The sequence below is a fragment of the Juglans microcarpa x Juglans regia genome, chromosome 3D, assembly GCF_004785595.1.
Source record: "Juglans microcarpa x Juglans regia isolate MS1-56 chromosome 3D, Jm3101_v1.0, whole genome shotgun sequence".
Taxonomy (NCBI): Eukaryota; Viridiplantae; Streptophyta; class Magnoliopsida; order Fagales; family Juglandaceae; genus Juglans; species Juglans microcarpa x Juglans regia.
Window position 1 is genome coordinate 8,251,698 of NC_054598.1, and position 71,499 is coordinate 8,323,196.

General features: G+C 34.5%; 5 protein-coding genes, 1 long non-coding RNA gene and 1 other non-coding gene across 9 annotated transcripts; 5 read left to right on the top strand and 2 right to left on the bottom strand.

Moving 5' to 3' along the window:
* The first annotated feature begins 19,300 nt into the window (after positions 1-19,300).
* LOC121256145 (zinc finger protein CONSTANS-LIKE 14-like) lies at positions 19,301-22,393 on the top strand. The gene is made up of 4 exons (XM_041156808.1): positions 19,301-20,323; positions 20,714-20,914; positions 21,833-22,098; positions 22,190-22,393. Exons 1-4 carry the CDS (start codon positions 19,463-19,465, stop codon positions 22,290-22,292), a joined length of 1,431 nt encoding a protein of 476 aa, XP_041012742.1. The 5' UTR covers positions 19,301-19,462; the 3' UTR covers positions 22,293-22,393.
* A 2,322-nt stretch (positions 22,394-24,715) lies between these two features.
* On the top strand, positions 24,716-26,055 carry LOC121256146. The gene is made up of 4 exons (XR_005938926.1): positions 24,716-24,816; positions 24,936-25,016; positions 25,396-25,448; positions 25,745-26,055. It is a non-coding gene; the product is annotated as an uncharacterized LOC121256146 (long non-coding RNA).
* An 802-nt stretch (positions 26,056-26,857) lies between these two features.
* Positions 26,858-28,373, top strand: LOC121254394 (leucine-rich repeat protein 1-like). The gene is made up of 5 exons (XM_041154414.1): positions 26,858-27,009; positions 27,191-27,323; positions 27,457-27,528; positions 27,935-28,072; positions 28,202-28,373. Exons 1-5 carry the CDS (start codon positions 26,940-26,942, stop codon positions 28,371-28,373), a joined length of 585 nt encoding a protein of 194 aa, XP_041010348.1. The 5' UTR covers positions 26,858-26,939.
* A 4,434-nt stretch (positions 28,374-32,807) lies between these two features.
* On the top strand, positions 32,808-35,323 carry LOC121253824 (leucine-rich repeat protein 1-like). The gene is made up of 8 exons (XM_041153744.1): positions 32,808-33,086; positions 33,230-33,362; positions 33,637-33,708; positions 34,233-34,376; positions 34,520-34,591; positions 34,691-34,762; positions 34,897-35,088; positions 35,122-35,323. Exons 1-7 carry the CDS (start codon positions 33,002-33,004, stop codon positions 34,970-34,972), a joined length of 654 nt encoding a protein of 217 aa, XP_041009678.1. The 5' UTR covers positions 32,808-33,001; the 3' UTR covers positions 34,973-35,088; positions 35,122-35,323.
* A 1,564-nt stretch (positions 35,324-36,887) lies between these two features.
* Positions 36,888-50,159, bottom strand: LOC121255724 (uncharacterized protein At2g33490-like). Of its 3 annotated transcripts, none has more exons than XR_005938848.1 (12): positions 49,834-50,159; positions 49,209-49,281; positions 48,483-48,557; positions 42,107-42,168; positions 41,957-42,025; positions 40,467-40,495; positions 40,153-40,360; positions 39,803-40,063; positions 39,249-39,302; positions 37,839-38,829; positions 37,648-37,739; positions 36,888-37,190 (listed from the first exon to the last, which is right to left on the bottom strand). XR_005938848.1 is itself a non-coding variant. In XM_041156210.1 (12 exons), exons 1-11 carry the CDS (start codon positions 49,945-49,947, stop codon positions 37,708-37,710), a joined length of 1,968 nt encoding a protein of 655 aa, XP_041012144.1. In that variant the 5' UTR covers positions 49,948-50,159; the 3' UTR covers positions 36,888-37,190; positions 37,691-37,707. The 3 variants fall into 3 exon arrangements, 2 of the variants coding, with proteins under 2 accessions (XP_041012144.1, XP_041012145.1); XM_041156210.1 differs by having other exon boundaries at positions 37,691-37,739; XM_041156211.1 differs by lacking the exons at positions 41,957-42,025; positions 42,107-42,168; positions 48,483-48,557; positions 49,209-49,281; positions 49,834-50,159 and adding an exon at positions 40,944-41,424 and having other exon boundaries at positions 37,691-37,739.
* A 3,894-nt stretch (positions 50,160-54,053) lies between these two features.
* On the bottom strand, positions 54,054-58,943 carry LOC121256221 (pyruvate dehydrogenase E1 component subunit beta-1, mitochondrial). Its single transcript, XM_041156910.1, has 16 exons — positions 58,789-58,943; positions 58,491-58,568; positions 58,293-58,367; positions 57,816-57,896; positions 57,700-57,726; positions 57,525-57,587; positions 57,185-57,271; positions 56,669-56,794; positions 56,350-56,483; positions 56,184-56,256; positions 56,026-56,091; positions 55,282-55,320; positions 55,091-55,215; positions 54,891-55,005; positions 54,556-54,662; positions 54,054-54,408 (listed from the first exon to the last, which is right to left on the bottom strand). The coding sequence occupies exons 2-15, from the start codon at positions 58,539-58,541 to the stop codon at positions 54,594-54,596; spliced, it is 1,131 nt and encodes a 376-aa protein (XP_041012844.1). The 5' UTR covers positions 58,542-58,568; positions 58,789-58,943; the 3' UTR covers positions 54,054-54,408; positions 54,556-54,593.
* A 3,310-nt stretch (positions 58,944-62,253) lies between these two features.
* On the top strand, positions 62,254-62,333 carry TRNAL-UAG. Its single transcript has one exon. It is a non-coding gene; the product is annotated as a tRNA-Leu (tRNA).
* Positions 62,334-71,499: the final 9,166 nt, after the last annotated feature.

The window sequence follows — 71,499 nt, forward strand, 5'->3', positions numbered from 1 at the left end:
AAATTTTATGTTGTCAAGGATTGAATGCTTGAAGAACTATTGGGAACGTGCCGATGAGTCTGAGCTATTGAGGAACTTGGTTAGTTGCAGGCCAATTGGGAAAGTTTTTGTTTATGAAGGGTTTATAGCTAGACTCTATGGTAAAGGTGGTAATATGTGATACGATCTGTTAATCTAACACGAATACGAAATGAAATTAGTAGATTTGAATTTAATGTTAACGGGTTCGGGTCAAAACGAATTGACCCGTCAAGACACAATTTATAAACGAGTCAATAGGTTGGGTTAGGGTTTGAAAATTTGATACATTTAGTTTAATGGGGTGGGTTCTAATTAATTTAGATAGTCGAATGTTCATGACTTGAAATGACACGAACACGACCCGAAAATACGATTTGACACCCATGCTCTGTGGGCTACTGATTTGTAGACTTGTGGGCATGGGAATTTCAGCTTATCACTTATGAGGTCATCTGTGTATTGGGCTTCAGCTAAAAAACGTGGAAAGAAATTGGAGTAGTTGGAATCGTTCTTCAATTGGTTAATATGTTGGGTATTATTACGCCTCATTTAATCTCAACATTTAAATATTATTTAAATATAAACATTTAATCGTTCCTCAACTGGTTAATATTATCTAATCATTACCTATTCATTATAACTTTTTCAAACTTTTAAACCAAATATAAAAAACGATTTAACTTTTTTAAATCTTTAATTAAAATTATATTTTAACAATCTTTTAACTTTAAAATATTTTTATTCAACTTTTTTTTCCTTTATCAAAACTCCATTAAACATCTTAACTCATACTATTTCATTATTATTCACAACTTATTTGACTATTATTTATAAATTTTTCATTTTATCTCAACATTCAAAGAATGAGGCAAATGAGGAGAGAAAGATGGCTGCAAAGGCATTGCCTAACCTACTGCTTTTTCGAAGATCAATTCATGTCAAGGAAGATAGGGGAATTAATACATTTAGTTCGGTTTCTTTGATCCTTCAACACAGGATTTCGACAAGTGTTTGATTTCAATCTTGGCTTCGATGGTGAATTCGAGAAGATGTAGGAAGCAAAGGTAGTGCCGCTGGCGCTTGTGGTTATTTGCACAAACTCGTTGAGATGGACATTAACTGGGAGGAGAAGCAACACGAAAGGCCTAGCGTGCATCGAACTAGTAGTTTGTCTGTGTTTGCCGAAGAAAGTAAGGAAAGATAATTGGAGATGACAACTCAAGTCGAGTTTTCTTGTGCCTTATGTTTCATGAAAGAGCGTAGCCTTAGGGAATGTCTCCTAATTTGTATGGTAATGATGTTCCACTTGTTTACTTACCCTCTTTGATTGTTAGGTGTTCTAATGTGGTGTACCTAAACTGATTAGACTTCAAATATGGTATACCTAAAACCCATGAAATCAAAAATTATTCTATTCTACATCACCAAAAACAAAAATATTCTTCTTTTTAAAGTGATTGCTTCTTTGGGTCATTATGTTTCCGACTTTTATATTATTCAGAATTTTCATAATACACTGATTTATATTGATACAAGACATTAGGATTGGCAGTGCTACAGTTGTTGTACATTTGTATGTCAGCTATAACTCCTCTTGTTTTTGTTTATCTACTTATTGTTAGAAATACTAGATTAGAATATACAGTGGAAGCAATTTTATCTCGTTGGTAAGTCGTAGATCTAGTGTGGTTGTTCCACGAAATCTCCGTCGTCATTGTTGTTCATCCAAAATCCTCTGATATCGATGGTGGAGAGTGCTACGTGATAAGACCAGAGCAACACCCACATTTCATAGTCTAAATTTCGGGACTAGAGAGAACGGAAACATTGAGAGAGAGGTAATGTTTATGGTGCAAGTTACTCATCCAAAGGGTGAAGGGGCTATGTAAATAACCCCTATAAGTGTAACCCCCGACTGACTATTTAGGGCCAGCCATCAAGACTCATGAAATGACTATTAAGCCACTTCATAACCCCCAAGAGAACGAGAATGGGTGTCCACTATGGGTGCCCCTTTATTACATCACTCACTCACACATATGGGCAAGACTCCAGGTCTGCATTTTTCAATATATTCTCAATATTGTTCATACTAGCAAATAGGTTGTGCGACCATCGAGCACACCTATAAAAGAAAAATGGGAGCAATATACCAAATCTCTCAAAGAGAAGACCAGCATGGCAACATCTCTAAAAGTATCTCGTTATGCCCCAACTCATTTGGTCACATCTGATTAAGCATCCATAATCGGATAATCCCTCTAGAGTCCAAATGCTCAATCTCTATAAAACATAATGTACTCACAGCTATATCTAGGGTTGTAATCGAGCCTAGCTGAGCCGGTCTTTGGCTTGCCGACCTCGAGATTTTCTTTTATTCTTTGTTCAACCTCGACTCGATAAGCTAAACTCTCAACTCGAGCTCGAGCTTGTCCCACAAACGAGTTCGAGTTAAGCCGAGCTCGAGCTCGAGCTCAAACTGTTTATTTTTTTATTCTTTGAATAAGATTTAATAATTAATAAATTAAATAAATAAAAAATCTAATATTAAATTTATATAACTAACAAGTAAAACCTCTACTGAATTATAAAATTTTAAAAAAATTATAAATAATTAATATCTAACTAGTTGATATTTATCCAAAATAACAATATATTATATGTCTACATATATTATTAATACATGCACTTAATATGATAGCATATATCTATTTCATATATAGTTCCCACATACTAGTATATGAAATTATTAAATTTTATCGACTAATTATTATACAAATTATAAAATATACTTATGAAGAATATTCACTATATAAACACAAGTAATTAGATTACATATTATATATTTAATTATAAAAGTGGTATGCTTATATTATTAGTTACTACATATGTGTGTGTGTGTGTGTGTGTGTGTGTGTGTGTGTGTATACATAGGTGTATATATATATTTATCAATATATGAATGAGTTTTAATTGAGTCAAGCTAACGAGTCGACTTGAGCATAAAAGAGCGAGCCTTAACGAGCCTTAGCCGAGTCGAGTCGAGTTTTGTTGGGTATGTGTCATTTACAATTCGAGTGGGTATCTGATTTCACAAACTAGTTTTTTTCACAAGTCGAATTCGATTCGAATTTAACCGAGCGAGTACCGAGCGGGCTATCGAACAGGCTGATTCATTTACAGCCCTAGCTATATCGTAACTTCCAAGAAACAACATAACTTGTCGGCAGTGAGTGCACACCAATATTCACGTGTTACCAAATAATCTTCCCTTCACCCTCATGTCATTCAATTTCAGTCCAATGGCTTTCCCAACAATGCCTCTTTAGACCGCATTATCCATGGTCATAAATAACATGTCAAAGTAGCAGACACTAAAACAACAACCTCATGACACAGTCAAAGGACTCGTAAGGCCATAAATAAATTAAGGTCATCAATTACGACCTACAGGACTCACATAGTGAAGAAGCAGGGATCCATTCACTCACATTTACTGTTGGTCGCAAAAGCACATGTAGTATGAAATACATGCTACAATAGAGTTCTCTTTCCAAAGAAATAGCATATCTAATCTTAATACACCCTACAGATCTTAGTCTAATCGCTATCTCAGCACTTAACCCGAGTCCCTCCATTTGCTCGTTATCCGAAGTGCCAAAGAGAATCTCGCATATGGCTAAACCACAAGGTACATGGATTGTAGATAACCATGTACGATCCTTTTAAATATGATGGACCTCATTTTAACTCTCACTAAGGCGATATATCTTTTGTGTCTTACAATCTTATCCCCCTATGAACAAGTACCGAGTGACACATTATCTCATCTTTGCTTGCTACCCCTCTGTAGTAGCAAACGCGACCGCTCGTGTGAGTGAGTAATCTATGTCCGTTGATATACCTTTTTCACCATAACTCCCAAATTTATGGTGAATGTATGTGCTTAACAAAAAATGCTCTCAGCCACGCCACATGATCATAGAACATATTAGTGTTATGTGCATGACGAGCAATACCATGACAAAGAGAAATCATATGATCAACTAAAAATGATCAAATCAAAACTCTCAAGTGATGTTTTAGGACAATTTATCTCTATGTGCATTTTCATGTGTAGTAAGTTTTCAAAATATGTACCTACTGAGACACTAAAATTTTATATATAAAAGTCATTTGCACAACCATGAAGTTAGCAACTTATCACTATTCTCATTCAAGTCAAACACACAATTTAAATTTTAGATTCTAGTCAGCAAATCCAATTGCGACTTTTAAGAATCTACAAGATGATCACAAATATCATTCAGCAAGCTTAATTTGCGACTTTAGGGTTTCATATAAATCTCTTGTACTCAATAAAAGCATATGAGATAAACATCAGTTATTTTTCATTAAGGGTAAAGCAATTAGGGCCTTTGCCCCCAAAAACAATCACAATAAACTAGTCATTACTAATAACAATAATCACACCACAAACTTATTTAATCAAGTAAGTCATATTTACCCTCTAACAAAATCTCAACTTGAGCAAACCATAATGGAAACACAAAATGGTATAGGTAAAATTATATTCTTTGATATTTTTCATCTCATTAATTATCTATGGATTTTGAACAAGAGTTCCTAGAAACTATTTTTCTTACACACAATCTCACAATACGTGAAGTTTTAACTACTCTTCACAAACTCATATTCATCACCTCGTAGTATGGAAAACTTCTTATTAGGCGATAATTAATTATCTAAGACAACCAGATCGTCATATCTCTTAAGGGGACACTTTTCTAATATTGTCAACAACATTCAAAGAACTCACATTTTATTTAATAGGTCGTTAATAAAAAAAAAGGACTAGGCATATTGGGTATCTTTGAATAGATAATTGGTTTAAGCTGCACAAAAAAAGTACCAGCATCATTCATTCATTTTTTGTAACAAAATAGTACAAACAACAATCATGCGTTCAAAGTACTTTACGCCTAAACATCACAAAAGCTAACCATCTAATTCTCCTACGAGAATCAACTTAACTCCTTCAAGAAAAGTTCCAATAAATGTGCAATCAACGGTTATCTAAATGCAACTCAATTAGTGTCAAGAGATGGATTTATACCTCTATCAACTCTACTTTTTCTTTGTCAATCAAATCAACAACCCAGGTTAGATCATATAAGTGAAGTGAATCTAAAATTCTATGTTCAGATTCCTACTATGTGAATTTAGTACCTTTGGAGTACTTTTGGCGGACTCATATTACAAATATTCTATTTTAGTCTCTAAGCGAGGAGTGATTACTGATATATAGCTTCCACGTTATTTATGAGAATTTTTATATTCTATAACTTTTGGGAATCACTATCACTAATTGTACACCATCACTAGTTGGTGAATTACTCCCACTATTTTCGACGATCTTTTATAAAAAAGAAATTAAAATATTAATATTAAGGTAATGTGGAATGAAACATTCTTTTCAAAAAATAAGTGTTACAAAAATTCACAATACCCCCCCACCCTCGCCGAAAATACGAGTAATTTTCTTGACTCGATAAAAAATGATCAAACTTAGATAATAGGTTTTTAATAGAATTCATGTTTGCACAAAATAATCACCCGGTCTTTCTTAATGGCAAATGAAATTGATCTAAGGACGGCAAGTCAGAATTAAGGCCACAACCCCATGTAACAACTGTTTTGCCCCATAATTCATTTATAACTTCATTCTCAACAAGTCATTAAATTGCGAGATAATTGTTCTCATCATATAACTCATGCGATTCCGATTTTGAAAAATTACTTTAACTGAAAAATATATTTTCCTTACAAAAATTTAGAATCACATTTATATGATAAAACAATATTTTTATTATTTCACGTCTTTAGTGTGCATGTATAGGAACTTTCACATAGTAAATACTCATATGACACTTTCTTTTTTACTCTTCTAAATAAAAAAGAGAGGGATATCATTAGCGAGAAAATCTTTAATTTCTCAAACTTCACACTTATCATCTTATGTCTCCATGACACATTTTAGTATATCATCTCTCTACCTGAGAAATAATATCACCGAGTCAATGAGTGACCATCTGACTCCTAAACTTCTAGAAATCCTCACTAACATCACTATTTGCAATGAGTATTAAATCAAATTAGGTATAGGCTTTGCCAATATAGCGTTAAAAGGGTCAAAAATATCTCCTTGTGCAATAAATGTAGTGCCAAAAACATCTCACTTAATATTTTTCGTATTCTTTAATCCACTATTAGAGAGCAAAAAAAGATTTTGTGAAAAATTATCTTAGCCTAAAACCAATCTTGCATCATTGTAAGTAGGAGCAATATTTTTAGACTTAAGTAAGTCGTACTTATTTATTCAGACTTTTGCCACAGTTATCATGCAAATCTCCAAAGTGCTTGGTATTATGGGTGCTCCTAAGTTCATAAATCTGCAATAATCTATTTTTTCTCGCATGGAGAGAAATAAAACTTAAGCAAGATTATCAGTGCTAAAATCACAGAGAGGTGCACTAATAAAACCTTTAAAATGAATGTACCAATTCAATACTATTGCACACTCAGATTTTAATGTCATTACTTACCGGACATACTAGTAAGTTTTAGAGAATATGTGTTTATCTGTGAGTTAATTTAAATCGTTTTAAGATTATAATACACAATCTCAAATATAGGAGCAATTAATGTTTGCGTTAAAAAAACAACACGAAACTTCCATGGTTACCCACAAGATCCTCAAAAGGCAAAATAGTTGTTTAACTCTATGTTTTAGTCGATCTCTTCAACTTCTATGAAAATTATAGTGCATGCGTCCCACACACACTTCCAATTTTTTACAATAGACTTTACATAAGTTTATATAATAATGATGGTCGAAGACTATCTAACACTCATAGTAATTTTCATTTGTTTCCAACTATTGCTCATGGAAGAGATTAATGAGACAATTAAGTTGCATACATAATCTCTAGCCTTTCTGCTCGATTATCTCAAAGTTACTAACCTATGCACATCTAATTTCATACACATCTACTAAATTTGCCGCATTAATCTAAGTCAAAACAAAAATGATTAATACACGTCGCAAGATTAAAAATTTGCTATGCTTTCTAATCATCTCTTGCGCCACAATGCCTAATTTTTAATTTCTAACGTAATTTTTATGCAAATGTATATTGTATAAGAGATTAATTCCAAATCAATCTCAACTATACTCCCACTAAGTTAAGCAATCTACCGAGTTAGACACATGCAAAAAACAATTTCTTCCTAGATTGAAGAAATCAATTTGAGCCAATCATAAGCATAAGCTAATCAAGTTCTGGCTACTTAATCCTTTATTTTATCACATTCTAACAAAAAATTTAAAGACTAATTTCTAAAATTAGCCTAACAAATACAAGTGATGAAATAAGCTTACACAACTACTTGTAATCAAAATACATGCACAAAAATAATCACATTTCATCCAAATATTGATTATTCACCAAGAATAATAATATAGGCAATTTATAAAATAAAATTAAATGCCTAACAAATGCAATAAAATTATCTCATAATATCATGGCATGCATATATTCAATAAACAAATGCAAAAAATAATTCCAAATAATATTTATGTGCCACAATAACATGCTGAATTAATAACAAATCTAAAAAAAAAAAATTCAACAAATACAATTAAAATAATCTCTAACCCTAAGTTTATTGCCATTATGTGTGAAGTCTTGGATTCAAAACACTACAAAAACTTTAGTTGAAAAGATTATTTTGAATAGCCTTCATTGTTACTAGGCTTGGCCACTATCAATGGGTTGCCCCGTCTTGGGTGCCCAAATGCAGAGCAGGCCTTTGCCTGCTGGGCTTCAGGCCCAGTTCTACTAGGTTTGGGTTTTGCTTTAAAGATATGGGCTGGACTTAAAACTAGATTTTAAAAAATAGACCCAACATGATTTGAGTCCAAGACCCTTTTTCAGCCCACAACCCGAATTCAGACAAAAAAGAAAACTATTCTTCTTCCTCAAACATGTTAGGGCAATTGTTCAAACATAGAGAAAAAATTTTCCAGCTATCGCCACCCTCTCATCCACTCCACGAAGCTCTGCCCACCATGGCAGATAGCGGCTTGTGGATTCCTCATCTGCATCATGCCACAACTCTTGCCAGTTGGAAGCTTTGCACTCGTGTGTTGGAGAGCTGCAGAGTTGTCGTGCTCCTCTACACGTAACAAAGCTCGCAACACCAACATGGTGCATGCTACGTTGCTCACAGCAAAGGACAACGCCTCCGTATAGGATCACGCCACTCTACATGTAGCAGGACATGCCGCTCTCCATGGTGCACTCCATGGTAGTGTTGCCCATGTGGCACAATATGTAGTGCTGCACCATTGCGACAGTTTAGCACTGGCCTGATGCAAATCTCTTTTATAGGCAGCAATCGTGTTGCGCTGGCTTGGAGCTTGGCTCTGCACCTTGCAGAGCCATTGCACCAGTCTGGTGCTCTGCTCTGCACCTAGCAGTGCAGCGTCTCCATCATCTGCAAGGTTCGCCAACGACACCAATTTCCACAGCGTTGAAGGTTGCCAAGGTGCAGTCGTACCGTACTGCTGCCCCGCACGACACTCTGGTGCAGTGCAAATCCACTTATGTACAAGTCGTAGAGCTTGTTGATCACATGCGCACTACAATGCTAGTTGTTGCACCACCCTTGTTAGAGAGACGCGACCAAGACGAGCGCAACATCACTGTTAAGCACTTCGGCCACCATGATTTCTTGCCCTACGTCAGTGACGCCACCTAGAGTTTATGATGTTTTGTAATATATTTTAGAGCACGCGCTTTTCAATTTGCATAATGTCTAGAAGAATTTGCAGTTTTAGCAATATGATGTATTCCAACAGATAGTGTAGGTTACCCATAAACTTTTAAGTAGTATTATCTAATTTGCCAGCATCTTTTTTATGAGTTTATTTCAAGGATCAAATGCTCATAAAAGGTACTTTATGATCTTTGAGAGAGGGTCACGCCGCCATAGGCTTTTAAAAGGTATTTTATGAATTTTTCAATTCTACCTTGTTGATTATTCTGTTACTGATAGCCTGATAGAACATTTGCATCTAGTTTTTTTTGTTCACTCGGTAATAAATACAAACTATACAAAAAAGTCTAACAAGTTTATATCATTACTTATTTGGTACTTCTCATATTTATTCTTGATATATATTTTTTTTAAAAAAAAAAAGACGTGGACAATTCAGAGAGTAATATACATTTAGATAGTTAGGTAACAACGGAACGTGATACTTCTATCCCTGATTAGCGTCCCTCTAAAATTTCAAAAATTCAACCTGAAGAGATGGATTTTACCTCTTTGGAACGTGATCCAGGATTATGTCCACAAATATGAGAATTTTCTATTAACCTACAAGATGAGATCCGACATACCTATCTTAAAGTTGGTTCATACCAGCCTAAACTTTCAAAATATCCATTTTCAGGAATAGGCAATTGACATCGCTGATTTCAATTTTCTTGGTTTCAAAGATATTCAAATATGTTGGAGTACTCACCATCAAAGAATGTTATATTTTGTCTTCCATGCTACGTTTTTACTAAGAAATCAACGGACTATCCAAGATCAGATGCGTTTACCAATAAAGGTTTTGACAATTGGTAAAAAGTGAATGATAGAATGAATTGCCTTTAATAGGACATGTGGAGAGAGATCCAAATTCACCACATAAAATGCTATAAAATGTTGTGAAGATCTAATGAATCAATCAAGACATATTGACAAGTTAGATGAAAAACAAGTATTACAAGAGATGAAGAATAATCGGTTACAGCTCAAAACTTCGATAGATAGTGTTCGATAGCTTTCGTTCCAAGCTTATGCCTTTAGAGGTCATGATAAAAGCTCTTACTTAAAAAATTAAGGTAATTTCATTGAACTGATAAAATTTCTAGCAATTTATAATAATCAATTTAATGGAGTTGTCATGAAAAATACTCCACAGAATGCCAAATATACATCACCCAAAATTCAAAAGGAAATTTTACATATATTTACAAATAAAGTGTGAAATGTGATTCGCAAAGAAATCGGAGTTGCCAAATTTTGTATTCTTGTTGACTAAACTTGGGATGAGTCTAAAAGTGAACAAATGGCTATCATTTTGAGGTTTGTTGATAAATATGGTTTTATTAGAGAGCGATTTTTTCATATTGTGCATGTCAAAGATACTATGACACTAACTCTAAAAAATGAAATATGTCTTCTTCTTTCTCGTTACGACCTTCAAATTGAGAATATTTGAGGTTAGGTATATGATGGAGGAAGTAATATGCGTGGTGAATGAAATGGATTACAAGCTTTATTTCTTAAATAGTCCTTATGCATATTATGTGCATTGTCGGGCTCATAAACTACAATTAGCTTTAGTTGCAGCCTCTAGAGAAGCCAAACATGTTCATCAGTTCTTTCTCCATTTGACATCCATTATCAATATTGTTGTTGGTTCTTGTAAATGTAATAATGAATTACAATCTGCTCAAGCTGCCGAAACTGAAAGTTTGATCGCTTTCAATGAGATTGAGATTGGAAAATGGGCAAATCAAATTGGTACACTACAACGAGCTGGAGATACTAGATGGGGATCTCATTTTCAATCTGTTTATAGCTTGATGAGGATGTTCAGTACTACTTGCTCAGTTGTAAATACTATCTCAAATGAGGGATCAAATTATTCTTAACGTAGTGATGCTGAAGCGGCTTACATAGAGTTAACATCTTTTGAATTTATTCTAATATTACATATGATAAAAAAATCATGGAAATCACTAATGCATTTTGCCAATCTTTGCAACAAAATTCTCAAGACATTGTGAATGCCATGAGCCTAGTTTCAACCACAAAAGTACTCATTCAAAAGCTGAGAAATGATGGGTGGGAGTCTTTGCTTACTAATATTAAATCATTTTGTAAAAAACACCAAATTGATATTCCTGATATGAATGACCAATATACTAGAACTCGAGGCAAATCTCTTCAACCAGTTGACAAGTCATTGACAACAATAGAGCATCATTTTAGGATCGATATATTTACTGCTACACTAAACTTCCAGTTGCAAGAATTGAACAATAGATTTAACGACCATATAATAAAACATCTCATTCTTAGTGTTGTTTTCAACCCTAAAGGTGCATACAAATCATTTAAAATTGATGATATATGCAAATTGGTTTAGAAGTTTTATCCACAGGATTTTACTAAGCAAGAAAAATTTATTTTGAGAATTCAGTTACAGCATTATGAGCTTGATGTGTTAACGCATCTAGATTTCAAGATGTCTACATTATCTAAGCTATGCAGAGGACTAGCAATTTCAGAAAAGTCAAAGATTTATTATTTGACTGACAGGTTAATTCGTCTAGTATTAACTCTTCTTGTTTCTACTGCTACTACTAAGCGAGCATTTTCTGTCATGAAACTTATAAAAACTAGATTGCATACTCAAATGGAAGTTGAGTTTCTTGCAGATCATTTGCTAGTTTATATTGAGAAAGAAATTTTCAAGAATTTCAGTTCAGAGATGATAATAGATAAATTTATTCCATGGAAGATAGTCGTCGAGCCTAATTTGAAGGGAAAATCTTAAGTTGATATTTTATTTTCTTTTCTTTTTGTAATGGTCTCTAGCAAACAACAAAAATCCTAAGAAAAATTATCTTTTAAGATGATTTATAAATATGTATTTTTTGTATATAATTTTATGACGTATGATTATTATTTTTTATATAGTCGCATGCAAAAAATACATATTACTTATACTCACACATACCACACACTTTGTCAATCACCCCCACAAACACAAAATCCTAGTTCCGCCTATGGGTGCATGGCTCCACCTATGGGTGCATGGCTCTACGCGAGGTGCTCGATTGCAACCCTCCAACGCTTGCAGTCCCGAGGTTCAAATCATCCTCAAGTGGTGACGCACCGTGATGGTTGCTCCTCTAGGTGCCCATCACGCTTCATGCAACTCCTGTGCTGCACCTTTGTGTGGTTTTCAAATTTGTGTAGGTGGTTGGAGTTGCTCCCTGTAGAGTGTGGAGCAGTGTTGCAGCTAGTGTGATGGACTAAGGTGCATAACCACCTCTTGCTATTATGACCATTCTCAACAGCTCACAGAGGAAAAATAAAATTCTCTTATCACAGAAAAAATATTTTCGTAAAAGAAATTACACGTCAAGACATAAATCGGGAACAACCGATAACGCTCTAATGTTAATGTTAGAAATATTAGATCAGAATATATAACGGAATTGATATTACCTCGTTGGTAAATTGTAGATCTAGTGTGGTTGTTTCACGGATTCTCTATCGTCATTCTTTTTCATCCGAAATCTTCTCATATCGATAGTGGAGTGTGCTACGTGGTAAGATCAGAGCAACACCCACACATTCCGAAGTCTAAATGTCGAGACTAGAGGGAACGGAAACATTGAGAGAGATGTCATGTTTATGGTGCAAGTTATTCATCCAAATGAGGAGGGGCTATGTAAATAGTCCCTTTTAAGTGTTACTTCTGACTTACCATTAAGAGTCATCCATTAAGACTTATATTAAGCTACTCATAACCTCTAGAGAATGTAATAAAGGGGCTTATTACACTTACCTGTGTTCACTCTTGATGTATAGTCCTTTTTATAAGAAATAAGATTTTATTAAACTAAAAGGAGAGATATAAAAAAGAGTAAATGGGGATCCCAACAAGCTGACATCCGCGTGTTTAAATCACACAGTCATATAATTGAAAGCAAAAGTTAAAAAAAAAATATTGGTACGGACCCATATATGTTCCTTGTATGGACAAGTCAATGATGGCTAAAAGCAGGATTAGCATCACTATGACAAGAATTTGATAGAGCTTTTGATACTTTTGATAGAGTTGATCACTTCAAAGCATTTGATAGAGCTTTTCATGCCTGTGTTCTCCATATTTTTGAGTTAAGAAATAAGAATAAAGTTCATTTGGATTGAGTAATAATCTCAATTCATCTCATCTTATCATTACAATTTTTTTAAATTTTTATATAAAATATAATAAACAATTCAATTTTTTCAAATCTCAAAATAATAATAATATTAAAAAATCATATTCTAATAATATTTTATTAAACTTTCACTTCAGCTCATTTCATCTCATCTCAACTCTCACTCCAAAGGCTTAGTATTTACTTACACCAAAAGAAAGAAACAGATCATTGCCTCTAGGAAGAGAGGAGGAATATGAATTAGTGTTGGTGGGTTGGGTGGCTACTTGCTAGTTGTATTGTTAATTATTAGGCCAACAAAGGGTAGTGTGTGTCAAGGGTGAAGTGACGCAGGCGTTAAGAACACGAGACATTGTTGGTTGGTTTGTTTGAGACAATTGTTTAGGCTAAGTTCTAACTTCACTTGTGATGATAAACATGGTTTGTTGGTTGGTTTGTGGACTCTGCTAGCCGTAGTCTACGAAGGTGGCATAGTAACACAGCTCGCTATCGGCCTTCCATCTCTGCCGCTTTGGAGATCAGGTACTCCGAGGATGATTTTTGTAATAGAATATCGTTATTGTAACAAATTATGTATGCTACTAGGATGGACAAATTACTGGGTTTAGCCATTTGAGTTCGTCTTTGATGTGATGCGATCAAGTAGTGTTCTTTCGCTAGCTATCAATTACTGCATGGGGATGACTCGCGAAAAAAAGATTATAGATATCAAAGGTGTCTTGTGCAATCACAATTAGAGAACCCATGCATTTTTTTTTTAGAAACTAACCGTCAAAGTACGGATTAAGTATTCTATATTAGATATATAGTCTCACGTAATCTTTTCATCTTAACCTAAGATGCTACGTCATTAAAAATTAATATTTGTGTAAGGGGATTTTCCCGTATAGGCCTAAGAGGCCCAATTAAGCCCGGACCGAAGTAGAAAGCAATTAACTCGGCCCACTAGGAGGCTACTCTGTACATGACCTGTAGGAGGGATGGTGCTGTGGAGGATGAGACTCATCGATCTGAGAACCCATCGGGTAATGTCCAGTTCTCGAGTGTCCACAGAACAACATGCATGGTATACAAGGAACCATTGATCTATTGACAGAGAAGGCATAAACGAACTAGAGGGAAGGTAGACTTGGAGGAGAAGGTTAGAGAATCACGCCGCATTAATGGTTTTGCCACCCGAACAACACGCCAAATTAATAAAGCCGTCATAGAGCCACACCGCATTTAAAGACTCTGACAAAAGGAACAATAACGGGGAACACAAACTTTAGGAAAGCAGGCACGATCTGCTCCTCAGACTGACAATATAAATAGCAGATTCCATATACAAGAATACTCTCTCTGATCCCTAGACTCTCTTACTTATTTTTTACACTCTAAGAATACTTACTAACTTTGGCATTGGAGGTTACCCAGCCCCAAGGCCGCCCTCTAAAACAGCAGTATTTTCTACCTTGTGCAGGATCTTTTTTTGAAGACATGAGTTGTTGGAGTTTGGCTCAAAGGTGTGTGAAACACGACGTTAACAATTTGTATAAATAATTTTCATGGCAATGAAACCACATTATAATGTGTGGATCATATTTCATGACATTGTTTGAGTTAAAATATTTTATAAAAGTAAATTCACAAACTGACGTGGTTTAATAAATATGGTACGTTAAATTGTAAAATTATTTTTATTGTAGAATAGCTCTAATTTATTATACAAAATTATGTCAATTTATACATTTACTTTTTTAAAATTTGATCTTTATAACGATAACACTTATCTTTCATGATATTTAACCCATAAGGAGCCTATAGCTCATCAAAGAATGTCAAAAAGACCAATCCAAACAGGAAGGAAAGATAAGAGACCATAGTTTTAAATTATGTTTCGTTCCGAATGAAATCCAGTCTAATATCCAGTACACTATTACCAATTTGTTTTGTTTCGCTCCAAATTCGGCCCGTTCTTGTCCGTTTCGACAATTCTGGTCAAATTTCGGTCATTTCGGTCGAAATTGGCATTTCGGGCCTTATTCCGTTTCGGATTTTTTTTTTCTTATACTTGAATGACATTTTTGTACATGTTAAATTTAGATGATATTTGTTCGAAATATTGGATTATAATATACAGCGGAATCGATATTATCTCATAGGAAATATCTTGGATTTAGTGCAGTTATTTCATGGATTCCCCAGCGTCGTTGTTCATCCACGATCTTCATATCAATGGTGGAGTGTGCTACATGGTAATACCAGAGCAACACTCATGCATTCCACAGCCTAGATGCCGTGACTAGAGAGAACTATTTGAGAGAGAGTTTGTTTTTCCAAATGTCTTTTCTAAAGAGGGGGATAGACTATGTAAATAGCCTCTCTAGTGTAACCCCATTGCTGGCCATTAAGAGCCAGCCATCAAGCCTCATGAAGTGGCTTAAGAGCCACTTCATAACCCCCAAGAGAAGGTGAAGGGGTGCCCACTATGGGTGCTCATTTCTTACAATATTTAATTAATTCTAGAATATAAAATGTATTTATATAATTTTAATTTTTTGTAACTTTAAATAAGTCTTATCATTCTCTTTTTTTTTTTAGATATCATTATTTTTAATAATTTCTCTATTCTTTTTTTTTCTTTATTTTTGTGTCTCAACTCAAATTTGTGATTTTCTCAACGTATATTCATTTTAAAAATTCTCAATTCTTCTATATATATATACATATATACATGATACACACGTACATATATATATGCATGTATTTATTCTTTTAGTTGTTAGTTTATATATACATATAAACATCTATATATAATATATAGTTAATTCCGAAACAGTATACCAGAATCCACCGATATTAAAATATTTCGTTCTAATACTTATATCAAAATGATCACTAGAACAAAATTTAAAATATTGGGTAGTGTTATTATGCCACCCAATTTTGCCCACTCAGTGTGTCCTTAGTACAAATTGTACTTTTTTTAAAAAAATATTTTTTTAAATATATTTTTTTAAAAAATTTAATACATTAATAGTCATTTCTTTAACTATTAAAAAAAATTTAAAAAAAGCATGAGCTGTTAATTTGAGAATACAAATTTAAGCCGCAAATTATCTAACCGGACAGTTACACGCGTTCAAATGATTCTGAGAACATGTATAGAAGGAAAGCAAATGCGAAGTATGTGACTTCGAGTCTGGACTGGGGTTGTTTTTTTCTTTTTTAATAAAAGATCATAAATAATATGTAATATTTAGATGCGATTCGATAATAAGATGAGATAATTTTAGATAAAAATTAAAAATTAAAAAAATATTATTTTTTAATATTATTATTATTTTGTGATTTAAAATTTAAAATTTAAAATTATTTATTATATTTTATATAATAATTTAAAATATATATAATAATAAGATGAATACTTTTCGCAATCAAACGGGTCTTCCTTATCATTGCATCGGAACATCCTTTGCTGGATATTTTCACTTTTTCAGCAAGTTTTTGTTTTTGGTGTTAATTTTTATTTTTGTTGGCAAGTGAGATTATTATTATTTACTTTATTATTATTTTTTATTTATTTTTTATTATTATTTAATATTTTTTTATTATTATTATTTATAAACACTTTTTAAATATTCTCACTTCTCAAACTAGTGCGAGCTATTATGTAGCCAGCATCTACAAGATGTATCATCTTTCAGGTTCCCATGCATTATGTTTTGAATAATGTTACCTCATTTTATCCCTTCGTTTCGATTGTGGATACATTTAATTTTTTTTATTTTACTTATTAATTAAAGAAGTGATTATTAATATATAAATTTTTTTATTTGTAATCTTCATTTAGGGACTACATGTGTAAGCTTTTCATTAAATAAAAAAATATATCATTTTGATAAGAATATTATTGTAATTTTAAAAAAAAATTAAAAATAAAATAACTAGACTTGTAATACAATTTCCATAGAAACTGTATACAGCATTGCTCTTAATATATTGATATATTTTTTTATATTTAAACATATTAAAAAAATAAAAATAAAAATAAAATAAAATTTATACTAATAAACACGTCCAACGTTCAGCGGTAAACTAATACTACTTTTATGTTTTTAAGAAATGATTTGTAAAAGTGATACAACTTTCGTGAAAATGTGAAGGCTATTTTAAAAAATATAAAAATTAATTTTTAACACATTTTTTTAAATATTAAAAAAAATCTATATATTAATTACTATTTACCATTCACCTTTAAATAACATTTAAAGTGTGTAATAATAAACAGTAATCGACGAGAAAAGTTTTTAAAAAGTAAGTCGGTGGAGATTAGAGGGAAAAATAAAAGAGGCGGTGAGAATATGAATGAGGGTAGTGATAAGGATATTATACATCTATTTACTATTTATAATATATTTATTTTTTTATTTCATTTTAAGTATTTTTTTAATATTTTTAATCATTAAAAAAATAAAAATATATATAAATTTATTAATAATCTTTTTTAACCGTTAAATAAAATTAAAAATTAAAAAAATCAAATATAAAAAGAGTGCAGTAGAAAGATAGTAATCTATCATCATCCTATGAATAAGGTGTAGGAGAGACGTCATGGGTGACGACTACTGACTGTTTAGAGAGAGAGAGAGAGAGAGAGAGAGAGCCGCCAATCTCCGAGTCACTCGGAGTCAAGTCTCTCTCTCATTATTAGCGAAAGAGGTTAGCTTAGCTCTTAACTCATCTCTAAATGCGGAGTCCAGCACGTGATTTTTGACGTTTTCATATGCGTCCCACCGTCTCCAAAAATCCATTCAAGATCTGCATTTTACTTGAAGTGACACCAGAGAGATGAGTGGACCCCTCCTCACCTTCCAATTCCCTCCCTCGTATTCACTCTCAATAATTGGAAAGCTCGTATTTTCCGTGTTCATACGCTCTGTTTGTTGTTGACCGCATAAATCAACCAAAACTTCCACATTCTAAGTTGGTATGCTTTAAAATAACTTATAATAAAGGGTTACATTTTAGAACTTCTCTTGTACTAATTACGTAATAAAGATTCTCTAATAAATAACCAATTTGATATTCAAAACCATATTACAATTAATTTATTTAATTTTTCAAGATTCTATCGACCGACCGAGAAAAAAATTCATCACATCTGTTCTCATATCAAAAAGAAATCAGTTCAGCCTATAATTAAAACTCTGTAAAATCAAATAGCAAAAAAAACAAAACTCTGTAAAATCAATATAATTGTCTCTTGAATTCATATTTCTTAAGATCATTTATGTTTGAACTTTAATACTTAAATATATACATATAAAAATTACAATACTGCTTTATATATATGTGGAGACAATTATATATACTTAGACCAATTTCACATGTCTTTATTTTGCTATTGTAGGATTTGATCATTATTTTTATCAATCTTAACAATCAAATATAAATCAATCATTGAGAAGATATCATTTGACGACGTGCATTTCGAGTTTATTTTAAAATGTAAATATAAATAAATTATGAATCAAAATGTATATATATTTTTTCCCTTTTAATACTAACCCTACTCTCTTATACCATATATTCTAACAAAAATAATGTTAGATATGACAAGCAAGAATAATGTTAAGTATAATTATAAATTACGTAAATATCGTACATTCTTTTTAAAAAATAATAAAGTCTATAGTAAAAAAATTAATTTTTTTATATACATCTCATTACTCAATTTTTTAAAAAATAATATACAACATTTGTACATTCCAAATATCATCTCTCCCAACAAACCTAACAAAAGCGACTCTTATTTTAACTCCTCTCAATTCATTATTACAATTTTTTCAAATTCTAATATAAAATATAATAAATAATTTAACTTTTTCAAATTTTAAAATAATAATAATATTAAAAAATAATATTCTAACAATATTTTATCATCTAAACTCAACTCAACTCAACTCAGTTCAACATCCAAACGTAGCCATACTTTTCTCATTCTCACCGACCAATCGAACTGTCCAAAGCCAAACAACACAACGGCCGAGATTCAGATAAGCAGTGCCGAGCATGATAGAGCGTCGCCGCAAGTTAGTGAAACTCTGAATAGTAATATTACAACGGATAAAGAAGATGCGCTGAGCAATCGTGCCAGGTCAGCAAAAAGGTAACAATATATTTTCCGAGATGGGCTCCATCTTTCCCAATTTATCCATCACCCACTCTCCCAAAAGCTGAATATTGTCTCTCTTAATTATTATTATTGTTATTTCAAGGAAAGAGCTTGAAGCTTGGAAGGGAGGGGAGGGGGTGGATTTGAAGGGTCTCCAAAGTAACTAGGGTTTGTTTGCAGGACCGAATTGGTAACGTAAATGGGGAGTCCTGGATCGAGGACCGGAGAGAGCGTGGCCTGCGATTTCTGCACTGAGCAACTAGCAGTTCTGTACTGTAGAGCCGACTCAGCCAAGCTCTGCTTGTTCTGTGACCAGCACGTGCACTCGGCGAACCTGCTCTCCCAGAAGCACCTGCGCTCTCAGATCTGCGATAACTGTAGCTCGGAGCCGGTCTCGGTTCGCTGCGCCACAGACAACCTGGTGCTGTGCCAGGAGTGCGATTGGGACGCCCACGGCAGCTGCTCCTTGTCGGCCTCACACAATCGCGACCCGGTTGAAGGGTTCTCCGGGTGCCCCTCGGCCCTCGAGCTGGCTTCTCTCTGGGGCATCGATCTCCAGGACAAGAAGCTGAATCCGTCCGCGCCTTCGATTCTGAACTGGACCGATGGTACTATGGACGACTCGTCCTCGTGGGTGTTTGAAAAATCAAGAGCTGGGGTGATGTATCTTCAGGACCTGATTGTGCCGAACGAGAATGCGATTTTCGGCGTGAATGGTGGGGAAATCGTGACTGCGTCAAAGAAACAAGGCGGTCCGAGCTGTGGGAAGCGGAGGCAGGTGATGTTTAAGCAGCTGGTGGAGCTTTTCAAGAGGGGCTTGGCGGCGGAGTCGCCGAGGAGTAGTGCTGATTGGCAGGGAATGAGTTTGGAAGGAGTAGTGGGTCTGGGTAATGGAGTTGATGGGGTTGATGAATTTGTGGGTGCGAGTCCGGTTGCTCAACAACAACAACAACCACAAGCGCCGCTCACGGCTTTGCTTACGATGGATTTGAAGGAAAACAATCGTATTGTGGATGGGGATATGTTGTGGGGTTCTAATTCCAATAGTCATAGTACCCAGGTAATTAACGTTTTGAATCATTTGAGTTTATATTAGATTCCGAGTTTGTGTTTAAGATTGTGTAAACAATTAAACTGATATTTTCTATTTGGATAACGAACGAATTTTTCTCTCATAGTAAGTAGAAATTGTAGAATTAATTATTAGGTGATTATGTTTGTCACTGCATTTATTCTTTGTTAAAATCCAAAATTTCCGGAAGCAGGGTCTTCAGATTCCTATTGAAACTTTTTTTTTTTCTTGTAATTTTATTGCTACCCTCGAATGGTTTGGTACACGCTTGCCGGTAGCGCAGAATGGGGCACTGTGCCTTTTATAATGGCATGTAAACACTGGTTGTATATGATACCGTTTACACAACGATTATCCTCAGTTAATGTTCCTCTGCAGATATGGGATTTTAAACTTGGACGATTGAGGGATCTTGAAGAAACAGAGGAGCTGGAAGCTGCCTATGGTGTAAATGATGCTGGATTTATGGTGAGAAATTTTGGTGAACTTATGAAAGAAACATCTTTGACTAAATCAAAAATGTTCGGAGACTTGTACCAGATGAATTGCCCTCCTGCACATGATGATATGGTCATTAATGTAAGTCTTCTTAGATTGTATTAATCTATAATTATTTCTTTAATTGAATCTTTTATTGCGTGCGCCATTGTGTTGTCAATGCAATCTTTCCTGGCGACCTTCCACTATGAGGTGGCTGTGTTTGGAAAATTGGAAGGTCTTGGGTTTTTTTGTTTTTGGAGAATGGCGGCACCTTGTGCGTGATGTGGATCACAAAATTAAGATATGGAGCTCATAACTGTCAAATTCAGAAAGTCTGTGGTTGCTAATTTTATTTTATATCCTAATGACGTTGAGGACTTCTCATAGTTCATTAATTTTCTGCAGACCATAGGGTTCGAGTTCTAGGGAATATTGAAGGTAATCCATGCGATGGCAGTTGTGAAATAAATATTTTTCATGTCTGGATCTTGAACTGAATCACAGATGAGTTTTTGTGGGGAATGTAAACGTTTAAGATATTGAACCACAGTGTTTTTTTCCTCTTTGAGGTTGGCGTCATTTTCTTCTTGGCCGGTCCCACTTTTCGTTTAAGAGAAGTGAATGGCTATATGTAGCAATCTCCCTTCGTATTTTAGGAAGGTTCCATCAAGTGTATCTGCAAGGACTGTAATCCAGTTTCAAAGAAAAATGTAGGAAACGGCTGACCACTTGTTTCAGTGGCTCAGATCATTTCTTTGTTTCATGTGAAGATATGTTAGTTCTGCACGAAATTGGGAAACAAAGAGTCATTGCGGTAGGCTATGTAGATTGTTTGTTAATGGTATTACATCTTTGGCAGACATGAAAGAATGTCAGAACGGGAATTGGCAGATTGATTGCTAAAGCTTAACCATATAGCACCTAACAGCATGGTTACTTCCATTGTGCAATGCTTCATGACAATCCTAGTACAGGCAGAGTGTTGAGAGATTGACAGACTTTTCTTTGGCTTTGCAGAATAATTCAAACAACCCATCAGCCAGCCATGGGCCCGCAACATCGGAGAGTAACAACCTACCTATGGGAAGACCATCCACAGGTTCAGCATTTGGTAAAGCAGGAGGTTCTGGTGGCTCTAAAGATGTCCAGTTTGTGGAACAATCTTTTTTTGTTAGAGGTGACAGTGTGGGAACAGCAGCAACTCCCAAGGTTGAAATGGAGCTGCTGGCACAGAATAGAGGCAATGCCATGCAACGATACAAGGAGAAGAAGAAAACGCGAAGGTACGATTTCATATGGTTATATTCATCCCCCATCTTTTACTATTATTTTTCTAGAAATTGGTTCTAAATGTTTGAACTTTTGTATTTATAGATATGATAAGCACATACGGTACGAGTCAAGGAAAGCAAGAGCTGATACTAGGAAGCGAGTCAAGGGCCGGTTTGTGAAGACTAGTGAAGCTCCCGATGATTAATGCACGTGAAGAACAGCTTCTCCTTGCTCGCTGTCTGTAAATATAATCTTATATTCTTACCACAGTTCAATGTATAATTCTGCAAGTCTTGTTTGTCTGCATTAACAATTCTTAGTTTGCCTGCTCTCTCTCTCTCTCTCCCACACGCGCGCTCCAGCACAAACACAGAGACACAAACACACAGGGAAGCACATTCAAGAGTAATCCCTCACCTCTCTCCCTAGCCACCTCCCAACGAGACATAAAACCAAAAAAAAAAGGGTATTGGTTTTCTGTCTTTAAGTGATGCTTCGGTTCTCGGGGTTTATTGTACGAGGTTCAAAGAGGTCGGAGAATAGGGTCGGTTGTAGGGTGATCCATTAGGTTTCATGGGCTGGGAATGGTGTTGAAAGTTTAGGAGGCATTAAACAGCTGAGATTTTTCCCAGTCATTCTAGGAAGTATTATTGTAGTAATATTTGCTGTTTCTCAACTTCCACGGGAACGATAAATATTACTTTATTTATGCACATTTTAGTATTTTACCATTGTTTCCTAAGATATAGGAAGTCCGGCTAATAACGATGCGAGCCTGCGGATTGGGGATAAGGATTGTTTTTTAAGTGCAATTTCAATCTTCAATGAAAGATAATCTCTGCTTGGAAGAAAGGATCACTGTTTAGATAGCTGAGAAAGAGATGGAAGGAAAGGGTTATAAGCTATCCCATTTAAAAAGCGAGTATTCCGGTGAAATGATGGAAATATTTATGTTTCAAAGTAATTAGACACGCTGAAGTATGAGGGAATCTTATTCGTGCGAGATTGGGGTTCTCTATCATTGTAATTGCACTGAATGGTGATTTAAGGAGCGAGAGATAAATAGTGGGGTTCAATCTGTCTGGGAACTTCTCACGAACCATCCCTTAATACTAAAATCTATTCTTTTATGATTCTCTCTCTTTCCCTCTGACTCACTGCCATTGCCCATTGCAATCTAAATCCTAAAACACTAATTCAATTGCAATAATTTGATTAAAATCAATGGACCAGGAAGCCTCTTCTAGGGAATGCCTATTTGGACTTGAACGGGTCTCCAACCGGAAGAAAGTTCTTTAGATTTAAACGCATCATAATATAGACAACAGAGTTTGACCTCCATTAATTTGACAAACTAGTTTGAATGACTCTCCTTCAGTCCCTTGTTATATTCGTCCCTATTGACTTGACTATCAAGTTTTATTGCCACATATATAATGAGATTTGCTATTCATCGTCTCAATACACCACACTTAATTTTATTCTTTTTCATATATAATTGGGTGATATATCTATATATTGGACTATCCAGTTTATATATAGAAGCTGCTTGTGATTATTTCCATATCATCTCTTAGGTGTCTTAGCTTGCACAAGATGGTTTCCAAACTTTTTCTCTGCTTCTTGTTTGCTATTGCCATTGCATAAGTAGATTGCAACTCGGAAGGTATGGAAATCTGTGTCTTTCTCCTTTTAGTTTGTTCTTTCGAATTTAGTGAAAATTTGGAGGAAGTGTTTTGTATTCATCACACGAAATTCAAGTTTAATTAAATGATCAATCATAATTAGCACCGAAAACCGTCAATAGAATCTGTGTCTTCCACACTCATCTTTTGTTTCCTCAATAGGGGATGCTCTTTATGCCTGGAAAAGCAAATTGGTAGACCCTAACAATGTACTTCAGAGCTGGGATCCAACGTTGCTCAATCCATGCACCTGGTTTCACATTACCTGCAACAGCAACAACAGCGTCACAGGAGTGTAAAGCACTCTTCTCTTTTAGCACCCTTTTCTCATTTTCATCTGACAATTACTTCTGCACTTTTTTTTTATTTTTTTGCTGCCCAAGAAGGTAGTTTCTTGACTGAATTCGGCTTTGTTTGAAAATTGAAGGGGCCTTGGAAATGCTGGACTCACAGGATTTCTTGTCCCCCAGTTGGAGCATTGCCTAATCTTCGATATTTGTAAGACCATTTTCTCGTCCGCTCCATTGATTTACAGGATACTTTCAAGGGGAGTCTTTCTCGAGAATTAAAATGAAGTTTTCCTGTAATGTTTTCGTTTACTATTGTCTGTATATAGCAAAGTACTTTCCTGTATGTATATATGTGTGTATGTGTTAGATATGGGAAATAAAGAAAAATGATTGTTGTATTATATATACAAGTCTTAAATGCACAAATATCGTATAAGTCTATTATAAAAAATGGATCGAAAAGTGTGAAAAACTCACTTTTTCTCAATGGGGCTCACATGTTTACAAAAAAGCTTATATAAGACTTGTATATTTAAGACTTGTACATAACGTTATTATATATATATATATATATCGTGATTTTATCAGATTGAGCATTGTGCTAATTTTTCTGGCAGGCAAGTATTTAGAAACAACATAAGTGGATCAGTACCATAGGTAACCTAACAAGCCTGATAACTTTGGATCTGTACCAAAATCAATTTTCTGGGGTCATTCCAGCATCACTTGGATACTTGCCTTCCTCGAGGTTTTTGTGAGTACCGATTCGATTTTCCTCCAAATATGAACTACTTCTGAATTGAAAGTTAGATAAAATAACAAAAAAAAAATTAGAAGACTTTTGTCTCAAGACCACGTTGTTTTTATCTGCAGGAGATTGAACAGTAACAAGCTTATTGGCAAGATACCAGTAGAGGTCCTCGAACTCGTTACCTAGGGAAATTTGAGGATTCTGTGAGTTTATCATTCTCTAGTTACTGTTTTTCACATTCTCGTTACCATGATTCCGAAAGCTCCGAAAGAGTGGTCTTTTTGGGTTTAAGATAGGGATTTAATATTCATTCCTAATTAGATTTTTGGGTTTTCATTAAGAGAAATAATTTAGTCACAAAGGAATTACATAAAAATAAACTCACATACTGATATGACCTGATGATTATAAAATAGATCAAACGGATTACACGAAACTATTTGAATTTGTGAGTTTACTTTTATGTAACATTTTTATGTTTGTAGCATTTATCTTGAATTAATGATCAAATGAAGATTTTTATAAGTTATTTATTAGGGTCGATCCGTTTTCTAACAGAAGTTGGCATACTTATCTTATCAGGAATGTATCAGACAACCTGCTGGTCGGGAGAGCCCACGGCACAAACACAACAGGTACACATATAGATCTCTTTTTAGGAGCCTAGTTTTTCATTAATCCTATACGCAATTAATTTAAGAGAAATGATATTTGTAGTTATGGAATGGCAAGCGGCACGCAATCTTTTTGAAAAAATTGAGTAAATATGGGACTCACATGAAAAAAATTAATTTTTTAATGGTGGGTCTTACTATTTTTTAAAGCGACTGCGCGGCGCTTATGCATTCTATGATTGTATATAACATTACTCTTAATTTAATAACATATATAAAATACTAATATAAACATGGCCTTTTTTTATTGGTTGTAGGATTTGCATATACTTCTACAATACAAGATCCAAAAGCTCAGAAGTAAAATTAGGACGATATGGCGACTACAGTACTGCCTGCTTGCAACCATCCAGCTTTTAAATAAATTAGTAATTTTGCTGGCAATAATAAAACTCTACGTTACTCTATATACATGTTTTCCTGTTATTTATGTTAGTGTATATATACAGAGAAATGCTTGTTAATTCTACTAAAATACTGAACTTGGCATGGGGCTAATCTTTCCTTTTATCTTCGACTTTGGGTGGGTGAAAAAGTAGCCCAGGCCCAAATCTTATGGACTGGACTTTGATTACCTCTATGAAAAGCCTTATCCATACTTGGAAAGGCTAACAGCATTTTTTCTTTCTTTCTTTTTTTATTTTTTGAAGTGAAAGGGTATGAGAATTTGATCAGATACAGACACTAAAGTTCTTATTAAATTCGGGAATCTCAGGTGATAAAAAACAAGATACACAAAATTCTCCTAAAACATTAATTTATTATTGCTAGCGTGGGATTTTTCAAGCACCTCAATAAATGCTGTAAAATTAGTCACTTTACATGTTTATTTTTCTCCAACTTAAAGTCTTCAAGTTTTATTTTTTATTTTTTGAAAGATTAAAGTCTTCAAGTTTGGCTAAGCCTAGGGTCAAGGCGCTTATATATATATATATATATATATATATATATATAATATCTATCTTTTCATCTCGATTCCACTGAAAAATATTAAAAGCTCATAAATATGGAAAATGAATAGGAAGATCACTTCATAGCATCTTACAAGGGAGGTTTGTCTCCACGATAACCAAACCTCTTTGTTTTTTCTTACCTATTTCCACGTAATGGAACCATTTTTCTTACTTTGAGCATGACATGATGTTCAAGCATTGTTTGAGGACATGACATATCTTTTAAAAGTAAATAATCAATTTGATAAACTAGTTTGAATGACTCTAGGGCTGCGTGCTTCAGTCCCTTGTTATATTCATCCCTATTGACTTGACTATTAGGTTTTATTGCCACACATATAATGAGATTTGCTACTCATTATCTCAATACACCACACTTAGTTTATTTTATTTTTATATAATTGGGTGATATCTCTATATATTGGACTATCCAATTTATATATAGAAGCTGCTTGTGATTATTTCCATATCATCTCTTAGGTGTCTTAGCTTTCACAAGATGGTTTCCAAACTTTTACTCTGCTTCTTGTTTGCTATTGCCATTGCATCAGTAGATTGCAACTCAGAAGGTATGGAAATCTGTGTCTTTCTCCTTTTAGTTTGTTCTTTTGAATTTAGTGAAAATTTGGAGGAAGTGTTTTGTATTCATCACACGAAATTCATGTTTAATTAAATGATCAATCATAATTAACACCGAAGACTGTCAATAGAATATGTGTCTTCCACACTCATCTTTTGTTTCCTCAATAGGGGATGCTCTTTATGCCTGGAAAAGCAAATTGGTAGACCCTAACAATGTACTTCAGAGCTGGGATCCAACGTTGCTCAATCCATGCACCTGGTTTCACATTACCTGCAACAACAACAACAGCGTCACGGGAGTGTAAAGCACTCTTCTCTTTTAGCACCCTTTTTCTCGTTTTCATCTGGCAATTACTTCTGCACCTTTTTTTTTTTTTTTTGCTACCCAAGAAGGTAGTTTCTTGACTGAATTGGGCTTTGTTTGAAAATTGAAGGGGCCTTAGAAATGCTAGACTCTCGGGATTTCTTGTCCCTCATCTTGGAGCATTGCCTAATCTTCGATATTTGTAAGACCATTTTCTCGTCCGCTCCATTGATTTACAAGATACTTTCAAGGGGAGTCTTTCTCGAGAATTAAAATGAAGTTTTCCTATAATGTTTTCGTTTACTACTGTCTGTATATAGCAAAGTACTTTCTTGTATGTATATATGTGTGTATGTGTTAGATATGGGAAAAGAAAAATGATTGTTGTATTATATATACAAGTCTTAAATACACAAGTATCGTATAAGTCTATTATAAAAAATGAATCGAAAAGTGTGAAAAACTCAATTTTTCTCAATGGGGCTCACATGTTTACAAAAAGGCTTATACAAGACTTATATATTTGAGACTTTTACATAATATTATTATTATATATATATATATTGTGATTTTATCAGACTAAGCATTGTGCTAATTTTTTTTGGCAGGCAAGTATTTAGAAACAACATAAGTGGATCAATACCAATGGAGTTAGGTAACCTAACAAGCCTGATAACTTTGGATTTGTATCAAAATCAATTTTCTGGGGTCATTCCAGCATCACTTGGATACTTGCCTTCCTTGAGGTTTTTGAGAGTACCGATTCGATTTTCCTCCAAATATGAACTACTTCTGAATTGAAAGTTAGATAAAATAACAAAAAAAAAAAAAATTAGAAGACTTTTGTCTCAAGACCACGTTGTTTTTGTCTGCAGGAGATTGAACAGTAACAAGCTTACTGGCAAGATACCAAAAGAGGTCCTCGAACTCATTACTTGGGGGAATTTGAGGATTCTGTGGGTTTATCGTTCTCTAATTACTGTTTTTCACCTTCTCGTTACCTTGATTCTGAAAGCTCCCAAAGAGTCGTACTCTTTTTTGGTTTAAGACGAGGATTTAATGTTCATTCCTAATTAGATTTTTGGTTTTTAGAAATAGTTTAGCCATAAAAAAAATTACACAAAAATAAATCCACAAACTAATGTGATTTGATGTGATACATTAGATTGTAAAGTTACTTTATTATAAAGTAGATAAAATGGAGTACACGAAACTACATCAGTTTGTGAATTTACTTTTATAAAATTTCTTTGTATCTATAGCACTTCACTTAAATTAATGATCAAATGAAATTTTTTATAAGTTATTTATTAGGGTCGATCTGTTTTCTAACAGAAGTTGGCATACCTATTTTATCAGGAATGCATCAGACAACTTGCTGGTCGGGAGAGCCCACGGCACAAACACAACAGTTGCACATTTAGATCTCTTTTTAAGAACTTAGTTTGTCATTAATCCTATAAGCAATTAATTGAATGATCGTGGGATATTACTCCCCAGAAGACTATGATCGTGGGATGTATAAATAGTACTACTCCCTTGATTAAGTAGGCCTATGGTCAAGGCGCTTATATATATATATATATATATATATCTTTTCATCTCGATTCCACTGAAAAATATTAAAAGCTCATAAATATGGAAAATTAATAAGAAGATCACTTCATAGCATCTTACAAGGGAGGTTTGTCTCCATGATAACCAAACCTCTTTGTTTTTGTTACCATTTTCCACATAATGGTGCCATTTTTCTCACCTATTCCCATGACATGTTCATGCATGGTTTGAGGACATGACGTATCTTAATTTAAAAGTTAATAAATATATATAAAAGGGTCCCAGACAACTAGCAAACCAGGCCAAAAGTTACTTTGGGCAAAGCTTTTGAAAGATTAATATTGAAATTGACTGAGGAGGGAAAGGCACTGATCAGGATCTTAATATATTGACAAGTTTGATTGTTTAAACTAAAAAAAGATCCTTTTGACCCTTCATGTTCTTCCTTTTTTACAATCTTATCATGGCGATATTGAGCCCACACAAACCTTATCACTTAAACACCCCCCCCCCCCCCTTTTTTTTTTTCCCAGGGTCATGCTCTACCTCTGTCTACTTTTTTTTCCCTCCTTTTCTTAAGCATCGATCTGTTTAATTCTACTGTATAAATTAATTAAGCTGGCTCCTTGACCATTTGTTTTTTCAAAGTTGATTGTAGAATCACTAACTCTTATTTATTCATTAAAGTACTACTGTTATAAAATTAACACAATCAATATGTCGAGAATCTCACAGAAAATTGATACCCAAGAATAAAGGAGGGAAAATTGTAGTGGAGGCAAGACCAATTATATCCCTCTTGATTAGAATACAATTATATATGAAAGTTTAACCCTAGATAAACTGGATGGAAAAAAAAGTTCTTACGAAGAAAAGATGGAAAAGGAAGTTAACATGTCACAAAGATGAAATTCAAGTGGTTCATGATATTCAAAAGTAACATAGGATTAGTGTTACAATCATAATTTTTTTTTTTATAAAAATAAACTCACAAATTGTCGTCGTTTCATGTGATACGTTAGATAACTTTACAACAAAAGTAATTTTACAATATGACGTACCATATCAAGTCACGTCAATTTATGAGTTTATTTTTATAAAACCCTATTGTGGTTTGAATAATACTATATACATGCAGTCCTAGAGTGTGCAAGTTCTACACACCCTTCTTTAAAAAAAAATAGGATCTACTATTAAAAAATAATTTTTAGGTCTCATATTTATTTATTTTTTTTAAAAAAAATGTAAGAGACTAGCACACTTTAGAACTGTAAATATTATTTCTTTTTATGATGAAAGCATTTCTCATTCCAATTTATTAAATTTACCTTTAAAATTAATTTGATGAATAGTGGCTTTAGAGAATAATGATTCTCTGATAGTCTGTTATGTTGGGGCTAAGAACATGCTTTGAACATGATAGATCATTAATATTGGTCAACCTGCATCAACCCCCTTTACGCTTTAAAAGTGGGGGTGGGACATTGCATGGAGAAATTCGTGAGGTTATTATTATACACTCAATGGTCCGTATGGAAGGCTTTTTCCCCCTCTTTGAACAAGTAGCTAGATAGGAGAAGAAGTCCCTTTTAATGCTTCTTCCACCTTCGGTCCAATTTTATAATCATGAATTGAGAAAAAAAAACACGATTAAAAAAAAAAGATAAAAAGAAGTACTTGAGGAATGTGGAGTGTTAGTGCTTTGGCTTGGTCAAATCACTTCTTTTAAGGAGGGAAAGCTGGTCATGATCATAATATCAATCTTAAGATTGCAAAGGTGTACCTCTTTTAATATTTATGTCCCACTTCCAGTAGTACTAGAGACCAAAGGTCCAAAACATTAAACATGCACATGCAGTACTTCATCAGCTAGCTAAGCCTAAGGCCATCAGTGATGAGTCAAAACTAGGACACGGACCCCTCCAATAACAATTACACCATACATGCATTAAAAGACGAGTCTAGCTTTCACATGTCACCAATTTCTCTCGCCTCCTTTCGGTTTTATTCATATGGGCACGATCTATCAAGAATAAGGCTATATATAAGCCATTGTTGCTCGAGTTCTAGACCCGTTCTTCTATGTATTTATATGTTCATTTTCGCCTTTGCTGTGACATTAATCATCATTAGTTATTGCATGAATATATCCATGCTGTCAACTATTCCATTTGCAACCCAATCCATAAGAATGAAAAGATTTTATTTATAAATCGACGTGGATATATATATATATATATATTTATATATAACATACTTACAACCTAATTTGATTTGAAATATATATTTTAAAATATGAATTTTATAAATTAAATTTTATCATTTAAATTATGTAAATAATGTAATTTAGAATAGAATAACTCAAACAAGAATACTCTGTAGTATTATTAACATAAAAAGGATTTTGTTGCATAGATTACGACGTAGTTTAACATTAAACGGACATACTCGTTGGAAGTTGGAACTAGTAATTATTTTTGGTGGAGAGGAGCGAGTCCAAGCGATTTCTCTTTCTACAAATTTAATTCGATTGACTTGTTGTGACTCGAATTTTGCTCCTTTAAAATCGGGCCTTTCAATACCGAATCCGTGCATCAACATACATTTTTATTTATTTATTTATTAACATCAATAACATGTAGTACAGGAATAAAATTAATTTATTGGACGTAAAATATATAATAAACTATAATTTATTCCCTGATGCCTAAGCACTTAGTTGTCTTTGCGTCTATAAAATTAGTAATTCGTTTGGATACTTTTATATTGAAAAAAGAAAAAGGAAAAGAACAACATTAGCTGCTAGGAGCTGCTACTGGGTGTACGTTCTAATCTGTAATGAACATATTTAATAATGCATGCTGGAAAAGTATGCAAGTGTCAGTTTACTGATGCTCAATTATTCTGGTCTATGCATTTTGGCTCTAAGGGGTTCAAAACATTTTTGGACCAAAAGAGTTCAAAGAATATGTCTGGATATGATATATTCTCCCACCCTGCATATATATATATATATATATATATATATATATATTGCCCTTCTCATCTTTCTATGCTGGCATGCACGCAACCCCCTATTCTTATATACTACACTGTTTGCGAAAGTATAAACGAAAAAGCATCGATCGATGGGAGAAGAGAATTGAAAAACAAAACAATCTTTTTTAGTTGTTCCAATTTATTAGCATAGAAAATAGGTAGGCAGTCGGAAGCTGTCTACGAGTTAAAATATAAAGACAAGCGAGCTGGACTATCTGATCCAGGAGGACTCGTAAGATGTGTTAATCACAGAGATTGTTAGCCAGTTTGAACGTTGAACGTCCAAGATATCACCTAAAACTAAGCTCATTTGTCTAAAAGTTTATAAAAATACTTGTTGCCCTCGTTTTCTAGTCAATTATAAATAGAAACTTCAAATGCATGCACTGGCCTGTAAAATTTTTAAGTTTCAAAAAAATTCATCAGGCAAGTATTTATTTATTTATATCTTTTTTGTGGGCATCGAGGAAGAATCTCTCTAGCTAGCTAGCTCCGCGCGGCTGAGCCGGGCAACGAAAAGATGAAAGATGGGTTGATGGAGGCAGCAGAAAATGAATGTGAAAGTTACATCAGTTCATCAATGTATCCACTATATATACACATAATGTGTATTTTGATATACTCCTGCGCCACTCTCATCTGTCACATCAAGGACTAATGAACAAATAAATATTTTGTTGCATAGCATTTTCTTCTACGGACATGTAATATAAAACAAACCCCTCCCTCCCCCCTCGTTGTATGAATTCAACTTTACCCAAGGAAAAAGAAAAGAAAATATATGTATATAGTGTACAAAGAATAAAAATAAAGGAAATGAAAATTGGAATCATTGTTTTGGTTTGGCTACACAACTAGCAGTCCTTTTTTATGGGCTCTATAAAGTCTCCCAACAAAGTTCAGATTCCTTGCTTCCAGTTCCTTGCTTGGCAGAAGAGGCAACTCCTCTCCCTCTCTCGCTCTCGCTCTCGCTCTCTCTCTCGCTCGCACGCACACGCAGTATTCAAAAGCATCTCGACTTTGAACTTCTTTTTTGAGGTTCTCAAGTTGTAATAACACCAAGCCTTCAAGATTTGCTAATGAGGATCTGGGCTATGTTTCATTTTCTTCCTGCTTTTATTCTTTTATTGAGCCTTTCAGCGCTTACAAAGGCAAACTTAGAAGGTACAAAAATAATCTTAAATCTTTATATATATATATATAAATATATATATATATATATCATGTAATTACTGATATTTGATACATGAGTACTTCTCTTTCTGCTATAATATTCTAAATGGTTTTTATGGATTAAAAATCAACAGGGGACGCTCTGTACGCATTGAGGAGAGCTGTGAAGGATCCAAATGGTGTTATGGCGAGCTGGGATCCGACCTTAGTGGATCCCTGCACTTGGTTCCACGTTACTTGCGACGGTGATAATCGGGTTACCCGACTGTAAATCACTTTTTCCCTTGGCTTACTGCTTTTTCTATTTCCTTCCCTTTTTATAACGTCAGTTTTGATCAGTTACTTTTGAGTTCAAACTTCAAACCGTAATAATCTCTCAAGTTTTTGCGGAGAGATCGTAATTTTCTATGCCAATATAAGGGAACTAAGAAATGGAAATTTCATCTTACTTTAAACGCAGTGTTTAAAAAGATCTCTTAATTTGTTGTATGTAATCTTTATCTATATAGTAAGTCGATCGGTATATATAATCTTTGTTCAGTGACCTCGGAAACGCGAAGCTGTCGGGCAACCTGGTTCCAGAGTTGGGGAAGCTTAAGCGTCTTCAGTATCTGTAAGTACTACTACAATTAATAATAATGTCCTCCAATTTTTTACCATCTATAAAATACTCGCAGTAAAAAATTAAAAAAAAAAGGTGGGGAAGTGACAGCGATTAATGGCTGGTGAAGGTTCCCTTGGCAACATCAGTCAAACAAAAAAAGTAAACTATGCACAGACATCTTTTGTATTGAGTGAGGTTGATTAATTGATGGTAGACGCAATCAAAATGACCGAATGCAGATCTAGAACAGGCTTGGAAGACCTGGCATGATACGTACTAGTTTGTATGCAAATACAGATCAGCTGCGGAAAAGCATTTATCGATGTCACCTACCCTACCGTACCAGCCAGCCAAGATATATATAAATATATATATATATATATATATATATATATAATAGCCCCATCACGTACGTACCCCGTTGGATTAGGAAACCCTAATGGATTTGGTGTTAAATTCACTGTGGTAGATTATATATGATGAGGCAATTAGCCTTGTGTAAATTTTTGATTTGTTCGATCGCTGTCATGCAGGGAATTGTACATGAACAACTTGGTGGGTTCCATACCAGAGGAACTTGGAGGACTGAAGAGCCTTGTTAGCTTGGATCTTTATCACAATAACCTCACTGGATGCATCCCTGCCTCCCTCTCTAAGCTCTCCAATCTGAAATTCCTGTAAGCATTTTTCCTGCCGTCTGATTAATAATTATGCAGGTTGGCCCACTACTTCTGTGGTACCAACCATAATTATAGTTAATTTGCATTTAAAGACGAACTTCTTTGGTGATCAGTGGTTCACGTAATATCCATGCATGCAGGCGATTGAACAGCAATAATCTGACTGGGAGAATACCGAGGGAACTCACTAAACTTGGAAACCTCAAGATCCTGTATGTTCTCCATGTAAAATATATGCCATTAAGTACCCTTTTTCTCTCTTCGTTTAATCCTTTTTCCCTTAATTAATTAACTTGATACGATTCGTGTAGTGACGTGTCTCACAACGATTTGTGTGGTTCATTCCCAACCTCGGGTTCGTTTTCTAAGTTCTCGGAGGAAAGGTAACTGTGATCATCTACTTACAATACATATCTAGCTTTCAGGAACGAGAGCTCTAAATTTTCAAGCTCTTGAAGTTCTAAATTTTCTCAAGAGTTTTTTTTTTTTTTTTTTTTTGTTGGTTGTTTGGATGCAGTTTCAAGAACAATCCAAGACTTGAAGGACCAGAACTGATGGGATTTGTGAGATACGATGTGGGAGGAAGCTGCTAACGAGTCAAGAGACAAATAATATGCATTTGCTAAATTGCTAATTCCTTTTTGTCTAATGTCTCTTTATAACGAAGAGCTAGATCTTCTTATGTTTCACTTATATATATATATATATATATATATATATATATATATATATATATGTATGTATAATAGTACTGATATTCAATTTCAAGCTTCCTCAACTACCCATTTTTCCATTTTGACGATGTAAATCAGGACATGTTCTAGTAGTAATTCTACTCCTTTCTTGGAGCTATAGATCGAAGGTGGTTTTTGTGGATGTTTTTGTACTCTATATATACATATACATAGAAATAAAGCTTGGAGGATTCTGATCGATGCTCCAAACAGTGTATTCTTATTATTAATTACGTATTATCGGAACTTAATTATACAAATGATAATCAGGATATATGGTCTAAAGGAGACAGCGCTAACTAGCTTTCGGAATGATGAGGCCAACTAACTGACAAAGTTGGTCAGCTTTTAGCGAATCATCTTTTTTTAAAGTGATTATCCACTAATTTATTCCTTCTTGGATAACTTGTGGTCTGGGTTACTCTGATCCGCTTCTTTGAAGTCGATCTTTCAACTTCCATAGTTTTGCCTTAAAGTTCAATGAACAAATTCTCTAAACAGGGATCCAAGATACAACAGCCAATTTTGCTGAACGTTAATGGTAGAAGCAGATTCTTGAATCTTAGATAGATTTTTCCTTTTTATTGCGCTTGTTTTAACGTAAAATGAGGATAATAACCCAACATAAATATATAAGAATTATCTGTAGATCACTACTACCAAAACTATTGTAATTTGTGCAACCATTTTTTTGGTTCAGCGACCACAAAACTATAGGAAACGACCCAATTCTCAGTTGCCACCATCAAGTTTAAACTCTCAAAATCCTGATCGGGGGGGGGGGGGGGGGGGCAAGTAGGAGTTGTCAAAGTGTAACACACCTGATAGGTGTTTGGATGACTAGAAAATATACAAGAAAATTACTCACTTCGAGGGGAGCCCCTCTATTGAAAAAAGAAGAAGATGATAAGAGAAGAAGAAGTAACATTTGCATTAACTTTCTGATAACCCATTCTCAGTAGCTACAGTGAGCATATATGCAAAAGTTTTGCCAAACATCTGAAAAAGGCCTTAACCTAGGTAAAACATGACCCCAAATTAACAACTAACGGACTGGATAAAAGGAAATAACAAGCTAACGGCCTAGCTACTCTATGGCCCACTTCTTTACATAATATAAAGGGAAAGAAGTAAATCAATAGACCCAACCTGAACCATGGCCATGTATTCCATTCATGGACTGTGACACAAAGTGGGATATGAATAGATCCAAAGTAGTTGGGAAATGAGTTGGAATTCATTAAATGGAGCACTTTTAAAGTTGGGAAAACGGGGAGAGGAAAGCGACTGAGGAAGGGTTGAGTCAGATTCCATGACAAAAGGGCGATTGTGAATACAGTAGGAGGTTGCATAGGTGAAGTCATGACTGGTTCGTAGAGCGAGTGAAGAAAAGTTTTTGAAATTTGAATTTCTCTTGCTTGGAGGGAGTCAATATGCCTTTTATCGTCTGATAATATCAAGTTTCTAAACAACATTTAGGATAATTGGTTGCCAAATACCACAAGAATTTATGCAATGTGGGGGAAGAGATAGAAATCTCATGCGACAACCAGAAAAGGACTTTTAGTAGTACTAGTCTTAATTTATCCATCCGTTGGAGCTTTTCTGAAACAACATCAGCTCTTCGATTTCAAATGATTCAAGATCAAAATCCTAGATTCAAGTTGGGGCGAGAGCTGTCGATTGATTCCTCCTGTTCAAACAAATCAACTAGAAAAAAAGATTGCTCCACGTTGAAAGCCAGGGGTCGAGATATAGAGGCAGCCAACGTGGATTGTACGAAAGTAAAAAAGAAGAGAGCAATTAAGTGCTAGAAGAAAACACAAATTCCCCAAAAATGATGGAACACTTTGGCATTTATTCAATTAATCCATGCCGGGTGCCCATTAAAGTAAAATTAATTGGCTAATATAATAGATAAAATAAAATAAAACAAAAAATTATACAAAAATGACTAATTTACAGATCTGCAGCTGTACGAAATGGTGAGAAGCAATGTCACCCCCAACGAGTTTTTGGATTGCCAAATCGAAAACAAAATTGGCACTGAATATGAATATAATCAATCCGCATGCACCTGTGTCCAAATTTAACAAACGGTTAAAAACGGAAGATTGCTAGCTACACACCCACACCGGGTGGAAAAACGACTAGATACGCACCAATAATATGTCAATATTTGAAAATACACCTGGTAACTAACCAAAGTTGTAGTATTCTATTTGAAATTCAAACGGGAGTAACTTCATGAGAAACCCCACCCCACCCCACCAAATGAAGAGCTAAAAAAAAACTGTCCTTGTGAATCATTAAAGCATTTGAGTTTCCAAAATGAGGTTCAGATATGGCTTAGTTAGGCTCTTCCTAGGGCCGTTACATCAAAGCTGGGTTAAGTGAAACAAATAGGACTTGTGTACTAATTTTTGTTTGTTCTTTTCCTGAAAAATGAGACTTGGGTACAAGTTGCGTTGTTTTGAGTTGGTTGTTGATATGTATAAGCGACATGGTGCTTCTTTTTTTAACAAATTAATTACCTGCCAACAAAAAGCCAGATTTCGAGTGTGAACAGGTGCTTACCTGAACAGGTCCATCAATTACGGTGTCGCCAGTGAATTCATATGAGTCCCTAGAAGGTGTATTTCCAGACATGAAACATATTCAGATTATTAAAGCCTGTAAAGCCTCTATTTGAATAAAAGACAAAAAAGTACAGGTTTCAAATTACCTCTAATTTGAACAACGCGAATGACAGTCTCAGAAGCAGCTGATGATGGCCGGTTGCGTGAAAGGTCAATTGGTGTCAAAGGGGGCGAATCGACACCTTCAGCTATCTCCATGCTGTGACGATTTTTCAGGGGCTTCAATGCATAGGAAGTTGCCACACTAGGACTACTTGAGGGTATGGAGAAACTACGAGAAATAATTAGTGGAGGTCTTGGCAGTGGAGACGCTACATTTGAGACAACGGACTTATTTATGAGAGAAAGCACTTGATCCCTGGACCCCAAGGGGGCTGAATGACCAGCCAAACCCTCAGGTCTTGAAGACTTGGAGGTTGAACTTGCAGGAGGCCTAGGAAGTTCATGAAGCTCACTTATTTTAGGTGAGGACATAAAGGTAGGGGAAGTAGTTGGAGATGCTTTTGGAGAAGTATATGGAAGTTGAGATGTTTGAAGAAGAGGTCCCGAATACAAATGGGGACCTTCCACTGAGACCAGCTTTGTAGGCCATGGCTTACTCGTCAATGGACCAGAAAAAGCATGTATTTTGAGTTTTTTTGAATCAGAAGCAGAAAGTGTATACTGATGTGAAAGCAAGAGCCCATCAGATGGAGGGGGCAAGCGTGTGGCTGCAGTGTTGTTTCTCTCAAGTACAGCATGAGCATTTACATTGGTGGGTCTGGAGAGTTTCTCATCTACCAAAACTTTTTCTAACCTTTTGGGATCCAATGGGGATGAATGCCAATTCCTTGTACGCCCACTTGGAGTAGTCTGTGTTTTGTGAAGCATTGGATTACCTGATCCAGCAGAAATTGAACTCTTCATATCAACCGGAGTGGGTAGGACATAAGTTTGCAACTTGCGTGTTGATGACTGTCGAATCTGTCTTATTTTTTCAGTGGAATCAAATTTATTCTCAGCAAAAAGTGGGGCCGATTGGCTGCCCGGCCTAGCCCTATAGGCAAAAGAATTATTGTGGAGCCTACCCAGATTTTCCTGCAAATATTATGAAAGGGAGGCATACACTCAGAAGCTACAATATTGATGTTTTCTGCATCTTGAAGACCATATATTTTAGATTGAAAATAAATGTAATAAACAGTCCAGGTTCTGCAGTTGCTTTATTGGGATATAGAATTTATTCTACATGCATTGTGCTTTGTCTAAACTCGATTCCAATTCAATGACCGATGATTTAAGAAAATGATAGTAAAATCCAAATTCATAACTTCGATATACATGATCTGATTATATACACATGACAAGTCTATGCATGTATACTTTTGTCGTCAGTTTGATCATATAGGATTGTTGGCAGAAAGCCATGTTGCAACTTTTTAAAAGTTTTGACTAAATTGTTATACAAATCCTGTCCACTATGAACAAGTGAATTAATAACAGAAAATGCTCTTCACCTTGACGGCTTCCACAGTTGCAACCTGGGGAAATGTAATGTCCACATGATCCAGCTGCATTAAACGTTATATAAGAAGTCAAGACATAATAACATATTTACATCAAGATAATGTTTCAGAAATTTGAAAACAGAAGACAACCAACAGTGTGGTCTCTATACGGTCACTACCTGTTTTATTTATAATGTCAGCACTGAATAGAAAAAAAAAATGTCAAATTCTTCTTTTATCCACCAATTTTTACAAAACAAGTTCACAAAAGAATGCCATTATCCTCACTGTGATAACACATGATTTTAAGAATCATTACAGAGCATAAAAGCATATCTGCATCATATCCAAGAAGTTGAACTGTTGAAGCTATCATGAGTTAGGACATGCGTGTATATAAATAAATATGTGTGCATCATGTGAATGTTATGAGCCCATATAATTTTATATACATACTTGATTACCTTAACTTATTTTGTCTGCACTATAAATTCATTTTGAAAGGGAAAGAGATATCTGGTTTATTATTTCTCAACCAGAAGCTGACAAACATAAAGTGTTACCTCCATTGACTTCCGTGGTGTAGAAACATCACGCTCTGGGTCATTTTGTCCATAATCAAAACTCAATTCTCCATCATCATAGGCATCATCATCGTCATCGTCATCATCATCATAATTGCTGTCATCGTCATCGTCGTCACCAGCTTCATCCCCATCATTAAGTCCACTGAACTGGTAATCAATATGCTGATGTTCAGTTACCAATTTCACATGGGGTTCTACTGACTCAAGAGATTTAACAGCCTTCTTGAAGAAGCACAACTGTTTGCAAGCAGAAGAGAGAGCATCATGAAACAAGAAGAATGATGATGTTTGATGATGAAGTTGTTAAAGAAGAAGAGAAAGAAAACCTGAGCAGCATGGTGACGAGCTGCCTGTGTAAGAAGACTTCGGGATTGTCCTTGCTTCAGAGATTTTGACCGGAATACATAAAAGGCTGCTTCTTCATCATATTCATCACGAGCAGTTTCTAGCTGCTGCATGGAAAAAATCTCCCCTTTTCCACTTCTTGATTGCCCCTTTTCTCTGTGTCTGGTTATCATATACTCATATACATCTCTGTAGATCACGTCCCAAAATGAGAAGACATTAATCCCATATTTTATATATGCAGGTATAGAGAGAGAGAGAGAGAGAGAGAGAGAGAGATTATAAAGTTTTAAACCTTTTCTCGTCACATTGGCGCTTCATCTCCTGACAACATAAAAGGAAAAACGTCATTGACTGTTATTTTATATGGCTAATTAAATACAATGAAGAAATTGATCAGTACATAGAAGCAATAATGACAATGCCAAAATTCTACCCATAAACAGCCATGCATTTGGCCCAAACAATCATTCCAGAGAAGAGGGCAATAATTAACAACAGAAATTTAATAAAGGGAATCGAAACAACAATGAACAGAGATTTTAAATTAGATTAGTCTAACAATTGCGTATCAGGCAATTAAATTCCAAATTGCACATTTAGATCTTTAAAAAAGGCTTGAAAGAAAATTTCGACAGTAAGCCTTCACAATGTCAGAAGCACCTGAATTTTCCCAAGGTTTTCTGTGGCTTTTTAAAGCATTTTCTATCTGTCCAAGAAAAGGTCCATAGGTTGGTTTAGTTCAATTAGGAATGGATAGCAGGACAGGTGCCAGTAGTACAGAGCATTGACAATTTCCTCTCATCTTTCTGCCAACATGAAACTCCATAATAGCACAAGGTCCTCTTCATGACACAATTCAAATGATGGTAGATCCCAACTTTTCGATCAGTTGGTTGAGCTCCCATGAATTTCTGTCTACTTGTTTACAAATTAAGACTAAGAGACCCTAGCTTCCTGTTCCTGCTATGCCAGACCAGCCATTGCGTTTTCCTTCAAGCTTGAGCTGCTTTCCCTGGGTTTTTATTTTCTTCTGTTAAAGGAGAGACTAAAAGAGCCAATAATTGAGTTGCCACTTGCTAGTTAAGAAGGGAGCTTCCGACTCTGTTTCCTTCCCTCCTTGGTTCTCTCTGAAATCTTCCGGTCAATCTTCAAGCTTCAGCATTTTTATCTGTCTCCATTCTTATTTCCAGACTAAGGGATGCTTGGGGAATGAGATAAGATGATAATTTTGTGAATAGTAGTGAGATAGTTTGAGTCGAATATTTATTGGGTTTTGGGAAAAGAGAGATAAATAGTTGAATAAAAAATATTATAAAGTTAAAATATTGTTAGAATATAATTTTTTAATATTATTTTTGTTTTGGGATTTAAAAAACTTGAATTATTTTTTGTGTTTTGTTTGGAAGTTTGTGAAAGTGTAATGATTAGTTTGGAAAAGTTGTAATGATTAGTTTGAAAGTATTTGTGTTTGAGTGATGTTTGGGAAGAAAATAAGATGGGATGAGATGAGATGAGAAGAAAATTATTTCCAAACAACCCCTAAAATAACAGCATGAGCTAAATGAATATGAACAATCACAGCAAGATGCTATGTATCTTCAGAAATAGAGGCCCGATAACTAAACAGATGATCGAGAAGGGGTAGGAAAAAACCAAAAACAAAAACAAAAGTTTAACCAATTATCTAGGATGAAATTAGATCATGCATACATTATGCACAGCACATGAACCATATTAAACTTGTCATAAGCTGATAAATTTTAAAAAACCAAATCAACAAACCTCAACTGTTCGAAGTTCGTTAAGAAGAGACTCTGATGGGCTTGTGATTGTCTGAAATATATGAGCACGCTGAAATATGCAAAACAAAAACTCAGTACCAATAGTAAGGAGGAGTTTCCTAAATATTTATACACAAGTATAAGTACTCACATAGCTATCAATATGTTTCTGCAGGTCAAACTGTACTTTTCCTAGCATTAGCAGAACTTTGCCTGCACAAGAACAAAAACAACTAAAGATTATTTATCTACTGATGAAACAACCACACTGTAATGATGTGCATTCCTTACAAACAAATTAATGTTCAAGTGATATAACTGATTTGAATTAGAATTAACTACGCATGATAGTACAAGTCAACTTCATCAAAATCTTAATGTAAACATAGCAATCCTATTAGGATACTTAGATTTGGGAAAAAAAAAACAAATACAACAGTCGAGATATTGCTTGCCAGTTGCCCCACACTTTTTCAGAAAGAAACATAAAGGAAATATAATGACCAGCACTGTGATTACTTATGTATGTCCCATAGGCTAGAGTTGCTGAACGTCAATTTTTGTTTTTTGTTTTTTTTGTTTTTGACAGAACTTAAGACTGAAACAAAGTCTAAAAGCAAGATTTAAATCTTTCCTGAAAGTTGATGTGGGTCTGGGTAAGACATAGTTTCAACTTTTGTCCGGCAAAAGAAAAAAGAATACATTATATGAGACTCAGATGCCAAAGCTATGGTTCATGACAACAAATCAACATACAAAGAAGTTCCAAACGCTAAAAATACTCGGGATGACAAGATTTGATCCTCTAAGTTTAATGTAAGTTTAAGGGCAATGAAGACACTTACGGTTTGTTGCCAATTGGAACTCATTATCCAAATGATTAATTCTTAATGGAAACATCTCATTGTGGAGATTAGTGTATTAGTCCTGCCTGAGTTACCGTGTTGGTTGGCTTGGATGGGCTGTGCAGAGAGGTTGTTATTGATCAGAAGGTTTTTGAGTTCAGAAAGGAGAATGATAGGTGGTGGAGAATCACAGAGAGCAATCGCCGTGTGGTGAAATACATTTCTTTGGATCATGAAACCCAGGGATGGTTGGGTTCCATGGTAAGGGAATGTGCAGCTTCATTGGGCTCTTCAGAGTTCCTGAGAACTCGTAGAAAAGGAAATAATGTGTTAATAGTGAGGAGGGGATGTAATAACAATAGTTGTTTTATCTTCATTTCAAAATTCGGGCATGAAAAGAAGAGAGGTATGCTAGTGGTGCCGGAAGGAAGGAAGGGGGAGGGGTGGAGGAACTTTGGAGATACATTGAAGGAGCTCAATCCTCCTTCCTCTGTTTCGAGTGTGAGAAACAGAGTGGTTAGTGTTGTTCAGGCAGGAAACCCGAAGATGGTTAGGGGTGATGGTGGTGCTCCTCCGTTGACGACAGTTGGTGTGCAATTGTACAGAGAAGTGCTCCAAACACAAAAGGGTCAGGCTCGAGCCGTGAGTGTTGTGATGCCAGGCGTGGTCAGTACAAAGATCGTGCATAGACGAGGCGATGATGGCAGTGTACTGTTGGGCCAAATTAGGAAAACATTTTAAGGGTGTTGGGTAAAATGGAGAAAAAAGTTGGGAATTTATTAGAGGAAATAAATTGGCTAAAACGTTGCGTTAAAGGTAAGGAGGTGTTGAGGTTGGATATGGGCCGTGATACGGGTTGTATTGAAGGGAGGGGCTTGGGCAATGATTCAGGGATAGAGATGGGCCTTGTTTTGGGCGGGGATAGAGATGGGCTGTGTTTTGGAAAAGGCTCGACAGGGATGGAGATGGGCTCAGCTTTGGGCCAAGCCGTAGGCCAAAGGAAAAGCTGGCGGGCAAAGCAGCTAGTGACCGAGATTTCAGCCTAGGTGCCAAGTCAGCTTTCGTTGGCGCCGGTAAGTGCCTCGCCGGTCTCCCCACCGGCACAGAAAGAACCATCGATCGCGATCGAGCACTATGGTGAGCCAGTAGAGTCATTCCGGCAGGTAGATTTGGAGGACGGCGAGATGGCAGAGGAGATTGTAGTGGCTGAGACCGTGAGGGTTGATCTCCCGTCGTCGTCAAGTGGGTTGCTGTTGGGGAGTGCACAGACTCAGTCGTGGGTGGTGGTCGAAGGCCCAGATGAGGCTCCTGCGTGTTTAGTCTCACCGGTACAGGATGGGTTTTTGGGTAAGTTCTCGTCGCCGATTCGTGGGTTGATTTTGGAAAATGCACAGACTCAGCCGTGCGTGGGGATGGAGGCCCAGCGGTGATTCCTGTGCAATTAGTTGTGTCGGAGCTTGATATCCCGATACCGGGGTCTCCGATAGACCCCCTATCACTGGAGATGGTTTCTTTTGAAGAGAATAAGTGTGGGGATGGAGTTGAAGAACTAAAATTGTCTGTTCCTGCCAATGGGGAACCAGATTCAGTGTGTGGCTTGGAATTGGCTTTTTTTACCCCTGCAAGCACTGGTGAGGAAGGGGCCATTTTAACTCCTTTGTGTACACTTCTTCCTAGCTCTAATTATGGGAGTTGTTCGTCAAAGTGGATTTTCAAGAAAGTAGATGAGATTCAAGCTGTCATTGGGATTTCGTTTGGAGATTACGAAGAACAATTTAAGGCTTTCCTCGTAGATCTTGAGGATAGCCATTTGAAGTCAACCTCAAAGCGGGATAGGGAACTTAAAAATTTAACGTGCTCCATTAATAATGATGTGAAAGAAGGGAGTGGCGGAAGAGATAGATCGAGAGGGAGGGGCAATATAGTTTTATTATGAAACCTAAGATTCTATCATGGAATGTTTGGGAGCTCAATGATCGCAATAAACGCTTTAGTATTAAATCGTTATTGCAGATGTGGAATGGTGATGTAGTGTGTTTGCAAGAAACAAAGTTCCGATTCATTGATAGGAAAATTGTGAGAAGTTTATGGGGGGACTCGTATGTGGGTTGGACTTATTTGGCCTCTTTGAGAGCCTCAAGTGGAGTGTTACTTATATGGTACAAAAGAGTGATTGAGTCGATTGAAGAGTGTATTGGAGAGTTCTCGATTGCGATTCTTTTTAAAAATGTGGTTGATGGATGGGAATGGGCATTTGCAGGCTCCTATGGTCCTAACGTGGATAGGGATAGGAGAGGGTTGTGGGAGGAGTTGGCGGGCATATATTCCCTATGGGATGTGCCATAGTGTATGGGGGTGATTTTAACACTATTTGCTTTCCTAGTGAGCAATCAGGGCATTGTCGACATTCTATGGCTATGGAAGAATTCAATGAGTTCATCTTTGATCTGGACCTCATGGATCTCCCTTTGGTTGGGGGAGAGTACACTTGGTCAAATGGACGGATTTGGTCAAGATTGGACAGATTCCTTGTATCTCCTTCGTGGGAAGCTAAATATCCTGAAGTAAGTCAGAAACGACTAGCTCAAGTCAGTTCAGATCATTTTCCTATCCTTTTGGATTGTGGGGGTATTCACAGGGTGCGCCGATATATCAAGTTTGAAAACAGGTGGCTAACAGCAGATGGATTTGTAGAGATGGTACGTCCTTGGTGGTCTTCGTATTAGTTTATTGGTACCCCTAGTTAAATTTTTGCAGTCAAGTTGAAAGCACAGAAACAAGACTTGAAGAAGTGGAATTTGGAGGTTTTTGGTCACATTGACAATCAAAAGGTTACACTGTTGGAGGAACTGCAAGACTTTGAGTTCTTGGGAGATAATTCGGAGGAAGTGTTATTGAGGAAGGGCATGGTTATGGAAAACCTGTAGAGGGTTTTGTTGTCAGAGGAGACTTCATGGCGTCAAAAATCCAAGGCTTCTTGGTTGAAAGAAGGTGATAAGTGTACGAAGTTCTTTCACAAAGTGGCCAATTCACATCAGTGTAACAATGCTATTGAGTCACTTCAATCAGGATCTCAAGTGCTATCTTATCCTCCCAAGCTAGAAAACCATATAGTACAGTACTAAGACCCTTCTTTCAAAATTGGTTACTTGGAGGCCGAAGCTTGATACTTTGAATTTAGAGGCAATTGACTCGCAGAGTGTGAGTGTGTTGGAGAGACCTTTTGTTGAAGAAGAGATTTATAAGGTCATATCTGGCATGGCTAAGGATAAAGCGTCGAGGCCGGATGGGTTTTCAATGAGTTTCTTTCAAACTTGTTTGGACATGGTGAAAGATGATATTATGCAGGTTTTCAATGAATTTCACTATTTCCAAAAGTTGAAAAATCCCTTAATGCAACCTTTATTGCTCTCATTCCCAAAAAACATGGGGCTTCGTTTATTGAAGACTTTCGGCCTATTAAGTCTGGTTAGTAGTGTTTATAAGATTATTTTGAAGGTGCTTGCTAACCGGCTTAGCCCAGTGTTGAAACATATTATTTTGAAGTCCCAGAACACTTTTGTTCGAAGGAGACAAATTCTTGATTCAGTACTCATCGCAAATGAGTGCTTGGACTACTGATTACGGGAGGGAGGTTCAAGTGTTTTGTGCAAGCTTGACACGGAGAAGACATATGATCATGTGAATTGGCAATTTCTCTTATACTTGCTTGACAGAAGTGGCTTTGGGGATAGGTGGATTGCATGGATGTGTCATTGTATTTCAACCGCTCGGTTCTGGTTAACAACACACTTGCTGGTTTTCCTTTATAGTTCGTGAAGATTGCGGCAGGGAGATCCTCTATCTCCTCTTCTATTTGTTATAGTTATGGAGGCTTTAAGTAGGATAGTGCAGACTGCTGTTGGGGGAGGCTTCTTATCGGGTTTTCAGGTGGGCAATGATTCTGGTGGTTCTATTATCATTTCACACCTTTTTGCACATGGCACGTTAGTTTTTTGTGAAGCAACTAGTAGCCAAATCCAAACTTTACGAGCATTGCTACTTTGCTTTGAAACAGTGTCAGGGTTAAAGGTGAATCTGGGCAAGTCTGAGATGGTTCCTGTGGGTGAGGTCTCTAATATCCTCAGCTTAGCAAGCCTTCTAGATTGTAAGGTGTCCTTTTTCCCAATGAAATATCAGGGATTCCCACTGGGAGCAACTTTCAAGAATAGAGATATATGGAATGGGGTAGTGGAGAAGATAGAGAAAAGATTGGCTGGTTGGAAACGGATGTATTTATCAAAAGAGAGCCACCTAACTCTTATCAAGAGTACACTCACTAACTTTCCCACATATTTTTTATATTTGTTTCCTATGCCTGTAGGGGTGGTGAACAAAATGGAACTCTTAAGGATGTTCTTATGGGGAAGCATGGGGGAGGAGAAGAAATTCCATATAGTTAGATGGAAGACTGCATGTGCCTCAGTTGTGAATGAGGGGTTGAGAGTGTGTAACTTGAGAACTTTTAATAAAGCTTTATTGGAAAAATGGCTTTGAAAATATCATTTGGAGAGGGGATCATTGTGGAAGGATATTGTTGATACTAGATATGGTGTCGCTTGGGGTGATTGGTGCTCTAGGAAGTGAGGGGGGTATGTTGTGGGTTTATGGAAGTACATAAGGAAGGGATGGCCATGTTTTGTAAATCAAATTCGCTTTGTAGTTGGTGAAGGCATTTGTATCAAATTTTGGCGGAATGTGTGGTGTGGAGACCATGCATTGGAAAGGGTTTTCTGGCCTTATACCGTATTGCAGTTAATAGGAAGACTTCAGTGGCGGACGTGTGTTTATTCTCTTATGGTGAGTATCAGTGGAATGTTCTTTTTAATAGGAATTTCCATAATTGGGAATTACCTATTGTTTTATAATTTTTCAGCTTACTATATTCCACGAAGACTCCTATGGCACAGCGAGAAAGTTTGAAGTGGCGGTCTAATAACCACTAGATATGTACAGTTAAGGCGTATTATAGCATCTTAACAACACAACTTGATATTATTCCATTCCCTTGGAAGAATATCTAGAGATCTCGTGTGCCTTCGAAAGTAGCTTTTTTTGTTTGGAGTGCTGCTCTTGGAAAGATATTGACCACAGAAAACTTGAGGAAGAGAGGATGTATAGTGTTGGATTGGTGCTACATGTGCAAAAAGAATGGAGAATTTGTGGACTATCTATTACTACATTGTGAGCTAACAAGGGTGTTGTGGGATGAGATCTTTCTAAGGGTTAATGTTGTTTGAGTTATGCCTATGAGGGTAGTGGATTTGTTCGGTTGTTGGCCAAACATGGAAGGTAGTCATCAAGTGGCAGCAGTGTGGAAAATGATTCCATTGTGTATTATGTGGTGTATTTGGACAGAAATGAATGCGCGTTGCTTTGAAGATAAGGAACGCACAATGACCGAGTTGAAGAATTTTTTTCTCCACACTAATGTGTTGGTTTTCCACTATTGTATTACATGGGGATAATGTTCAGGAATTCCTGTCTTTAATTTATCGCTTTTAGAATGTAGTTAAGAGTTTCATATGTATACTTCCTGTGTACAAGGACTATGTCTATCATTCATATATATAATATTTGTTCTTCATGTCATTTAAAAAAAAAAAAAACAATGGCAGAATTATGAAATTTCCTTCACTTTACCACTTTCTTCGTCATCATTCAACGCAGTTTTCTCGAGAAGACAAGAACCCATTTCCCGCAATGACTCTGAGAATTCTGAAGAATAAAATGGAATTACATAAGAATACTACTAAAAAAACGAGAGTACAAGCTCGAAATTTAAGATGACAAAATTGACATTTCACTGTGCTACAACTTTAATTCAAAACTCAAAATTCTGTGGCATTGAACCGGAACCGGTCACATCATCATTTAACATACGCAACTCACACATGCAACTCACACATGCTAAAATATTCCCAGAAAGCACCATATGCTAGTTCACAATATCTAACTGCCCCAAGGAAGAAGAAAAAATATACAAGTTAAATAAATCTGGCCCTTTCATACATGCATTATTGAAGTGCCAAGCCACTTCAATACAACATCACAAGATACCATCACAGGCTCTGATAACAGACCATGCTCTAAAATGCCATTAGGGTGTATTGTTCTGTATTGACACAACACCATCAGTTCTAGGCAAAACTCCAAAGAATTTCATCTTAGAAAATACATAGCAATGTATTGGAACAATATTGTCCAACTTTCTAGTGCCAACCAACATGGTCACTGCCTACTCTTGCTTATACATTTTATAATTATTGTGGAGCCAAATCCATGGAAGGAAACAAAGATCCAATTGCTTTCAATGATACACGGAAAAAAAAAACACATCAGAGAATCAAATAAAAATTAATGAAGTACCGTAAGCACTGTTTGCAGTCGCCGCAGCTGCGGAAAGTAAGCCATCATAGCAGTCCCTCATATCTTGCATATCCTACAAGAACGGGACCCTAAAAATTATAAGCCAACTTTAAGAGAAGAATAAAACAACAAATCATCAGAGAAACTAGCGGCTGAAAATTTTGAGAGAGACAGTTTATACACTATGCATTTCCAAGTTCTGTAAATGACAGTAGGCCTTAGTAAAACAATATTTAAGAAAAATATTCTCTGAAAACGACCATGTTTCAAACTTTGAATAAATTTTTTACTCAATTTAAAAAAAAAAAAAAGAATTAAGAATTCGCATCCGCAGTTCGTAAAACCCTAGAATTTAGGGCTCATCAAGATCAAATCAAATAATTTTCCGGTCAGGACTGGACACCCGTACAAAGAGGAACCCTAAAAATACGTTTATCTGCTAAGAAACGATAGGAACGAGAAGAATGCCCAAGTAAATCGCAAATGGACGACGTCCAGAAATTAAAATGAGTAGCTCCTGCAAGATTCGTGCTCTCATTCCTTTATTTTCCTTTTAAGTTTCCCTTCAATCAAACAAAACATATAGGGCAAGAGAGGAGGAGGAGGAGAATGAGAAAAAGCGTACCAGCGAAGCCTGAGCTAGCTCATCCAATTTTGACAAAGGCCGAATATCTCTGCGCTCCTTGGGCTCATGTTTGTGAAGTCCGAACCCTCGCAACTTTTTGAGCGGAGTCTTCATGGCTTCTATATTCCTATAACGACAAAACAACTCACTCAATCAAAGCGTCTCTCTTTTTCTTATTCCTGTATTTCTCCGTGAGCCCTGAGAATTTTCTGGTAATAGGAAGCCTATGAAGAAGAAGAGAAAGAAGAAGAAGAAGAAAGAAGCTAGAAATGGAATGAGAATTTCCTTTTCAATTCCATTCAAAATGTTACGTCAGGAACAGAGAGAAGACCACCTCCTCGGATTTTTAATTATTATTATACTAACAATCCCTTAATTTTCATTAACCGCTAATACGACCCATTCCTTAGCACTACTTTGAATGCAATACATTTCTCTTTTTAACTAAATTAATTAATTAGTTAATTAATTTTGTTTTACTTTTTACTTAAATCTTATTGGCTACTAGTCTGGTCAAATAATTCACTTCTTTTCTTTCCTTTTAGTAAATTTATATTTTTTTTTTTTTTTTTTGGCGGAAAATTAGTGGAGCTGACCCTCTTTTTTTGTTTTGACTATTCTACGGGGACCAGTCTCCCTCGCTATTTTCTTTCTCGCCTGCCCCTACGATCCACAAATAAAAAAACATAAAATAATCCCTAAATCTATTAAAAAATTTACTATTGAATTAATTACAAAATAAGTATTTATGTTTTTGTAATTCAAGATTTCGATTTTCAAATTTCACAAAATTATTTTAAAAATTTTGTAATTAGATACTTTGTCAATCTCTAGTTTTTGACATCGATATCAACCGATCCAAAACTGATATATGATCTCCCGTGAGATACTCGCAACTTAGGAATTATTTATGGAATGACATGATATGAGAATTTTGTGAATAATAATAAGATAGTTTATTAATAGTAATGAGATAGTTTGTATTGAATATTTTATGAATTTTGAAAAATGAGAGAGAAAATATTAAATAGAAAATATTATAAAGTTAAAATATTGTAATAATATAATTTTATAATATTATTTTTATTTTCAGATTTGAAAAAGTTATAATTATTTTTTTATTTTTTATTTAAAAGTTTGAAAAAATTTTAATAATTAGTTTAAAAATTTTATATTTAAATTATGTTTAAAAATAAGATACAATGAGATCAGATAAAAATTTTATATCTCATCTAATGCCACAAACCAACCTTTAATAATGTTAAGTTGAGTTATTTATTTTAACTTGTAATGGTGACTAGTTAGTTCGGAAAACCTATGGAATAAAACGACCTGACCAAATCCAACTCAATGTAACTTAAAATATTCAATTCCTAGACATAAGCATATCGATTTGTATTCCACTTTGTTACCTTGATTTTTTTTTTTTTTTTCCTTATCCAATCCAAAAAAATTGAAAATATTGTACTCATTAGGCTGGTTGCGTTTAGATATTGAATTGAGTTGAGATGATAAAATATTATTAAAATATTATTTTTTAATATTATTATTATTTTAAAATTTGAAAAAATTAAATTATTTATTATATCTTATGTTAAAATTTTAAAAAGTTATAATAATGAATTGAGATGAATTTATGTATCGAATGAAGCCTAAATGGTGTTTTGCTATCTCAAATGGTAAAAAATGATGTCGTTCTCTTTTTCCAAAACTGCCTTGTTTTGATTTTGTTATCTTGAAGAACAAGATATATTGGCAGATACATATTATTTAATTGGAATAGCTCGATATGAATCATTTGAAAAAAATAACATATCATATTCAAGGTGGTTCGAATTGAGCCTTTTTTTTTTTTTTTTTTTTTTTTGAATTCCGAACCCTACTTGGTTGGGTCAAAAAGTCAAGTCAAAATTAATTAATTAACGGAACTACTTATACCATTACTCAAAAAACAGAAAAACATCCAACGTATTAGTAGGAAGAATTTGGGATTTGGGATTGATTACTGGCAAATTATTATACGGATTTCAAGTCAAGGGTCACGTTGAAACGTTATTAATTAAAAATGATTTTAGAAAATTCAAATTATAATCTTGACACAAATGTGATTAGTATTTTTAGATTTCATTTATTTTTATAATCATTCTCGTATCGTCTCATTTTATATAATTATTATAATTTTATTAAATTTTTACATAAAATAAAATAAATAATTCAATTTTTTTAAATTTTAAAACAAAAATAATATAATAACTTTATTCAACTTTTAAATTTTGTTTCAACTCGTCTCATTCTACTTGCAAAAACAAATTAGGTAAAGATAATGACATTAGAATTTTTAACTTTAAATTTTGTTTACTCAAGAGAGGCTAAATGCTTTTTTAAAAATAAAATAATTGGTTAGGCAAAAGGCAAGTCTCTCCATATTACAAAACAACCTACCCCACCCATTTGGTTGAAATACGAAGGATACCCTTTAAATTAGATGGACTGGATTATTCGCCATCATCGCCTTCCTTGCGTTTGCATATGTACACGCTTGCCTTTATCCTCGTCCCTTCAACGATAAGAGTAGCATAGACAAGTTTATTATTATCCTTTGTGGTTCAGAAATGGATATAAAAACTGTCCAATGGTATCTAACATAAAGGAATTATTCTTTTCAATTAATATTAAAAAGAAAAAAGAAAAAAAAGTTCACGATGGTAGGTCCTATTAATAATTGAGTAATAATATACACACAACATATTTTCACAAAACATTTTACAACAATGTCATAAGATGAGGATATTTTTATAAAATGATGTTACTTTTATAAGATGTTTTATAAAAGTACTTCTCATTTAAAATATAATTGTGTAAAATATTATGAAAAATATTGTGCGTAAAACATTTTCCTTAGCAATTCAGCATTGACAGTTGGATAAAAACGAAACTCGAAACTCCACAGGACCCCTCCCAAAAAGAACATGGAGAGAAGAAAGGAATTAGGAGGAATGGGCAAAAGCCGCAAGAGAGAATTTATGTTCTCTGGTCAAGTAAAGAAAGCGTGTTCCGTGAGGCCAAAGTTTCCTACTCTCTACCTTAAAGTCTCACAGTATTTTACTACCAAACGGCTTCCCCCCTTCATGAAGGACCGACGGCGGCCCTCTAGATGTTTCAATCAATTTGTGTTGTTGATGCTGACCCACCCTCCTGAATCCAACTCTCTCTGTCTATCAGAGCAATGCCTATGTGTTTTCTAATCTTGGAGCATTCAATGTTGGATTGCCATGTATGTAGTAGCCTCATGGTGATTTTGACCTCCGAAAATCTGTAAAACTAAATTGGAAATTCCAACTACGCCAATCGATTGTACAAATTGTATTCAAAGATTTGCCATTTTTCTGTAATTTATGCATGTAAAATCCGAAATTGTGGAACCCATGTGACTCCATACATTATACAATGTACACTCGTCAATTATCAAAATTCATATTGTGTGCTCCAATATCATCTGGCGTTAGAAGCCACATGCTAACATGCATTTTCAGAATGTAACATAGCAACGGCATACTTCCATCTGCATCTTGGAAGAATTCCATCATAAAAAGGTGAACAAATAAAGATAAACGCTTGCAATTGCATTTATAGCACTTCCCTTGTAACCTGAGTGATATGTTCTTTTTCATTTTAAATTTTATCATCCTTTTTGCAACACAATGCATTTTAAGTGATTGTCGTCAAAGTAATTACAAATTTTTTTAAACTCTATCAAATTCTAAAAGTTGTACATATGATTAGCAATCATTGCCTTTATAGGATAAAATCCAACGATACAGGTTCAGTTTCTTCCCTAATTTGCTCTGCAAAACGGTCCAGTCGACATGCAGCACCTTCTTAGTTATGCTTTGTTAAGACTTAAAGAGTGCTCGTATTCATACCCAGTCATGTCTATTCTTCTGATTCTTGTAAAACTGTGGCACCCGAGATATAGCTGTGTAATAACAACTGTAGGCACTCCTTTTTTTTTTTTTTTTTTTAATGGCCAACGAAAAGAACCGTAAGGAGTAAGGACTCCATTAGTATAGAGTCCATACCTGTATCAGATGAATCACGAACAATATGCAGCGTTCAGCAACACCGTCCAAAAGACCAGGAAGGTGTATATTATTATAAAACAACAGATTCAATATTCAACCAGTTATTGCAATGCGCATAGAAAATGGTAACCTCAGCAGTTCATACGAAACAGTTAACTTTGCTCTCAATCGAGATAGCCTCGGCTCTAAGATGAAAAAGCTTATTCGGTGTTTCATTTAAAGGGAATGCTTAACAAGCATCATCAGAGATTCCCGTAAATACAAAAAAAATTGAGACCTAACAAGTGATGCACTGAATAGAAAATCCAAATAAAACACTTTTGAAATGTCGCTTCCAAAAGTACAATAGGTTCCACATGAACTACAAAATCAAATCGAGAACGGAGTCACAAAACTTCCCACCTCCGTGTCATTGTTCTCCAAGTTATTTTACCAAGCAACTTCTTCCCCATTTAATGAGAAAGTGAAAAAAATGTACAATCTCCATTATCCCCTGAAGAATTCAGCAGTAAAATCACATTTATCAGAAGTTTTCTAAACTGAAATCAAGTAATCCAACATGAAACTCATTTTAAAGGGTTACCACTTTAAAACCAAAAACTTGTACCACACACAAGCAGGCTGCCAATAAGACCATAACCTGAATTTGGAAAGGTTTCTGGATGGGATTGATAGAAATTAGGCAGCAGCAGCCAACGGGACAGATCTGTAGCATGCTCTCTTTGCTGCACGAACAATGTCCTCAACCTGTCCAAACAAGAACCAAGAGCAAACACACACACACACACACACACACACATGTAGTGATTAAAACTTACACGTACAAACCAAGAAAAAGAATAATTATCATGTATGAACCTTTTAAGCTAGAAACACTATCATTACATCTATTTTGATATCTTACAAATCCAGTATCCACACAGCTGTAAGCCTGTCAACTTAACTAAGATTGTGCGATCGATGGTAATAACTGACCTGTGGAACAGCCATCCTCTCAAGATTGGCTGCATAAGGCATAGGGACATCAGCCCCAGCAACTCTCTCGATTGGTGCATCAAGATAACCAAAGCTATCCTCAACAACAGATGTGCTGTTAGAAGGAAGTGCAGTGTAAGTTTAATGGTTCCAGAAAACTGATTGGCAAGGGGTAGATTTATAAGAAGAAAGAAACAAACCAGATTTCGGCCCCAACACCATGTTGGGGAAACCCTTCTTCCACCGTTACCAGTCTGTTGGTTTTCCTGACAGAGGTATTGATTGTGGATCTATCTAGTGGCCGAATTGATCGTAAATTTATAACCTATATTGAGAGGATTAGTTATTAATGTGTCTACAACTAAAAAGCAAATTTTGTGTTCATTCTTACCTCAGCGCTGATACCTTCCTTTGCAAGTATCTCAGCCGCCTGAACACAAAGCATTACAATTATTCCTACATGGGAGGAAAACAAACACGCCCACACACAGTTTCTGCCTATAACCCAGAGAGCATACATATATATATAGATCAGAACTTAGAAGAAATGACAAGAGAAACTACATCCCCCATGCCAATGCTTAAGCCAATCACAAGGAAAATTATGTTATTTGAGCATAAAGAAGTGAATTCTCATCAAATGATCACTTGGGTTGAAAGATCCTAAAAAGCCACATATACAGGGAACAGTGCCTAAAAGACACGAGAAGTAGCAAAAACATGTAACGCAATATCACACTGCTAAGAACACCAATCCCTTGCAATATGAATCACAGTACCAAACTAACAGTTTATATTTGTAACCATGATCTTTCTGAGGGATTGAAAAAAATGCCATATCTTCAAAAGCAGTCGGGGATCATGGCAAAACAATAATAGAATTATAAGTCCCTAAATCCTATAACGTTCAAGCATTAGTTTCAAACGATTTTGCAGTTGCAGCTGTCAAAACCATTACACCAGACGTATTTTTTTAGAGATCCTTTGGGCATATCTACATGACTATACATATCACATACCTTGCATTCTTCTCCTATTTATTCATCTTACCACTCACCATGAAACTGCCAGGACAATTTATCTCATGAAACAGAAAATCACTCATTTAAAGCTAAAGGAGGTGTGGCAGACAAACCTTGAGAGCGTAGCCCACCATTTTTGAAAAAGCTGTAATAGTCACATCCTTTCCTTCTCTCTCAATCTGTGTAACGGTAATGCGAATAATATTATGGCGAGAAAACTGTTGGATATAGTAACTGGAACAATCATCTTTAATTAGATTATTAAAGTCACCTTAGCTTTCCCTATTGGAAGGCAAAAACTGGAATCAAGAGCTTCAGCTGAAATAGGGAATGACTCACCATATCTGAAGCACAATATTGACAATATCAATATCAATACAGACAATATTTAGCTCAACATGGACAACATTAAGATATAACAATCACAATGCACTTACAACAACTCATTTTCAAGGAAAACAACAGGATCAGGATCCCTTATGGCAGCCTTTAGCAGTCCACGAGCATCTTCAGATGAGTATGGGGTCAACACTTTCAACCCAGGGCAGGATCCAAACCATGCAGCATAACACTGCATTAAAAAAGAAATTATATACAGCATTGCCAATCATTTGTCTCCCTTATACTGGGAAATGAACCCCAAACATGCTATGTCATAAAGGATGACTCCAGAACCAGACAAAGGCATATATTCAAGAAAATGACGAGGAAACAAAAATGACACTGAGTACACTAAGAAAGCCCACTATAACATACTTGAGAGTGCTGGGCACCAACTCCAGCAGCAGCACCGTTAGGCCCTCGGAAAACTATGGGCACAGATATCTGGCCAGCAGACATATAGTTTGATTTTGCAGCAGAATTAATAATGTGATCAATTGCCTGCAGAACAAGGTAAGATGAGCTTGCTAAAAGAAAATCAATGACCGAGCATTGAGTGGAATAGAAACTTGCACTGTAACGAAATATGGTGGTTAATTTGTTGGCATCTTCTAATTATCCCAGGAGGTAATGGCTGTTACCCTTCAATCCAAAATTTTTCGATGCACAAGTGTCAGAGACAGAGAGGGAGAGAGGAGAAAGCACATGAACCAAGTTCTCCTGCTATTATCCTTAAAATCAACTTGAGGCCCGAATCAATAAAGAAGCCACTTTAGGATATTGAAGGGTAGTTGAGTGCTACAAGTAATTCTACATCGCCATATCACATTTAAAAATCCCTTAGCACAGGTTTCAGAAAATCAAGTACAAGAGAGGGAGGGAACCTCTAACCTGCATAGAGAAGTTAAATGTCATAAACTCTATAACAGGGCGCAGTCCATAGTAAGCAGCACCAACTCCAATCCCTGTAAACCCAGCCTGCAAAATGGTTTATAGAAAAAAGGTATTAGACAACTATTAACATAGAATACAAACAAGAATTATACATGTAGATATCTTTTTTGGAGAAAGAGGGAAAAGGGAGGGATGAAACAAATAAGTATCTGTATATTATAAAAAAACATGACCATTGGCAAACGAGGGGGTTGCAGGATCATGACTAATCTACTTGATCAACCATAAGCTACCAAAAACCCAACAAATAGAGGGAAAGTCAAGTAGCAGAAATAACCTCTGTGATTGGCGTATCAAGAACCCTCTCGGGACCATACTTGTCCAACAGCCCCTTGGATATCTAAACAAATGGAGATTAAGAACCAATGTTACACAAGTACATCAAATTGTCGTCGAACCTTCACATGACATGGCAATCCAGGAATCTCATCTCTTCAATTATTAGAGCTAACCTTATATGCACCCTGATATTCCCCAACCTGAGCTCAAATTAACAAAAAGGAACATGAGAGAAGAAAGAATGAAGACGAAGTTTAGCAACAATTGACTTCTTCCTACTTATGCTCACCTCTTCACCCATCAAGAACACTTTGGGATCAGCAGACATTTCCTCATCAAGTGCAGAGTTTAGAGCGTCTCTCACTGTCATCTGTGCATAATTATCGTTTCAAAAGTATAAATTCAGTGAGTTTGAAAAAACGAAGCCTGCATGGAGGAGAATAGACGGCTTCTCGTATTAATTAGCCTCGTATTATACCCCTGGAAAAAGAATTATCGTTCCGGCATTTTTTTTAAGAACAAATTCAGGTTCCTAACAATACCAAAATGAACAGATAAACTCGTAGGATCGAATTAATATTAATGAAGCATGTTTTCTTTTCGAGCCCCCTCGAGGAACTTCAAATAAAAAAAGGTAATTAAAAAAAAAAAAAAAGTAACAGAACTTTCTTTTTATTTTAAAGTTGAGAAATAACAGCTTGCACCCACCGAATAATTGAGACAGGTTAAAGCACCAAATATTAGTTATTCTCGAAAACAAGATTACCTCTTTTGCTGCAGATGAGTAGCTTCTCAATGCCGATGCGGAGGAACGAGTCCACTGCAAGGACTGTCCGGAAGTCTGCCCAAACTGGCGTTTACAATTAAACTAAATATAAGTTGTAAAATTAAAATTACAGCAACAACGAACTCCACGTACCAGACATTAATAAAAGATAAATTACAAAATATATTTCGGGTGTACCAGAAGAGAAGAGCCTCCAGCACAGATTTTCCGATTAATAATCCCCAACATCTTTTCTCTCTTTCACTCAATATTGATCTAATAAAATAAAACATCAAAAAAGGCATTCAGATTATCAGCGATTCCAAGAAAATCGGAAAGCGAACTGAGACGTATATAAACATATATGTGCGCGTCTGTGTGTGTGTGAGAGAGAGAGATTAAAAAACCTAGAAATTATAAGAAATAGTAAAAGGAGAAATATTAGATGAGTGAATGGAGTCAGATTATGAAGAAATAGAGAGAGGTAAGGACGGACCTTGGAATAGGATAGTAGCTGTTGCAGGATCCGATCGGAGACGATGAAGACGTTGGAAAGTGGAAGTTCGCAGGAGAAGTGAGACAGCCACCACGCCACGCTCGCTCTCCTATATTTAACCAACTAATTTTTTCTTTTTCTTTTCCCCTTTAGACCAGTTGATATTTTTTATTTCCTTCATTATTTTACCTTTTTGGTTTTTTTTTTTTTAGTGGAAATTCCACTTAATACTGTAGCGAGTGGGGAATCTTAATATTTATATTAGCAGCGTTAATTATAGTTAAGGTAACCTCGTGGTATTTAAGACTGTCATATTAATTACTTATACGACTATTAATTAAGTTTTTAGTAGAACATGGCTTGTCCCTGAATCTAGACCCATTATATGCATATCTCATTATCTTGTGTGTTCATATGAAAAAAATAGAAAACGTAACAAAATTCCAATGGAAAATTGGACATAAATGAAATGTTTTCAAATGCTACAATATCCTGTAATAGAGTGAGAATAATATATAGATAATGCTACAACTATTTTATAATTGTTTTAAAATTAACAGATGTATTAGTTTTATTTTGTAGAAATATATTTTAATTTTCTTTTATCTGATTTGGATTTCAAATTTGATATAAATGTCTTAAATTTAAAATAGAGTTATAAAGCATATACAAATATATTATAGGACTCCTTAATAATCATATATGTCACGTTGCAATGCATGATCGGTATGTTGTTTTTGTTACTTTTCAATTTATAAAACTTATATCAAAACTCAATTCAATTTGTAGAAGCATGGGGTTATAATCGTCAGAGCGGTGGTGGTTGGCAACTTGGCGCTCAAATGGGGGAGAAAAGTCCGAAAACGGATTATTCTAAAATTCCCCAAGGGTCGATAATGACAGTCGTGGGAAGGAAAACCATTGAGTTTGATTTTTCTTTTTGATTTTTTTTTTTTTTTTTATTTTTGGTTTTTAAAAGGCAGTATTGTTCAACCCGACACCGCCAACAATTAAACTGGTTTCGTACTCGAAAGTCGAGACTTTACCAACAAGACGTAAATGGATGGGTGGGTAGGTGGGCCGTAATGTTTTAAATACCGTATCAAAGTCAAAGAATTAGAATAAAATATTTTAAAACTAATACCATTTTGAATTAACGTTTTAGAATCATCTATATATAAATAAATTATATATAAATATATATATAAATTATAAATAATTTAGTATGAATTAAAAGTTAAAAAATATATTCGTAGTTTGAAAAAAAAAAAAAAGATATAAGTCGAAATATAGGTCAGTACAGGTCGAAATTAAGGCCGGTATAGCCGGTATTTTTACCAGTAGAAAACGGGTATAGTATCTGTACCGGCCGGACAGTCGATATGAAAAATTTCAACCTTACCAACTAGTACGATACGAAATTTAAAACACTGACAGATACGCTTTTTGCAACACAGCTACCCCTTAGTTGATTGTGGGGGCCATTATTTGGTGGAGGAAAACTATTTTGAATTTTTTTTTTTCACGCCATTTTTAGATATCGTGGAGTGCCTCCGCACAATTTTTTTTTTATTTTTAAAAGGAATAAAATTTATTATTAAAAGTTGATTTTTTTATATAAATTTTATATTTTTTAAAAAAATTATGCAGCTCGTAAATATCATTCCTTATATATATATATATATATATATATATATAATCACACCTCCAGCTTCATCCAAACTATCTGTCATTTTATTAAAAAAAAAAAAAAAAAAACTATCTGTCATATCATTTGGGGTTCCAAATTCATCTCTTTTACCTCTTTTGAATTTGCATATGATCTGTTGGTATCTCGGGTTATAATTTATATTATGGAATTCTCGCGTATTGGGGGCACCAATATTTTGTTTCCTAGTAGAGTAGCCATAAAAAGGCATAAATGATAGTATTTTTTTTTTCTTTTTTTACTTGACAATTAAATATTTATAGATAAAACTAACACATACAATACATAAGTTCGGTGGAATGAGAGTCCTAACAATTTTTCTAAAATCAACACACGTTACAACACAAAAATAAAAAATAAATAAAATAATTGGAGTCAAAATATAGACTCTACCCAATTTTCACAAGAAAAGACCTCTCGGTGATTTATTATTTAATCGTCTAGTTAACTTTTTTTTGGGAGAGGGTTAACGTGGATTCGACCGTACAAAACCATTTCTTATTAGGAAAATGCTTTATCTCCGTCTGGTAGTGTATTTTTATATGTTTTTTTAAGTTTTTTTATATAAATTTTTTTAACAATTTTAAATATTTTAAAAAAATAAAAAAAATCATAATATTATTAAAAAATATTTTCTTAATCATGAAATAAAATAAAAAAATATTTTTATGATTTTTTATTTTACTTTGTGATTAAAGAAGTATTTTTTAATATATTTTTTTTTTTACTTTCTGATTAAGAAAGTGTATTTTTAATAATATTTTAAATTTATTTTATTTTTTTAAAATATTAAAAAATATTAAAAAATCTATATAAAAAATAACTTTAAAAAAACACATGTAAAACAATACTACACCCCCAGCGGGGGTTGTAGCATTGTCCTTCTTATTATATAGGTAAAATACAATTGTATTTATAACAAATTAGTAGGTATACTCCAAGGATACAATTGGTCTATTTTGTTTTCGCAATTCCTCTCAACTCATCTTATTTTATTTCATATAATCATTACAATTTTTTTCAAATTTTCATACAAAATAAAATAAATAATTTAATTTTTTCAAATTTTAAAATAAAAATAATATTAAAAAATATTTTATAATAATATTTTATTTAACTTTTAATTTTAATATTAACTCATTTCATTTCATCTGTGAAAATAAACGAGACGGGCTACATTTGGGTAGTGATGTGATTTCAAATTATCTGTAAATAATAATAACAAATAATAATAAAATATTAAATAGTAATAAAAAATAATAAAAATTACGCACTTCTGGCACATTCTTGTTTGTACAACTGCTTCATTGGCATATATTGTAATTTTTTCAGAGATTACCATCAAGTCCAAACCGAAATGATTCTGTCCAGTACTCCTATAATCCAAACCGCTTAGTTTATATTTCCACTCTGCAATTAATGTTCAGTTTTTGCAATTGGACTTGATCTGGCCAAATATATTATGGAAATATTCCAACTTATCCGTGACATTTTTTTCCTCTTTTTAATAAAAAGCACAATAGAAAATTACCCAAAAAAGGCCCATGACAGATACAATAAAAATTGACTGGCTTCGTCATTATTACTATTATGTATAAATGGCAAAGAAATGATCGGGTCATGATGAATTAAGTTTGAAGTTTCTGAGATGGAGAAATAAAAGCTAGTCGATCGAGCGAGTTTCCCGGAGGATACAAAATAATTAACTTCAGTTTTAAACGTGTCACAATTATAACTTACATGAAAATAATACATGCGGCAGTTTGGCCGAGTGGTCTAAGGCGCCAGATTTAGGCTCTGGTCCGAAAGGGCGTGGGTTCAAATCCCACAGCTGTCAACTTTTTTTAATTTTTAATTTTTTTCTTTTTTAATTTTTATTTTTTAAAAAATGAATTGAGATTAAAGTTAAAAAATTAAGTAAAATATTATTAAAATATATTTTTTAATATTATTTTTATTTTAAAATTTAAAAAAATTGAATTTTTTATTTTATTTTATGTAAAAATTTAAAAAAATTATAATAATAAGATTAGAGGTATTCCAAATTTTTAAAATTTTGAGTTGATTGCTTGCCACCCATCTTATATGAACCGGCCACGGTGAAATAAATAAGTTATTTTATTTTTAGATGCGTAATTAAGCCATATATCTATTTAAATTTTAAATTATGTATTCAAAATTATATTATATTATGTAAATATTTTATTACATATATTCTACATACTACGTGAGAATAAATTTTTTGCTAAATAAATAACCTTAGTTTCAACTAAAGCTTCTTGTACCGTAACTCTATGTAAATTTAGAACTTATTTTTTATAACCTTCAACAAAATTCAACCCAGTAGAGAGGGAAGAATATATATTGTACGTTTACAATTAATTCTCGTCTAATCCCATTATACGAAAAACTAATATATAAATATATATATATATATGTCGTCGTTGATAAAATCTTGTTTCATTTCGCCACTCTTTTTACAATTGCTGTAAAATGAAAAAATGATTATGTAAAATTTAAAAATGCAATAAAACTAAATAGAAAAACATAAAATTAAAAAAGAAAATGATCAATTATTTAATGAAATGACGACGCTATCCTGATTCAGTGATAAAATCGTGTCATTAACAAGAATATTATGTAATATCATAAGAATGCATCATGTGAGTACTGTATAATGTTTTATTTTTAAAAAATATATCATCATCATCTGTTTTGAGACAAGAAAAATATATGCGTATTAACTCTTAATTTAGGATGAGGAATTAGTTTAAGATACCCGGCATGCAACGATATCCTTCTTCTCTCTAGCTTCTTGCAAGAGTTTCCATGTTGCATGCTGCATCATCCCAATTCAAACGATCGACAACTTTCTCAATATAGTTAGTCACACACACACACATATATATATATATGTAAATGCATGATGCCGGCCTCTTTAAGCATGTCATTTTAGACGCATACAGCGTGGCACCATCACCCCCTTCTCAAAGTTTTGATGGTGCCACGCTAATATGCGCCTAAAATTCTTCATCTTCCTTCTCTTTTCCTGTATGCACATCACACCGCGTTCATCGTTACTGATCATTCTCTCTCTCAGACTTGGTTTCAGTTTCATTCACTCACAATCACTGTAAACACATGCACAGACATTGAGACACAAACACACAGAGAATGCTAACCATGTATAAGAAGATGATCAGCAAGCGTATATATCGTGGAGGGAGGGAGGGGAAGGGGATTGCTTTTTTTTTTTTTTTTGAAGATAGGAAGGGGATTGCTTTATTTATAATAAAATCGAAGGATGGACCGATCGAACATCGAAGGGATACAGCGTATAAAATATGGATCTGTGACAAAGGTATCCATCATGATGACATGCAAGACATTGGAAGCAACAAAACCAGCCGTACATTGGAATGCTGGAAATAGATAATTTTGATCCTCCTCGTGTGATGGTCACACTACATTAGATAACGATCCTCTCACACATTTTTTTTTTAACTTTTTTTTATTATTCATTTTTTTTCAATTTTTATTATTTAAATCTGGATTAAAAATTTAAGAACATAAACTTCTTGTATGATCTAAAAGAAAATAAATTCAATCAATCAACGTAATCATATAATTTAGTTAAAAATAAATTCAATTTTTATAAAATTAAATGATTATGTTGGTTAATTAAATTTATTTTCTTTTTGATTATGCAAGAAGTTCATGTTCTGTGATTTTTAATTCAAATGCAAATAGCAAAAAGTAGAGGTGTAACCGGTTTTGTTCAGTCCAGTTTTGGACATTTTCTTATAACTGAACTAGTATATATCGGTTTTGAGATTTAAAGAATCGATACCACACCTGTTACATCCCTAAACTGGTACTTCTGATTTAATCAGTTCTGGTCTGGTTCGATCCGCTTTGTTCAGTATATTATATAATATATATTATAGTATATAATAATATAGTGATAATATATTGTAGTATATTATAATATATATTATAATTGTATTATAGACTATAGTGATATATTATAATATATAATATAGTGATATAATATTATAGTATATTATAATATATAGTGATATAATACAATAGACTATAATGATAATATATAGTTATTTATATATGATTTTAAAATTTTAAATGATAGTCATTAGTAATTTATCATATAATACAAACTTATTTTACATATAATTATATATAAAAATGATATATAATATAAAAAATAATGTATACAATATAAAAAAATTAAAATATATATATGAATCGGTCCAGTCTAATTTGGTCCGATGTTAGAAAAAAGAAAATGAGAACTAGACTGATTTCCATCCGTTTTGAGAAAAATGGAACGGGTACCGGACCCAACCCACCAATTCGATCCGATTTACCAGTTTATCGGTTTTTTTTATCCCTAACAAAAAGAGAAAAAAATAAATAATAAAATAATAATAAATAAGGTGTAAGAGTATCATTATCACACTATATTATATAAATGAAAAATTCTACTCATTATCCTCACACCATACATCACACGTAATTTTTTGAGTTTTTGACTTTTTTTTCTCTTAACAAATGTATGATGTATTGATGATAAGTACAAAAATTCAATTAGTTTAAGAGAAATAAACTAAAAAATTAAAAATTAAAAATAAGTGTAATGTGCGGTGTGGAGATGATAAGCCACAAAATTCTGGCCACTGAACTTGTTGCGGCTCACATTGCTCTAGGTCGTGTAGGGTCATCTTATAGCCCAGCCAGCTTTTTCTTTGCATTGGGAACTTTACCCACGTGACATTTCAATAATATATAAAGAGAAATATGAATTGTGAATGAATCGATAGTTTGATCAATGTCGATTATATATATATATATTTTTTTGAATTGTTCTTAAATAATTAAGAAAGTAGTTATTAATAAATTTTTATATATATATTTAAATATTTAAAAATATGTAAAAAATAAATAAAAAACAAAAATGTGATTAACAATCCTGCTATCGATGGTACCAGTAGCAGGACTCATATATAAATTGTTGCTACACATGCTACCCCTTAGATCTTTACACGTAGTACTACACAAATAAAAAACTCAAGCAGCTCCATCATTTGCCACGAAGAAACTGAATGTATGTTTACACGCGGCATGATGAGTGTACGAAAGTGCACTCTAAACACTCTATTATTAGACTAAAATACTAAAATGTTAATAGAAATCATTGAAATTAATGTGTATTCTTGAATTGAGTTTCTATTTACTTTGGGATACTGTTAAGCAGATTTTTATGTTTAATTTCAGAGTCTACAAAAGAGCAAGTACAAACCTATCCAAATTCAAAGGACTTTCAAGTGGGCAAGACGTTGGAACAACCTAAGAACTTTCAACGAGTATAGGACTCTTCAAATAAGGATAATGATGGGATTTGAGAGTAATTCGGATCAGAGTCCAAAATACGCTAGAGACAGAATGGACACACTTTAGTATTTTAACCGTAACTTTCCAAATATCGGATTGATGTGATTCTTGATGCGTTAGAAAGCTATCTTAAAGAGATACAAAGTTGTCTCTAATAAGGATTTCCAAATTCAAACTTCTGAAGCATGTACGTGGCTGCCAAGTTGAGTCCTAAAATTTAGACGATTTTGTGTCCGGGAATATGATGACATTAGGGTTTCTTTCCTACCTTATTTAAGCATATCATTAGCACGAAATTGGAGAGTTTAGAATAGGGGAGACGTCTCAGTTTGAAGGAGGAAGATCTGAAATTAATTTCCATGGTCACCGTTTGCTCTATTTTTCTCTTGAGATTTTTGTTGTCCATTATATTTATGGGTAACTAAATTCTCTAGTAGGGCTATAGATGAACTTGCACATTAGATGATATTTTTAATTTATTCTTGATTTATGTATTTGATTTTCAATTACTAAAATTCTTTTGTTTTATCATTCTCAATTCATTGTTGATGTTTTCTTCTTTGAATAATCATAAAATTTATTCTGTTTATGGATTCAGTTATGCTTTTTCTATTGAAGGGATTAGCTCTTTGATTATGTTTGGATCAATTATTTATCTATATTGATTTAATTTTTTGCTGCAATATCGATTCCTGAGTATATTGTCGTCGTTGGATTTTCTCAATAGTGATAATAATTTACGTATTTTAAAAGTGGTGAATGATTTTTCAAGGGGTTACATTCGGTTTAATCTTGGTTTATAAATATATACCTTCCGATTGAGAATATTAGGAATTGAGTTTCCAATTGAGTTATTCACTGAATTAAAAATAATTAAAATACTATATTTGTGCAAGGGATTCCCATCGCTTTACTGTTGGTCAAACTTGAGTACTTTTTCCGTTAGTCACTTTGTTTCACTTTAATTTGCATTTAAAATTAATCTTTGTTCTCTATTAATCATTTAATCTATTTCTTTAGTTTTTTTTGTTCCTTCTACAATTCTTTTAATTTGTCTCTCTGTAGAATCGACACCCCAAAGTTGTGCCACAACTACCGCATTATTCTTTGGGCGTGATCAAATTTTGGCGCCGTTGCCTGGGAGACTGTAGAAGAATTGTTAGATAGGTTTTTATTTCAGCAGTTTGTAAAGGCGGTAACTTCGTTCCCTCTTTTAGCTTGTTGCATTATTATTATTTTTTTCCTTTCATAGTATTTTTAGTTTTTAGTATTTTGTTACCTTGCATGCTCAAATATAGAGACACCTTGGATAGATTTGCTTGTAAGCCTGTGGAAGAGTCAGAATCAAACTTTTTAAATCCTTTATTTGACAATCCATCTAATCCTGAAGAAATGAGTGAACACGAAAATCAACCCATTAGAACTCTTCATGATTACCTCCGCCCTACACGCACAGCCACACCATCATGCATCATGTTTCCAGCTAATACTCTCCAACTGGATTTTAAAACAGGAATGATACAGTTACTCTCTACTTTTCATGGCTTGGAAAATGAAAATCCATATGTGCATATTAGGGAGTTTGAGGAAGTAGTTGCGTTTTTTCATAGTCAAAATGCAACTGATAACGTTGTGAGACTTAAATTCTTTCATTTATGTTTGAAGGATAGAGCTAAGAGTTGGCTATACTCACTGAGACCACGATCTATTAAGTTATGGAATGAGTTGACTCAGGTCTTTTTTAATAAATATTTTTCCCAACATAAGACCAATGCTTTAAAAAGGCAAATCTCCATCTTTGTACAAAAGGACAGTGGGACTTTGTATCAGTCTTAGGAGAGATTTAAAGAGTTATTGAGTATATGTCTTCACCATGGGTATGAGAATTGGGGCTTAGTGAGCTATTTTTATGAGGGACTTACATCTAGAGAGCGCCAATTTGTAGAGATGATGTATAATGGTGAGTTCTTACATAAAGATCCTGATGAGGCCATAGAATACCTTAATGAGCTTGCTGAAAAAGCTCACACTTGAACTGGACCTAGTACTACTGAAAGCACAAATAGGTCACGACCTGCAAGAAACCCAAATAGTGGTGGAATTTACCATCTCAAGGAAGAGGATAGCCTAAAGGCTAAGGTTGAGATGCTCATCAGGGAGCTAGATGTGTTAAAGACTAAGAACTTAAAGCCAACACACGTGACTAATCATGCAGAGTCTTTTGGATCATGTTTTGTGTGTGGTGGGGTAGATCACCTCGCCCAAGAGTGTCCCACATTTGCTGAGATGAAAGGGATGTATGAGGAACAATGTAATGCCTTAGGTATGTACAAGAAGTCTTTTACACCTTACACTGATACTTATAATCCGGAGTGGCGCAATCACCCCAATCTTAGCTGGAAGTCTGAAAACCAGCCATCTGCACAACCCCCTAGATCATATCATGCACCATATCATGCACATTCATCTTCTAGGAGTCCTTTAGAAGACACTTTGCATGCTTTTATTGAGGCATAGGGTAAAACTAATCAAAAGTTTGAATATTTGATTATGCAGGTTGTTGAAGAAAACAAGGAGATAAAGAGCCAAATATCCAAGTTGATGTGCTCCTTAAGTGTAAATGAGCGTGGCAAGTTCCCTTCTCAAACTCAATCCATACCCCAAGGTCAACATATGGCTTAAGAAAATTTGAATGAGATAAATGCCATTGTGACATGAAGTGGCAAGTCCTCACACATCTCAACAATTGATAAGCCAGATAATGTTGAAGAGGAACAAAGCAAGGATAGTGCTGAGTTGCCCAAGAAAGCGGAGGTAATTAAAAGCCCAGTTAAGGTACCATTTCCTTAAGTTTTAAAATCTGGTATGCGAACTTTGGATTCTAGCAATGAAATCTTGGAGAACCTTAAGCAGGTAAAGATCAATCTTCCTCTTTTGCATGTATTAAACAAGTTCCTACTTATGCAAAAAATTCTCAAAAATTTGTGTACAGTTAAGAGAAAGCATCATGTTAAGAAGACAGCATTTCTAACAGAGCAAGTTAGTGCTCTAATTGAGCAGCGAATTCCTCCTAAGTACAAGGATCCTGGTTGTCCAACCATTGCATGTAATATTGGGAATCATGAGTTTGGGCAAGCGTTGCTAGATTTAGGAGCTAGTGTAAATTTGATGTCTTATTCCATTTATTTGCAGCTTGGTTTGGGTGAAATTAAGCCTACTTTTGTTGTGCTTCAATTGGCTAATCGTTCATTTAAGAAACCAAGAGGGATAGTTGATGATATTTTGATCCAAATTGATAAGTTTTACTACCATGTTGATTTTTTAATTTTGAATACTCAGTCGGTTGTTGACTCTGACTCTAAGATTCCTCTCATATTAGGTAGACCTTTCTTTGCTACGGCTAATGCACTTATAAGCTACAGGAATTGGCTGATAAAACTATCTTTTGAAAACATGACCATGGAGGTTAACATTTTCCACATCAATAATCAGCCTAGGAAGGATGATGAGTGCCACCAAATATACATGATTGACACATTCATAGACAAGGGAGTTCACACAACTCATGATTCTGATTCCCCTGAATATTTTCTTGTTAATTCTGAGTTTGATACTATGAATGATTCATCTGATGTTGTTGATATTTGTGCTATTTTTTATGAACCTCAGGATTATGACCCATATATTTGGCAATTAAAATTTGAGGAGCTGTCTAAGAAAAGTGAAAAGCAAATTCCTTTAAGCATGGATAGTCCCAAATTGGAATTGAAGTCACTGCCCCCAGGTCTTAAGCATGCATTTCTCGACCGAGGTGACACTTCTCCTATTAGTATTTCTTCTAAATTGAATGATGGTAAGCTTAGAAAATTTCAATCAATCGAGTTAGAGGAGTTGAGAAATGATTCTTATGAGAACTCTAAAAACTATAAGGCTAAAACGAAAGCGTCTCATGATAAAAATATTGGTAGGAAGACGTTTATACCTAATGGTGGAGTGTTCTTATATGATTCTAGACTCCATAAGCACACAGGAAAACTTAAGTCTAGGTGGACTGGCCCTTTTATTGTGAATAATATTTTTACAAATGGGGCGGTAAAAATAAATGATCCTAAGGATGGTCGGATCTTTAAAGTAAATGATCAACGCCTTAAAGTATTAATTGATAGACAAGTTCTGGAAGTGGAAGACATTCCACTTGTGGATCCAGTCTATCAACCTTGACCATATCACGCAGGTATGTTTTTCTTTATTTGTTTTATTTTATTTTATTTTTTTCTTATTTTCTTTCTTTTCCTTTTTGTCTGCTATTGTTTTCTTTGTTTTTGTTTGCAGATTAGTTTCATTTTGTCATTTTAGGTTACCATCTTTGGTGCTTAGCGAGCTACCCACGTCACTCATCAGGTGTATTCTACATTTTTTAGTTATTCCCCATTCAAATTTGATTCTTAAACATTGAGGACAATGGTTCATTTAAGTTGGGGGTGGTGGTGCAAATTCAGTATTGAAAATATTTGTTGGAACTCTGTGGCATATTTTCATGTGTCAATTTTTTTTTTAATTTTGCATCACATATCATCATTTTCACATGTGTACTCATTCTCATTCATAGCCATCTTCGGGAATTCATCAAATCCACCATAATCATTTTTTGCTGAAGCATTCACATAAACTTTAATGCACTCATCCAAGTTTTGTGGTAAGATGGTGGTTTGACACATGTAGCTAGAGAACTTTTTTGCTTAAGTATTAATGTGAGTTTTGGAGAGAATTGAGAGCCTACAAATGCAATAAATTGTGATAAGCATTCGTTAATCTGTTGAATTGGACATTTCTTTTGAGAATATCATTACATGGTTTGTGGTAAGATTGTGGATATACTTGGGATATGACGAAGGTCAACTTAGGATCAACGTTTGAGCCTTTCAAGCTAACCCTTTCCATTATAGATCCTTAGTAGCCAACTTTGAGCTAATAAACACATGTAACATTTTCTTTTCATATGCCCACATGCATGCCTCTCCATATTGGAGTATAGCTTATACACTAATTTTTCCTATCCTTGTTACTTCCAAATTTGTACTAGATGTGGAATTCTTCTTTTTGAAATGAATAAAAAAAAAAGAGAAAAAAAGGAAGAGCACGAGTTACAAGGTGTTCAAGTGAGTGACCTTCAAAGGTAAAAATACCAAGGCTGGGTAGAAATAGAAAAATACCAGGGTGACATGTAATTGATCACCAAATTATAAAAAGAAAATGATGAAAAAAAAAAGAAAAAAAGAAGGAAAAGGGAAAAGAAAAAGAAAATAAAAAGAGACATTATTTGATGATTTGAAAGGTTAAAGAGTACATCAAATGAGAAGTGTGGTCTACTGAGATATTTAATAAGATTCCCTTTGCATGTACTTGAAAATTTTTGAATCATTTTTCATTTTTTTTCATATAGCCCCGAACCTAAGTCACGTTACAACCTTTTGTGTTGACTGTTCTGATCCTAAATAAGTTTTTGGAAAGAATGGTTGAATTCTCATTTGTTAGTGTTCCTATCAAAAGATCAATGCTTGCTTGTTGCTTATTCATAATTACCTAAATCTCTA

What these genes read in the sequence shown, in the direction of transcription:
- LOC121253824 (XM_041153744.1), top strand. Translation starts at nt 33,002, where the DNA reads ATGAGGATCTGGGCTATGTTTCATTTTCTTCCTGCTTTTATTCTTTTA. An exon ending in CTTAAGCGTCTTCAGTATCT is followed by an intron (nt 33,709 to 34,232) that starts GTAAGTACTACT and finishes GCTGTCATGCAG; the next exon opens with GGAATTGTACATGAACAACT. An exon ending in CTTGGAAACCTCAAGATCCT is followed by an intron (nt 34,592 to 34,690) that starts GTATGTTCTCCA and finishes CGATTCGTGTAG; the next exon opens with TGACGTGTCTCACAACGATT.
- LOC121256145 (XM_041156808.1), top strand. Translation starts at nt 19,463, where the DNA reads ATGGGGAGTCCTGGATCGAGGACCGGAGAGAGCGTGGCCTGCGATTTC. An exon ending in CCAATAGTCATAGTACCCAG is followed by an intron (nt 20,324 to 20,713) that starts GTAATTAACGTT and finishes GTTCCTCTGCAG; the next exon opens with ATATGGGATTTTAAACTTGG. An exon ending in GAGAAGAAGAAAACGCGAAG is followed by an intron (nt 22,099 to 22,189) that starts GTACGATTTCAT and finishes TTGTATTTATAG; the next exon opens with ATATGATAAGCACATACGGT.
- LOC121255724 (XM_041156210.1), bottom strand. Translation starts at nt 49,947, where the DNA reads ATGAAGACTCCGCTCAAAAAGTTGCGAGGGTTCGGACTTCACAAACAT. An exon ending in AGCTAGCTCAGGCTTCGCTG is followed by an intron (nt 49,282 to 49,833) that starts GTACGCTTTTTC and finishes CCGTTCTTGTAG; the next exon opens with GATATGCAAGATATGAGGGA. An exon ending in CACCACGGAAGTCAATGGAG is followed by an intron (nt 39,303 to 39,802) that starts GTAACACTTTAT and finishes CGTTTAATGCAG; the next exon opens with CTGGATCATGTGGACATTAC.
- LOC121254394 (XM_041154414.1), top strand. Translation starts at nt 26,940, where the DNA reads ATGGTTTCCAAACTTTTACTCTGCTTCTTGTTTGCTATTGCCATTGCA. An exon ending in AGTAGATTGCAACTCAGAAG is followed by an intron (nt 27,010 to 27,190) that starts GTATGGAAATCT and finishes TTTCCTCAATAG; the next exon opens with GGGATGCTCTTTATGCCTGG. An exon ending in TTGCCTAATCTTCGATATTT is followed by an intron (nt 27,529 to 27,934) that starts GTAAGACCATTT and finishes TTTTTTTGGCAG; the next exon opens with GCAAGTATTTAGAAACAACA.
- LOC121256221 (XM_041156910.1), bottom strand. Translation starts at nt 58,541, where the DNA reads ATGTTGGGGATTATTAATCGGAAAATCTGTGCTGGAGGCTCTTCTCTT. An exon ending in CTGGAGGCTCTTCTCTTCTG is followed by an intron (nt 58,368 to 58,490) that starts GTACACCCGAAA and finishes CAGTTTGGGCAG; the next exon opens with ACTTCCGGACAGTCCTTGCA. An exon ending in ACTCATCTGCAGCAAAAGAG is followed by an intron (nt 57,897 to 58,292) that starts GTAATCTTGTTT and finishes AATTATGCACAG; the next exon opens with ATGACAGTGAGAGACGCTCT.